Source organism: Nicotiana tabacum, chromosome 20 (genome assembly GCF_000715075.1).
Source record: "Nicotiana tabacum cultivar K326 chromosome 20, ASM71507v2, whole genome shotgun sequence".
Taxonomy (NCBI): Eukaryota; Viridiplantae; Streptophyta; class Magnoliopsida; order Solanales; family Solanaceae; genus Nicotiana; species Nicotiana tabacum.
The window spans coordinates 164,569,324-164,641,412 of NC_134099.1; the positions used below are offsets into that span (position 1 = coordinate 164,569,324).

Genomic DNA, 72,089 nt, shown 5'->3' on the forward strand with positions numbered 1-72,089 from the left:
CTTCCTAAGAATAGTTCACCAATAGGAGACACACTTCCTAAAGTTTAGTTTCACCCAGTAGGAGACGCACTTCCTAAAAAACAGTTATCCCCAATAGGAGACGCACTTCCTAAGTTTATTGTACCCACAGGAGACGCACTTCCTCAAAGTTAAGTTTTACCCATAGGAGATGCATTTCCTCCTAAATTGTTTGAATAAAAAAAAAAGAAAAAATGACCTAGTCCGATGAACCTTCTCCTAGGATCAAAATCTTAGTCCGACGAATTTTTCTCCTAAGATAGAGACCTAGTCTGACGAACCTTCTCCTAGGATCAAAATCTTAGTCTGATGAATCTTTCTCCTAAGATCACCAAAAAATGACCTAGTCTGACGAACTTTCTCATAGGATCAAAATCTTAGTCTGATGAATTTTTCTCCTAAGATAGAGACCTAGTCTGACGAACCTTCTCCTAGGATCCAAATCTTAGTCTGATGAATCTTTCTCCTAAGATAACAAAAAAAAATGACCTAGTCTGATGAACCTTCTCCTAGGATCAAAATCTTAGTCTGACGAATTTTTCTCCTAAGATAGAGACCTAGTCTGACGAACCTTCTCCTAGGATCCAAATCTTAGTCTGATGAATCTTTCTCCTAAGATAACCAAAAAACAAGACCTAGTCTGATGACCTTCTCCTAGGATCCAAATCTTAGTCTGACGAATTTTTCTCCTAAGATAGAGACCTAGTCTGATGAACCTTCTCCTAGGATCAAAATCTTAGTCTGATGAATCTTTCTCCTAAGATCACCAAAAAATGACCTAGTCTGACGAACTTTCTCATAGGATCAAAATCTTAGTCTGATGAATTTTTCTCCTAAGATAGAGACCTAGTCTGACGAACCTTCTCCTAGGATCAAAATCTTAGTCTGATGAATCTTTCTCCTAAGATAACCAAAAACAAAAAAAAATGATGACCTAGTCTGACGAACCTTCTCCTAGGATCAAAATCTTAGTCTGACGAATTTTTCTCCTAAGAAAGAGACCTAGTCTGACGAACCTTCTCCTAGGATCAAAATCTTAGTCCGATGAATCTTTCTCCTAAGATGCTAAAAAACATTTTTTGAAAAAAAAAAAGAAAAAAGAAAAGAAAAAAGAGTCATTTTCCTAAATCCAGGCGCCCACCTGTATAACGAGAGGAATATATCTTGGTTTTACTTTCAAGTGTTGAAATTGGGAGCCCGCCCATAATAACAGAGGCATACATTCAGTTCTTACTTTTCAGGTGTTGAAATTGGGAGCCCGCCCATAATAACAGAGGCATACATTCAGTTCTTACTTTTCAGGTGTTGAAATTGGGAGCCCGCCCATAATAACAGAGGAATACATTCAGTCTTTAAATTTCTTGCTAGGCGCCCACCTGTATAACAAGGGAATACACCCTAATCTAGTGTTTAGTTCACTCTCAGCACTGCATCAGTAGTATCAGTGGGCTACGATTTTGCTAACGACTCACAAACCTTCCCAGTACAAACTGGGTTAGGAAATTTTGTTTGTTTGGTTTGTTTTGATTTTCAGGGGCCTGCCTGTAGAGCAGAGGATTGTTATATGTCAAAGATTGAAGAAGTTAGGGGACCGCCTGTAGAACAGCGGGATCGTTCAAAGTCAAGCCGTAACCCATTGGAAGGCAGAAAGCCACAACAAAAATCCCCAGCACTCAATCCAAGATAGAAGAACAAGAATCTCGCCCCAAGAATGCGAGTCAACAGTCTGAGAGGGTCAACAAAAGCTAGTCACAAAAACAAAAAGAAAAAAAAAGAAGAAAAAGGAAAAAAGAGAAAAATGAATGAATCCGAAGCACGGATGAGGAGAACAAATATGATCTGCTCAAGAACTAGCGCCTACAACTAGCAAGTATCAAGGTTCAAATCCAAAGTCTGTATGAAGCACCATTCAAGACTCAAGACCAAGTTTCAGAAGACTTAAAGATAGGAATCCTTGTAACTAGTAGCTGATAGACTTAGTTAGTCTTTTTCAGTTTTCATTTTTGTTGTAATGACAGGACCGCGGACCGGAACCTCAACGGAACGGAACCTCGATCGGCTCTTCACCTCGGTACACTCTACCATCTCTCTCATTCCCGAACTACACGTGGCCTGATTCCTGTATAACCAAGGATATGTAGGCAGCTCAGATACCAGGGCTCGGTCACATTCCCTCCCTTTCCTTAAGTGCGGTCCGTCCAAGTAATGGTCGGGTCAAAAACACGTCTAGTCGTTCTTTGTCGGAAAACTCTTCGTGTTTCCAGTCAAAGAGGGCAGCTGTAAGCACGTGATTTTTGACCCTCCCCGAGAATTTTCACATTTTTAGCGTGAATATGTGAAATTGGGTCTAATATAGCCATTTTAACTATTTTTACTTTATTTCGTTGCAAAAAAAAAAAAAAAAAATTCAAAAAATATATATATAAATTTTAGTTTATGTATCTCTCATAAATTTGAAAAATACAAAAATTGTACTTTATTTTGGTACTTTATATAAAATTCGAAAATTACAAAAATATAATTCTATTAATGTTTTGTAGTCGTTTTAATTTTGGAAAAATACAAAAAAAATATTACTTTATATTTTGTCTTTATTAAAAACGAAAATTAAAAAAAAAATAAATAGTTTTATTAATATTCTATAGTCATTTTAACTTTGAAAAATACAAAAATATTACCTCATATTTTATCTTAATATTTAAAAACGAAAATTATAAAAAATATAGTTTCATTAATATTTTGTAGCTATTTTAAATCTTGAAAAATATTCAAAAAGATATAGTTTTGTTTAAATACTAGTCTTATTTTTGGTAGTTATTTTGCTTACATAGGACTAGTTAAGCAACGTGTTCCTATTTCTCGGGTCCTGGCAAAAGAATAATATTCGGGTTTAAACTACCCGGTTTTAGGCCTAATTTTCGGACCTAGCCCATAATAAACCGTGTCCAGGGCACGTGGGGAACCCCACCACGCGTGGGGGACATACGCCTCGAACCCCACCACGCGTGGGGCTCATTTTTCTGGGCAGAGACTATACAAATACACGGACAAAACTTTGAAAGGGGGGACTTTTGGATTTTGGTCAGAAAAAACGGAAAAAAAATTCCTTTTGCTCACTGTTCATCTTCTTCTTCACAAAGAAGAAGAAGAGAAAACCCTACCGGACACCACCACCCCGTCACCTCCACGCCATAACCATCACCCCAACCAGTCGGACCTCCCTTCCCCCACGCCTCAACACCACTGCCCACACCCCCTACTGTCCGAACGACCAAAAAACCAGCTGCGACACTCACTCCTTCGCGCCCGTCGACCATCGTTCGCCATCGTCTTCCTCACCAAAAAACCAGTCCGTCGACCACTGCTCAAACGATCATATTCCACCGTCGTCGTCGCTGCCCCCGACCCACTGTCCAAACGCCATAACAACCAACAAAACGCGGCCCGTCCCAGTTCACCAGCCTGACGTCCGAAAAACACCACCCCGTCATCCTCCTCTCCGCCTCAACACCACCATCCAAACGAAACCAGCCCCACCGTCGTCCAACCACCCCCCGTCAGTGAACCACCATTAACGACCCCTACTGTCAAACCCAATTCCTCCATAACCACCACCAAACGAGCTCGCTCCTCCAGTCCGTCGACCACCCTCCTCCTCCATCACTCTCGACAAACCACCACTACCCTACTGTCCAAACCACCATAACCCAGCCGGACGAGCAGCAGCTGTCGTTGCTGCGTCGTCACTGTCCGTCGCGCCACCAACTCCCTCCCGTTCGTCGACCGCTGCTGTGTCACCTTCCCCAGCACCACGACCAACAGCAATAATCAGTGTCCCTGTCGTTCCCCACGCCCCAGCTGCTATCGAGCAGCAGTTGCTGCTGTTTCCCTCGTCGGAACCACCATCGCTTCACCGTCCTGTCCAAAACACGACAACCAATCGGCCATGTTATCGTCGTTCTTCCACTGTCGGCGTACAGACCGTTGAGGTCGTCTCTGTTCGTCGAGGTCCGGCGCGTCGAGTTTGTTCGTTGAAGTCGATGTTGAGGTTCGGTCCATGGCTCCATGCATTTCTGTTTATTCAGGTTAGTTAAGTCTCGATGTATTGGATTAAAGAAATTTTACGTTCAATGTTTGAAGCTGCAATATATCAATTGATATGATAATTTTCTGCTTATGTTTTACCGTATGCATTTTATTTCATTCTTGTGTTATGTTATTATTGATTACTTGATGTCATTTGATTTAGTTGTATTAGTAGTCCTAAGATTAGTATTGTTATTATTTACGTTCAATGAGTTATGTTATTATTATCTTCGTTTATTTGGACAAAATTAGTATTAGTACATGTTGTTACTACGCCCGAGACATTCATTCGCTTAACTTCTTTTATCAAATCTTGACAAGTTATGAGATTGTAGATGTAAAGAAGCCGTATGGTTTAGTATTGTTAAAGGCGTAAAAATGGCATCCTTTAAAAAATAAAAATAATAAAAATAATAATAATAATAATAATAATAAAAAATAATAATAAAAAAAATAAATAAATAAAAAAGTAAATAAAAACAATTGAATAAATAAACAAATAAAAAAGAGACGAGCTTCGCTAAATAAAAATGTACAAATTGTGGAGCCCTCGCAAAATATATGTATTAAATACTTAGATTCCGGGACGTGCCGTTTTAGTAAATTTCACGGCCCTACCCCTAAATAATAACGCGCTAGTTGCTTTAGACGCGCCTTTAATAATGTTATCTCCCTAAACTCGGGTGCACATTTATGTGACCCAAATCCAAATCTCAACGGAGTCGAAATATGTCTCTAGTCACGGGCGCATTGATTGTGGCGTGGCCTGGGATGTATTTCCATGATGTTGCAAATTCTTTAAAGAAATAAGAATGAGATGAGCCTTGCCGAATAAAAAATACAAATTGCGGGGCCCTCAGTAAATACTTGTTTAAAATTACTTAGAATTCAGGAGGGTCGATTAGCGAATTTCACGGCCTCCGCAAAATAATAACGCGATAGTCGCTTTAGGCGCGTCTTTAATAATTTAATTTTCTTAAGCTCGGGTGCGCATTTCATGCGACCCAAATCCAAATCCTAAAACATCAAATAAAATATGTTTCGGATTGTGGGTGCATTTCATGTGACACAGTCCAAAGATATATTTTAAGCGATGTTCACATTCTTATAAAACAATAATAATAAAGCGGTTAAAAGATAAATTTGCACATAAGTTCATATTGTATTAAAAATCAGATAAATAAGCCAAATATAACAGTTGAGCGACCGTGCTAGAACCACGGAACTCGGGAATGCCTAACACCTTCTCCCGGGTTAACAGAATTCCTTATCTAGATTTCTGGTACGCAGACTGTAATATAGAGTCATTCTTTCCTCGATTCGGGATTAAAATTGGTGACTTGGGACACCCTAAATCTCCCAAGTGGCGACTCTGAAATAAATAAATAAATCCCGTTTCGATTGTCCTTTAATTGGAAAAAACTCCCTTGCGCCCCCTCGGGCGCGGAAAAAGGAGGTGTGACAGCGGCCCTCTCCTAACCTTGCGTAAATGCGAAATGCTCCGTGTACCGGATCCCCCCCTCTTTTATGTTCTTTTAATTTGAATTAAATTTATAATACTAGGACAATTCTTATATGTTTAGGTATATCAAACTTGAAAAAAGTTCCCCACAAAGCGATGTTCAATATATGTTATATACCTCTAAAACCTAATATTTTACCTAATATATATAATATAATTTTTCGATAAAGTGTAGATCCTACATCTAATGCATGTATTATTCTAACAAAAAATGTAATTTGTGACTTTTATAGTTAAATTGGTTATTCTATTATAAATATCTCGTGCGAGGTAAATATTTTTCTTGTCACTATCATAAATTGTTTTCTTGAAAATGAAGGAGTTAACTAGGGGGAAAAAATTTGGACTACAGATATCTCCTTCTCCTTTTATTTTATTTTATTTTTCAAAATTGAATATCTAGTTTTATTTATTTTTTGGATTAATAGAGTATTTAGTTATTTTTCCCTAGAGTTGGATATTTATATACCACATAATTCTTATACGTAGTGCCAATAATAGCAGCCCAACTTGTGTGGTTAATTTGTTCTGCTCTTCACTTTTATATTAATCAAATCATGAGAAAGAGCTGAGATAAAATGCATAAGCAAACAGTGACTGAGTACAAGACAATAATTTAGCGGTCAATACAACGAGTTCACAACCACTGCGGGTTCTAACATTGTTTTCATATAGCCTAAGCATAGTTTGTAACATGTAAGACAGTCAATAACTCAAGAAAAAAACAAGAATGAACAGGTGATAATAATGGGCTATTTGACTTTACAGTCTACCAGGACGAACCAAGTCTCAATCCCACATGGTGCACGCTCACACGCCCACCACCTAGCATGTGTGTCACCTTTAAATATCAACATCATATGAATTTCTAGGGGTTTCATACTCTCAAGACCAGATTCAAGACCGTTATTTATCTCAATCCGAACAAATCCCTACTCCGCAATGCTCGTGCCTCTCGATTTGTCCTCCAAATGCTTCGAATCTAGTCACAACCAATACAATTAATATATGCTAAAGGAAGCAATTCCATAAGAAAAACAACTATATTAGACTCAAAATCTGAAATTGGCTCAAACCCGGCCCCCGGACCAATGTCTGGAAATCCAACAAAAGTCACAAAATCCGAAAACACATTCACTCACGAGTCTATCCATACAAAATTTATCAAAATTCGACATTATTTGGTCCTTTAAATCCCCAAATTACACTCCCCAATTCCCAAGCCCTAATCTCCAAAATCTCACCTCAAAAACCCACCAACTAGGTGTAAAATCAGTAGGAAAATACCATTATTTAAGATAAATAGGCACGAGGAACTTACCTTAGTGATTACTTCGAAATCCCTCTCAAAATCCCCAAAATCCGAGCTCAAAAATAATGAAAATGGTGAAAAATCTCGAAGTCTTCTATTTATAGATTCTACCCAGACTTTTCGCACATGCGGCTTAAAATGCGCACCTGCGCAGCCGCTTTTGCGCAACTATCTCCGCATCTGTGGAAAATCACTTAAGCGCCCATCTCTGCACCTGTGCTCCATATCCGCTTCTGCGACCTCGCAGATGCGCACACCCATTCGCACCTACGATTTTCCCCAATCCAACTCACCTCCGCATCTTCAGCAATTCTCCAAACTTCAAACTTGATCCATTATCCACCCAAAACACACCCGAGGCCCTCGGGACCTCAACCAAACATGCCAATAAGTCATATTATCCCATAAGAACTTAGTCGAACCTTCGATTCACCCGAAACAACATCAAAATACCAAATTACCCTCGGATTCAAGCCTAAGAACTTCTAAATTTCCAAATTATGCAAACAATGCCGAAACCTATCAAACCATGTCCGAATGACCTCAAATTTTACACACGTCACAAATGACACCACGAACCTGCTTCAACTTCCGAAAATCCATTCCGACTCCGATATTAAATTTTTCACTGCCGATCAAAATCGCCAAATTTCCAACTTTCGCCAAATCAAGCCTAATTTTACTACGGACCTCCAAATCACATTCCAGACGCGCTCCTAAGTTCAAAATTACCTAACGGAGCTAATGGAACCATCAACATTCAAATCCAAGATCGTTTATATACAAGTCAACATCCGGTTGACTTTTCCAACTTAAGCTTCTAAATAAGAGACTATGTGTCTCAACTCACTCCGATACTACTCCGAACCCGAACCAACTAACCCGATATATTATAATATAGGTAAAGAACAGAAAAGGAAGCATAAATGGGAAAACATGGCTATAACTCTCAAAACGATCGGCCGGGTCGTTACACTACTTCATATTTTACAAACAAATTAAAATTTAGAGGGATTTGGACATAGGGATAGACCAACGTGTAAAATATTAGAATTCACATGTTAAGTCTCAGTTTGCATTTTCTTTTGTAAGAATATATTTCTGTTTTCAACTGAATATTTTCAAAGGTTTATTCTAGTCTTTAGTTGATTATAGGTAAACATTAACTCATTTAATATTGGATATTGTTAGAACTGAAAATACAATGGGTACGTATGTGATTAATGAAAGGATAGGGGAAAATAAAGTGGTAAAGATTTTGTGGTTTAGTTGCTTATTATTGGTTGTTGTTGGTTTTTTATTTTTATTTTATAATTTGTATAATATGACTTTATAGCTAGTTTAAATAAGGAATAATTTGGTGAGAAATATTTTATTTATTTTTAAAGTCTTAAATATTAGGAAAATACTCAAATGACTATTTTGTCTAATGTGAACTTTATTTTAAGAGGGTAAAAACGACGAACGACATCTCGTTAAGGATTTTCGTGCTTTTAATAAGGTATGCACGTTGCGCATGTACCCAACTTAATGAATACAAAATTTTAAAAAATAATACAAATATTATATTAAAAAATATATTTGAGTTCTAAAATAAAAGTTTAAAAAAAAGAAGTAAAAGTTTCTAAAAATGATAATCGTTGATCCGGATTAGCTAACTCAACAAAAAAAGAAAAAATCACATAAATATTATATTAAAAATTGTGTTTGTGTTATAAAATAAAAGCTTTTAAAAAAAGTAAAAGTTTCTGAAAATATGAAAATTAGAAAACTAAAATTTGTAGGAAAAATCAAGACTAAAAGTGAAACAATGAAATCTCGTGAATTTGTTTCTTTTAATAACAAAACTTTTTTGGATAAAAAATAAAAATGTACTTTAAGATATACTAAAACTATTCAATGATGACTCATACGTGAGCGTAATTCCTTTTTTTTTTTGTATAAAAAAATAGATACCTTTTACATAGTTCTAAAATTTAAGTCCTAAATATTAGGACTTTTTACATAGTTCACATAAGGAAATATATAACACTCTAAAGTTTAGTTGATTTTAAGGTACCAAATATTAGGGAAATAATTTAATTACAATTGTGTCTAAAGTAAAATTTATTTTCAAAGGATAAAAACGGCGAACGACATTTTGGTAAGAGTTTTCTTGCTTTTAATATAATATAAATAAGATAGATAGATAAAGCTTAAGATTATGGCTTCAAAAAATTTTGTTGAAATTTGGGCCGAGGTTCTCCATCTCTGATTGGGCCACAAAAGAAAGCCTGTTACTAGTTTAAGGGAGAAATTCAAAATAGCCAGATTTACAAGTGGTCATTCGAAAAAAGCCACAATTTCAAAAATCATCGAAATTTAGTCATTTTTCATGTAATGATAAATCTGAACGAAAACACTATTCAAAACCTGGAAAATACTCCAGTATAATATACTGGAGTTCCAGCATAAGTATACTGGAACTCCAGTATATATATTAGAGTTCCATCAAAGTATACCGGTCTAGTATATTATACTGAAAGTTCATACACAGGTGCTCGAATCTCCAGTATATTATGCTGGAACTTTCTGCGTGCTGGAGTTCCAGCATAATATGCTGGAAGTTCATACATAGGTGCACCGAACTCTAGTATATTATGCTGAACCAGTCTCTGTTGCAGCAAAATAGTGGTTATTTTTTAATGACTTGACAAACGCTGGTTATTTTTCAATGACCGATCTGAAAACTGGCTAGTCCGTGCTATTTTATCTCAGAAGTAGGGTAGCTCGTCTGGTTTTTCAGAATTGTAATTTGGGCCCAAATTTGTGGGTTCGTTGGATCTCATGGCCCCAATTCAGGTGGGCTGGCTTAAACTTTGTTTGAATTATTTGAGTAATTAACCCAAAATGGCAACCCACCCAATTACTTAAATAAAAAATAGCCGATCGAGATATAATATATGTATAATTTATGTATTATATGTCTATAATTATGTATATGACTAGAAAAAATAAATAATGAATATGATTTGCATAACTAGGATTATTTAGTGCTACCATTTAACTTTTAATCCCATTAAATTCTTTCAGAAAAATAGTATTGCGTTAGAATTATGAAGTACACTGCTAGCTATGGCCAACATCTCATATTTGATTTGGGCACCATAACATATTGTGTATAATATGGCAATTACCAAGATTTTTCAGCATTGTGACTGAATTTCTGGTGATAGTCAGAATTTCTAGTCAAAATTCAGACGATCATCATAGCATGCGGGGTAAAAATCCACTAATAAATTTTTGCTTTATAATTGATCAAAATCAACTCCACAGCTTGATATAAAACGTTCTAATATCAACCCCATCAATTTCCAATAGCCATATTCAAATCTGACATAAACCTTCAAAAATCAATAGATCCATTTTTTCTTCTTAAATAAAAGAACTTCAGCTAAGAATTTTAATTTTTTTTCCAACCAAATCAATTCAAAATCATTACTTTGTGTGCTCATAGTCTAGAAGAAAATTTTGACGATGTCATGAACAATACTATGATTTTCTTAATGGGTCAAAAGAAAAAATGCCCATTTATTATTCCCTCAACATAAAGTAATTTCAATCAATTTATATATGCATATGTAAGCTTATGGTCTTTACAAATAATAAGCTTATCAAATTTTAGTTTAGTCGTTATTCACTCCCAAGTCTCATTTACAATTATTTATCTTATTTTTGAATTTCATATCATTATTAATCTCACTTTCCAACTCTAACTCACATAAAATGAAATAAAGAGAGCAATGCATATAACTATCAAGATTGACACATATATACAGTCAACCATCTCTATAACAGTCTCGTTTGTTCCGAATATTTTTGGATGTTATAACGAAGTGCTGTTATAGAGAACATATATGATAACATAATATAAAAATTAGTTCCGGAAAAGTTTAACTTTTATAATGAAGTGTTATTATATAAGTATGTTGTTATAGAAATCGGTTGATTGTAGTTAATTTCTTTCTCTTGGCCTCTTTTGTATTGGCCCCATAGAAACCCCCTAGCTGGAATATTCAATCATCCTTTTTTTGTCTTAAGCATATGTTGAAAACGATTGAGAATATAAAATAAAAAGAATCTTTACATAAATAGCAGATTGGGTTAGTTGTTTACGTTTATTAGCTGGTATACATATATTATAATCTATACATCAATCATATACAGTTATATACATATTTGTATTGGAAAAAAACTGAATCTAAATATTGAAGATGACGTGTCATGACACATGTATTGGTCAAAAGGTCAAAACGCAATAAATAGCCAAGAGGCACGGGAGACAACAGATATGAGGAGAAGAAAACAACATAGGTGTGGACCGTTACTCAAATAGGTACGAGTTTCGTACCTATTCGAGTCATTTAAAGACCGAAGATCGGAAGAAATTGAAGATACGAATCTGATGACGTAAAAGAGTCTAAATACAACATTAAATATTAAATACGTTAGAGAATTTGAATTAAATAGAAATGATTGTGTAACGTTTCTTTTAATGTCATTTATTGCTCATAATTGCCTCATTAAGACAAAGACATTACATCTTCTCCTAGAATCAACTATAAAAGGAGAAGGACTCAACATCTGCAAGAATAAGAAATATTATTGAGATTACACTGAAATACAAAATTACTTATTACTTTATTGTTCTCAAAAATCTTTTATTATTTTCGTCTCCAGATTATTAGTAACCCGAATTTCTCTATATTTCTAAGCTTTGACCAAAGACTCAGATTTTTGGTTAAACAAATTGGTTCCGTTACCGGGAATTTGATAACCTTCTCTTTTAAGCTATATTCCAGCCGTTGTTATCATCATGTCAAACAACAATAACAGTGAAAACACCTTGGGAAACCATGAAAATCAAATCCATCAAAATCAAGGAGATTTACAGAACATTGACGTGGCTCTCTCCCCTCAAAATTCACCACGTCAATCTCGTGAAGGCACTCCTGCTCCTGAATCTCGTGCTGATCAACAAGAGCAATCTGAACATTTTGAAGGGGTAGATGAAGCTTTACAAAAAGTAATTGATGCACGGGTTAACAAAGCTCTTCAGGCTCTAGTTAGTCGGATTACCTGTTGCACCACCCACACCTACACCTAATAATAATACATTGGAGAATCCTCGTTCTGGCCTTGTTAATTCTGGAAATGGAGGAACCCCCAGTGAACCACAGGAAGGAGAACCAGGTAATTCAAATAATTCTCATTTGCAAAATTTAGTATTAACTTTGCAGAAACAGCTTAAGGAACAAAATGAGCGCATCGAGCAAATCCCTGGAGTTCCCCCTTTAATTAAAGGAGTGGATGTGGATAAATACTCACAACAACCTTGGAAACCAAGTGCTGCTCCCCTTCCAATCCCTAAAAAGTTCAAAATGCCTGACATCTCAAAATATGATGGCACAACAGACCCACGTGATCACGTAACTGCATTTACAACAGGCGTGAAAGGCAATGACTTGACCAAACAAGAAATTGAATCAGTACTGGTCAAGAAATTTGGAGAAACACTCACCAAGGGCGCATTAACCTGGTATTCTCTTTTACCCGAAAATTCTATTAATTCTTTTGCTGAGCTTGCAGATTCTTTTATTAAAGCACACTCTGGAGCTCAAAAGGTTGAGAAAAGAATGGAGGATATTTTCAAAATCAAGCAAGGGGACTCCGAGTTGCTCAGGGATTTTGTTGATAGATTCCAACGTGAAAGAATGACTTTACCTCGTGTACCTGATAACTGGGCTGCAATAACTTTTGCAAGCAACTTAAATGACAAAAGCTCAGAAGCCACGAGAATACTTAAAGAAAGCCTTCGAGAGTTTCCTGCAACCACGTGGAATGACATTTATAACAGGTATAGTACGAAGTTGCGAATTGAGGAAGATACCGTACCTCAGTTTCGTCATGAAGAGAGGAGTAATTCCAGGAGATCAGAAACCGAAAAAGATCAAGTAAAAACAGGTACAATCCATAAATGGGACCTGCAGGGAAAGACTCACGGTCAAAGCAGGATAGTTAACGATATGATCAAAATTCGAGGAACAGGGAATCTGGTTCTTCATCAAGTTCAGAAATGACCGAAACAGACAAGAGTCACGAGATAATGACAGTAGTTTAAAGGCAAGGTTAGGCGGATATAACTTTAATGTCACTACCTCCGAGCTCGTAGCTGTTCTGAGGAGCATGGGAGATAAGGTACGATGGCCAAAAGAGATGCGGTCAAATCCAAATAGACGCAATCCAGACCATTGTGCGAATTCCACAATGATCACGGGCACAAAACTTCAGAATGTAGATTCTTACAAAGTGAAGTGGATCATCTATTGAAACAAGGGTATCTCACTGAGTTATTTAGTGAGAAAGGTAAGCAAGCCTGTATGAAAAATAGGCAGGAGCTACCAAAGCCCCCTTCACCCAAGAGAACCGTGAATATTATAAGTGGGGGTGAAGATATTCACGGTGTAACATATACGGCTTCCAACAAGGTTTCTAAAGTAATGATAACACACGGGAAACAGGTACGACAGGTTTTAGAAAACGAAAGTATTTCTTTCGATGATGCAGATACCGAAGGAGTAATGACCCCATATAACGACGCACTGGTAATATCTTTACTTGTATATGATACTAATGTAAAACGAGTTTTGATTGATCTAGGAAGTTCCGTGAATATTATATTATTAAGGGTATTACGTGAAATGCAAGTTGAAGACAAAATGATACCTAAGGCGCATACATTGTCCGGGTTCGACAATTCAAGTGTGGTAACAAAAGGAGAGGTAATTATAACAACTTTTGCTGCGGGTGTTGTTAAAGAAACTAAATTTCAGGTAGTAGATATGGAAATGGCTTACAATATGATCATGGGGAGACCTTGGATCCATGTTATGGATCTTAACAAAGCCTGCCCAAAAGATTCTTTCCCTTTACCGCATATAGCTCAGTTTCGTGGGGATCAGCAGACAACCAGAAGTATCAACGCTGTAACAGATACAAGCACCGTAAATAAAGAAAAATAGCAATTACAGGAAACAGTTGAAGGTATCAAGGATCAAACCTCAACAGAACAAGAAAAGACAGATTTAGACTCGAGACCTGATACAATTCAGGAACCTGAAGAGAATGAAGATATCAAAACAACAATTGAAGAGCTCGAGGCTGTGATATTATTTGAGCAATGACCTGAGCGAAAGGTTTATGTTGGAGCCAATTTAAGCTCAGACATGCGAGGTATGTTGATTGAATTTTTAAAAGCTAACGTGGGCTGTTTTGCTTGGTCCCATGCTGATATGACAGGGATACCACCGGATGTGATGACTCACAAACTAAATGAAGACCCTTCCTTCACACCAGTAAAGCAAAAGAAAAGAAAGCAAGGAGCTTTCAAAAATCAGGTGATTCAAGATGAGGTCCAAAAGCTATTAAAAATTGGGTTAATACGCGAGGTAAAGTATCCTAATTGGTTAGCAAACACAGTTGTTGTACCTAAGAAAAACGGTAAGTGGCGGGTTTGCGTGGATTATACAGATCTTAACAAAGCCTGCCCAAAAGATTCTTTCCCTTTACCGCATATTGATTAGTTAATTGATGCAACTGCAGGACATGAACTTTTGAGTTTTTAGATGCATATTCGGGGTATAACCAAATTAAAATGAACCCCAGTGACGAAGAAAAAACTTCTTTCATCATAGACAAGGGGACTTACTGTTATAAAGTAATGCTCTTTGGTCTCAAAAATGCTGGAGCAACCTATCAAAGGTTGGTCACCAAAATATTCCAAGAACATTTAAGAAAAATCATGGAGGTATATATAGACGATATGCTTGTCAAAACCCAACATTCTCATGATCATATTTTTCATTTATCTGTTACATTTGAAATTTTACGAAAATTTAATATGAAACTCAATCCAGAAAAATGTGCATTTGGGGTTGCCTTAGGCAAATTTTTGGGCTTTCTCGTTTCTAACCGTGGTATTGAGGTAAATCCTTCTCAGATCAAAGCAATAGAGGATATCCCTGATATCCTTACGAGTAAAAAAGAAGTCCAAAGGCTAATAGGAAGAATTGCAGCCTTGGGGAGATTTATTCCCAAATCTTCATAAAAATGCTTTAAATTTTTCTTCGCACTCAAAAAGCAAGATCATTTTGAATGGAACGAAAATTGCCAACAAGCCCTTAGAAATTTAAAAGCTTACTTGTCAAATCCACCACTATTGGGAAAACCAAAAGAAGGAGAAAAGCTACTCATCTATTTGGCTGTGTCAGAAGTTGCGGTAAGTGCTGTTTTAGTCCGTGAGGACCAAGGTAAACAGTCTCCTATCTATTATGTAAGCAAGTCTTTATTAGATGCTGAAACACGATATCCACAACTAGAAAAATTAGCATTAGCTTTGTTCATGGCATCTAGAAAATTAAGACCTTATTTTCAATGTCATCCCATTGTTGTAGTTAATGATTTTCCATTACGAAACATTTTGCATAAACATGAATTGTCAGGGAGGTTAGTAAAATGGGCTATAGAATTAAGTGAATACAAAATCATTTATCAACCTAGGACTGCTATAAAATCTCAAGTATTAGCCGATTTCGTAGCTGATTTTAGCCAAGGGATGCATTTAGAAGCAGAAAAAGAATTACAAGTTTTTAATGGTGCAAACCCGGGGACTTGGATTTTATTCACTGATGGTTCATCTAATGTAAAAGGAGCGGGCCTAGGGATAGTTCTCATACCACCTACGGGTGAGACTATTAGACAGGCTATAAAATGTCATTCTATAACTAACAATGAAGCAGCGTATGAGGCTGTAATTGCAGGTCTAGAATTTGCACAAGAACTCGGCATAAAACAGATTATAATCAAGAGTGATTCTCAACTCGTGGTCAATCAAATGCTGGGGACTTATACAACCAGGGAGACACGAATGCAAGAATATCTCGAAAAGGTACAGGAACTAATAAAGCAATTCCAAACTTGGAAGGTAATGCAGATCCCAAGAGATGAGAATGTGGAGGCAGATGCTTTATCTAATCTCGCATCTGCAGCAGACGTAGCAAACGATGCAAATGCTTCATCTTCATTAGTACATTTATTTCATTCCGTTCTCGAACCTGATAAGAACGAGGTAAATTTTAATCATTTAACATGGGATTGAAGAAACGAAATTATTGCTTTTTTACAGCGCGGAACAGTGCCTGCTGACAAAAGAAAAGTTTATGCACTTCGCAAAAAAGCTGCTCGTTACTGTTTACATCAAGGAAATCTTTATCGAAAGATGTTCGGTAGGCCATTAGCAAGGTGTCTCGGACCTTCCCAAACAGAATATGTGATGAGAGAAGTACATGAAGGACATTGTGGAAATCACGCAGGAGGAAGGTCGCTGGTAAAAACGCTGATTCGAGCAGGGTATTATTGGCCTAAAATGGAAGAAGAAGCAAACGGTTTCGTGTCCAAGTGTGATAAATGTCAAAGATACGACAATAATATGCATAGACCAGCTGAGCTATTGCACCCTGTTATAGCCCCATGGCTCTTTATGAAATGAGGAATGGATATCGTAGGTCCATTGCCACAAGCAAAAGGTACAAGAGAAGGAAGTTAAAGACTTCATTTGGAGAAATATAATATGCCGTTTTGGAGCACCAAAGGAAATCGTGTGTGACAACGGTCCGCAATTCATAGGAGCTCAAATCACTGAATTTTTTCAAAGTTGGCAAATTAAAAGGATAACATCTACACCATATCATCCAGTGGGTAATGGACAAGCGGAATCCACAAACAAGGTTATTATCAACAACTTGAAGAAAAGGTTACAGGATTCAAAAGGTAATTGGCCTGAGGTATTACCTGGAGTATTATGGGCTTATCGTACAACGACAAAAACAAGCACGAGAGAAACACCCTTTTCAATGGTTTATGGTGCGGAGGCTTTAATTCCAGTTGAAATAGGAGAACCGAGCACACGATACATTCAAGCAACGGAGGAATCAAATGATGAAGAGATGCAGGTGAATCTTGATTTGCTCGAAAGAAGAAGAGAAGCTGTATTAATATGGATGGCAGCACAAAAGCAAGTAATTGAACGGTATTATAACAGGAAAGCACGCCTCAGATTCTTTAAAATTGGGGACGTCGAGCTTAAAAAGGTGTTCCAATCTACAAAAGCTGCTAATTCAGGAAAGGTAAGTCCAACATGGGAAGGACCCTACAGAGTTTGTGACATTGCGGGAAAAGGAGCATACGAGTTGGAGATAATGGATGGCAAGGTTCTACCCTCGCATTGGAATGCTGTCCACCTAAAGCAATATTATTTCTGAGAAAGTACCTACGATCAGGTATTGCTGTATTAGAATTTTTCTTTGAATTGTTAAAATTTTACTAACGATTTTAGATGCTAGGCAAAAACCCTAACTCGTGCCAAATGATGAGTCACGACCTGCACGGCAAAATGGAATATTCTAAAATTCCCAGCCCAGGGTTACAAATTAATCTGATGGAAATACACACGGGTTAGGCAGTCTTCATCTTTAATCGCACCTCCGAGTCCCGTATGTTTTTCTGTTTTCAGGAAAAAAGACCAAATTGTGAGAAACAAACAAGTGCTCGAGGCTTCATACTTCAGCGCTCAAACACTTGGGGGACTGCATATTGTACACAAATACGTGTGGTAAGACGGAGACGTAAATTGAAACAAGTATCGAGCAGAAGTTACGGAACCTCAGCATTCATCATTGTGTTCTTTCCTATCAAAACAAAGGAAGATGCAAAACATTCATCGTAGTGTTCTTTCCCATGAGAACAACGGAATCACCTCTCAAACCCTTCCTAATACATTAAGATAGGGTCATGACTATGTATTGAAATAGGTTATAAGGAAAAATCTTGTTGAATAGTATTTACTTTATAAAAATCTGTTGCAAGAAAAATAGTTACGAGAAAGTTATAGATGTATCTCAATACATGTAATATTCAAAAGCTTGTCCATGTTCATGAATAAAAACTTGTCAAAGTTGTTTCAAACAAAACATATGTGTTCCTATTTCTTTCATCGTATTATAACACCATTATGAAGTTGAGACGTCTTCTTCATTTATTGTCGATATATAAAAAGGCCCTCTTTTATAAACCTCATGTTAATAAGCCATGAGGAGAATCATAAAGCATTTTCAAAGGATAAAAATGCTAAACTATTCTATAAGTCCTAAGTAGATAAGGAAAAGGCAAGAATAGAGCACATTGAAGTACTAACAAACTTCTTGATATAATTAAAAAGACTAAGTAAGAACTTAATCAACAAAAAGTTTATACAAGTGCCCCATTATGATAACTGGGGACTTTCACCAAAAAATCCCTTAAAAAATAACTAAGGGATAAAACCATCATCCAACAAAGAAAGTAAAAACAAAGTCTGGAAATTTAACTAGTCACTGAAGGGGTTGGTACATCAGAAGTTGCAATATTAATTTCACTTTCAGAAACAGCCACAGGCACGGCGACAACTTCTGAAGAAGCAGCAACAGGAGCGGTTTCAGCTGGGCTTGAAGTGTTAGGTTCAACGAGGGGAGCAAGAGTCACGGAAGTTTCAGCTTCTATAGACTGAGTCGTAGAAATTTCACCCTCGGAAGCTGGAATTGCAACATCTTCAACTTCAACTGCCACAGCAACGACTTCGTCATTTACAGGTTCCTTAGCCACGGGAGCTTCAATTGCCGGAGAAGGAAAGTCAAATGATTGTTGGGTTCTTTCCATGGTTTCTAAAACTTTGGCCAACTCTGAGTCTAAGTCAAAGTTTTCTAGACTGGCCTCCGTTAAAGCATCACGACGAGAGTTTAAGAAAGCCCAACTCGCCTCTAAATCAAACTTCTCCTCAAGAGGTCCATACTCCCTTTCCCACATAGCAAGATCATTCTTTAACACTTGTTGTTCAGCTAAATGAGAATCAAGGGAAGCTTCAGGGGAGGCATGGGAACTTTCTAAGGCATGTACTTTGTCAGAGGAGATCTTTAAATCAGCTTGAACTTGAGTCAAGTTATGCACTAATTCTCCTGCATATTCTTCTTTCTTGTCCAAGAGTGCCTTAAGTTCTCTTATTTCTTCACTTGACTTTGATAATTGTTCTGAAAAGCAACATTCAAGGCGCTCATTGTCTTTTTCAAATTGACTTGAAGAAGCTTTGGCAACTGCTAGCTCAGAAGTCAGACTTCGCTTTTGCTGCTCCAAGTGATCTCTACTCTCTTGCAATTCTTATATGGTTCCCTGAGCATTCTCAAACTGCTCTTTCCAATTATCTGCTTCTAGCTGGGCTCTCTTGGCTATTTCCTCAGCCTCGTGGATAGACTTTTCAGACTCACGAGTTTTCTTTTCCAGAAGGGAAATTCTTCCCATCAATTCTGTACCAATGAGGTTAGACTACAGTGACAACTCATAGAAATAAAAAAAAGCTTGTTAGTAAGTAGAGAAAAAAAATACCTTCAAAGTAGAATGAACTATGTCATTCATCAGAGTTAAGCAACTGTGACTGCTCATCTTCTTCTTCTCAATATCTCCAATCAAAGGCCTAAGCCAGGCATCTGCTCCACTAGACTTCCTTAAAAGACTGTTATTAGCATGAACTTCAAGTGTAACGCTCCTCATAGCCAAGCTTCTGCTACTGGAACCCTCATCTGCATGTTAAACAGAGGGAAGGGGAGCTATAGAAGGAGGAGCGGTAGAAGAAGTGAAAATAACAGGAGTCAAAAGGACTCGAAGCAGGTAAGGGAGCAGAGACAGGCAAGGGAGCAGAAATAGATAAGGGAGCAGGAACAGATAGAATGGGCAAGGAAGCACTTGAAACCAACGGAGGAATAGAAGGAATGGGAACAGAGGAAGAAAAAGGAACTTCATCTAAAACTGGACGTAGTTCTCCACTTTCAAAACCACCAACAAAGAGGCGTTGAATAGACTCATTGGTGTCCCTCGGAGTGGTTTCATCATCAGAAGGAATGCGAACAGGTTCGGTAAAAGAGGCACGGACATGGGTAACTTCAGCTTCATCCTGGGAAACGATGCGTCTCCTAACTCTTGGTCTAGCTATTAAAGAGGTGTCTTTATCTTCATCATTCTCAGAATCCTCTTCAACAACTTTCCTCTTTGATAGCGTAGCTTGAGTTCTCTCCAAAGAGAGTGAAGTACCAGAAGAGGCTCGAAGGGCAATAGCTAGTTCAGCTGTCATTCCTCGAATAGCAAATCCTGACAAAAAGAAGGATGAAAAAAGTTAGAAACAAGAAGGGACTTAACATACAAAAAAGTATAAAGAGATGCATACCGTGAGTTTTCACTTTCCAACCATGTAAATTGGAAATGGATTTCCAAGTTCTTACCTCCATAGGCACGACTTTCAAGATTGAATCTACCCAACCACGGAAATTAGAAACGGGTTCCACATCTCCCATAGTTGCTATAGAAAAGCAAAAAGAGACGAAATTAGAAAAGAAATTGAAATTCTTAAAGATAGGTACGGTAAGTAAAAAAAAAACTTACGTGCAAAGTTCCACTTCTCAGGGAAGGGGATATTTGTTTCACCCACCAAATCAACTGTGCGAACATCAACATAATGAGTGTACCACCCACGATTCTTATCATCTTCAGGGCTTACCAAGACCCTTTTACTTCTTGCAGTTAAAGTAAAAACCACATGGCGGAATAATTTGAGGTGGTAAAGATGAATAAGGTGGGGAAAGGTAAAGCTAACATTGACTTTTACAGACAAATATCTCAAACAAGCCACTTCTCTCCATACAAGGGGGCCAATTTGTCCCAAACAAATTTTGAAAAAGCGACAGAAATCAAGTATAACTGGGTCAATAGCAGGAATAAATCCCAAAGTGAAGGGATAAGTATAAACAAAAGAAAATCCAATCCTAAAAGAAGATGTTCTTTGGTTTGGATTAGGGATCACTATACAAAGATCACTTCTCCAATTGCAATCTTTTCGAACAATAGAAATCAAAGGTTCAGTGATTAGAGAAGGAAAAGTGTCAGGTTTCTCTAAATTAACAACTTGATCACGAAGAGATTTCCTATCATTCTCAAAGGACAAGTCATTGGGTACTATTTCCTCAACTAAAGGCTCTTGAAGAGGCTCAGAAAGTTCTTTACCTTTAGAAGAAGATTTCTTAGTGATAGAACCTCTAGAAATAGTGCTAAAACTAGAAGAAGGAGTGATGGAACCAGAGGAACCACCACGAACGGATCCTAGGCTACGAAGCCTGCCACTTCTACCCCTTCTATGTCTTACAAGGGCGTTGGGGAAGCTATCAAGAATTGAGATTCTCTTAGGGTTAGGATTCGGAGATGCCATTGCAGAGAAAGGATGAACTAAAAGAGAAAGGAACAAAAGTAAAAGTAAAGTATCTGTTAAGGGTTTATGAAGAAGAAGACAAAGGAAAAAAGGTTAAATATATGTATAATAGCAACCGTAAAACAAAGAAGCGTAATGATGGAAAGCCTATAATAAAGGCAACTATCACTTCGTAATTAGAGGGGATGAAGAAGCCTTGGAAAAAGGCTGTAGAATTACATACATATCAGAAGGTGACACGTGTGCAGAGCATTAAATAGAAAAGACAACTAAAGCGTCAGTATTGACATAGCATTGATTACGGCGAAAATTCCTTTTTCGTGAAGATCCACTTCCCAAATATTTAATTGATAAATAAATGGAAAGTGGGGGGACTATCTGTATTGGAAAAAAACTGAATCTAAATATTGAAGATGATGTGTCATGACACATGGACTGGTCAAAAGGTCAAAACGCAATAAATAGCCAAGAGGCACGGGAGACAACAGATATGAGGAGAAGAAAACAACATAGGTGTGGACCGTTACTCAAATAGGTACGAGTCTCGTACCTATTCGAGTCATTTAAAGACCGAAGATCGGAAGAAGTTGAAGATACGAATCTGATGACGTAAAAGAGTCTAAATGCAACATTAAATATTAAATACGTTAGAGAATTTGAATTAAATAGAAATGATTGTGTAACGTTTCTTTTAATGTCATTTATTGCTCATAATTGCCTCATTAAGACAAAGGCATTACATCTTCTCCTAGAATCAACTATAAAAGGAGAAAGACTCAACATCTGTAAGAATAAGAAATATTATTGAGATTACACTGAAATACAAAATTACTTATTACTTTATTATTCTCAAAAGTCTTTTATTATTTTCGTCTCCAGATTATCAGTAACCCGAATTTCTCTATATTTCTAAGCTTTGACCAAAGACTCAGATTTTTGGTTAAACAATATTATAAATGAATTTTTATATATTATACGTTACCAACTATTTTTAGCTTAAGCGGTTGAGTGAACGGCTAGCTATTTAAGTTATTTTTTTAATAAAATAATAATATCAAGAAAATAATATATCGTTTTCAGCCAACTTGGCATCTAGGATGCACGTGACGTGATCACTTTAATAAAATTCTACGTCATTTATTGATTAATAAGAAATATAGACCTACTTTTCTTTTTTAATATTCTTGAAATCGCCTTAATGCTAAAGTCAAACATCTATATCTGATTAAGTAATTAATCAAAAAATTTAGTAATAAATAGGATGAGATTTGGGTGGATTCTGATTCTCAGATCCTTCTACTGCGGGTCAGTAATCAGAATTCAAGAAAAAAAAGTGCTTTTAACGTACAAACCAAGAATTACAAAACCTACATTATTCAACTTATTCTTTAGTTATTTTTTTCTTTTACTATGATTATTCTGCATATTTTATTTTCAATACGTATGTTCTCCGTCTGACTTATAAGTTACAAGTTCGAGCCGTGAAATCAGTCACTGATACTTGCATCAGGATAAGCTGTCAGCTGCCTACATAAGGAGGTGTGACAGCGGCCCTCTCCTAACCTTGCGTAAATGCGAAATGCTCCGTGTACCGGATCCCCCCCTCTTTTATGTTCTTTTAATTTGAATTAAATTTATAATACTAGGACAATTCTTATATGTTTAGGTATATCAAACTTGAAAAAAGTTCCCCACAAAGCGATGTTCAATATATGTTATATACCTCTAAAACCTAATATTTTACCTAATATATATAATATAATTTTTCGATAAAGGGTAGTCAATTGACCACCCTTAGGAGCAGTTGAGCTTGATTGATGAAAAGAGGAATTAAGAATGTACTATAGAGGCATTTGATCCTACATCTAGTGCATGTATTATTCTAACAAAAAATGTAATTTGTGACTTTTATAGTTAAATTGGTTATTCTATTATAAATATCTCGTGCGAGGTAAATATTTTTCTTGTCTCTATCATAAATTGTTTTCTTGAAAATGAAGGAGTTAACTAGGGGAAAAAAATTTGGACTACAGATATCTCCTGCTCCTTTTATTTTATTTTTTTTTCAAAATTGAATATCTAGTTTTATTTATTTTTTGGATTAATAGAGTATTTAGTTATTTTTCCCTAGAGTTGGATATTTATATACCACATAATTCTTATACGTAGTGCCAATAATAGCAGCCCAACTTGTGTGGTTAATTTGTTCTGCTCTTCACTTTTATATTAATGTCAATGTCAATGACTTCCACAAAGACTTTCACTTTATTCATATATTGGATAAGACACATTTTCCTCACTAGCTATTTTGGTTGTAATATTTTGACCACTGAATTTTTATAAAACTCTGACTAAATAAATATTTTATGTAAACTCTTACATGTGTTTTTCAGTCATAATCCAAAATAGATGACCTTAAAGTTAAGATATTTGATGGAAATATATTATTAATAGCAATTAAATTGCTCCTTTACCAAGAGCAAAATTAATATAGAAAAAAGAAAACAGTCTTGAATTTATATCATAGTCACTAGTCATATTCTAATTACTATTAATTAGTTGTTTTTTAATTAATGGTAATTTTAGTATTATCAAAGTACGATTTTCATCTTGTAATTTCTATATTCCACGTTAATCTTTTCGGTTGATTAGTTCTAACGACAATGATTCCTTCCTATTTATCAGTTTCAGAGGCGTGACAAGAATTTGAAGCTTATAGTTTCGGAATTCAAATCTTTTTAAGTAACTGCTTTCTAAATTAATAATTTATATATATTAATAATTTGTTTAAAACAAATATAGAGTTTGAACCAAAACTATTAAGTTCTGTCAAACTATATAAACAATTACTAATTGCAAGTCTTGTATTACATGTAAATATTTGCATTTTCTCTACCATGTATATATTTATTTAATGTATTATAATATTTATATTTTTTTATTTACCTGCTCTAATAAAAATTACTTTTCATCATTAATTTCCTTTTAATGGCTATTTTAGTTACCTTTCAAGAATATTTCATTGGATTACAAATAATCAGCTATCAGTGGGATTTGGAAACTAGTATCACAATATTCTATATCTTTCCTTGTAAAAGACTTCAAGAAATTAAATTATCCTTATAATTTCAATTCAGTCAACATACAAATTCTGGGAAGCAACCTCTTATAGAATTAATAAAATAATATAATATATGAAACATAGTAAATAATTTATTTATTTCTAGCAGCCTTGATCTTTATATTCTAAAGTGACTTAGAAAGTTTCATTTTGCTTCAGAATTCATTCTTTCAAAAACCAAAAAAAATGTTGTCTTTATTTGCTTCTAAGTTCAATACAGTGAAAGAGAATTTTGTATCTTTATTTGACAAATATTTTGTGTCTGGACTTTGCAAAGTTGTTCTATTTTCAGGTATAGTTCTTTACTTGGCTTCAATTTTCCTTTTTAAAGATCCTAACTGTTCACCTTCTGAGTTTTTAGAATCTTCAAATTCAAGACTGACAAATCCAAATCCAAATCCAAATCCAAATCCGAGTCCGAATTCGTCATTTTCTCACTTTATTTCATCAAATGAAACCAACCCCACAAATCTTAGCCATTTAGTTTTTGGCCTTCTTGGCTCAGAAAAAGCATGGCATTATAGGAAATCTTATATTGAATCTTGGTGGAGGCCAAAAATTACAAGGGGTTATTTATTTCTTGATGAGAAACCTAAGTGGAATTTATTACCATGGTCTAAAAATTCACCACCTTATAAAATATCAGATGATATTACAAAATTAGTTCAAGAAACTCAACATGTTGCACCAGTTATGGCAAGAATGGTACATGGTATTATGGAGTTGTTTAGAGAAGAACATGAAGGTGTAAGATGGGTAGTTATGGGCGACGACGACTCGATATTTTTCGTGGATAATATGGTTGATGTTCTTGCACAGTATGATCATACACAGTATTATTATTTTGGTGGTCAATCTGAGTATATTTTGTCAAATTTTTGGTATTCTTTTAGCCAAGGTTTTGGTGGTGCTGGATTTATTTTGAGTTATCCTTTGGCAAAAGCTTTGGCTGAAGATATGGAAAGTTGTTTAAGGAGATATCCATTCTTGAGATCTGCTGATCAAATTACTATGGCTTGTATTGTTGATCTTGGAGTTAGTTTTTCTCCCCTTAAAGGTCTTCATCAGGTATGTTTTCTTCTTCAAAGTACAAGAAAAGTCCACATCTTCATCCCAAAAATAAATAAATAAATAAAAGGCAAAAAAGAAAAGATATAATTGGTCAAACCTTTGAAAGTGCAAAGAATTTTGAATGCTTAGACTAGTTTTTTTTGGGGTATTATCACTTTTAACCCCCGCCAGATACTATTTGTATTTGATAGTCGAAAAAGTGTATAAAATTTGTATAATTTTTGTATATAACATACCATGTGTGTGTGTATAATATGCAAATTTTATACATTGTTTCGGCTATTATTTTTACAGCGGCTATACAATATTATTTTTTCTTTTTTTTAATCCTCCGGTATCCGTATTAGAACCCTGACTAATTTGGATTTGAGCCCCTTAAGGCCCATTATAAGGGTTGAAAAGTTGATTGGGCTTAAGGGTGATGGAATATTATCCATCCTACCACAACCCTTGGTTGTATGCTTATAGTAGTTGTAAAGTCAGACCTCTTTATAACGACCATGCTTTATAATATCACTTCACTATAACGGTCAAATTTTCTTTAAAACCAATTTTTTATGTTATGTTATAATATATATTTTTTTATAACATCACTTTACTATAACAACAAAAAAATATCAAAATAGACAAGGCTATAAAAAGGTTTGACTGCATAAGGATTTGAATTTCAATCAATCACGATGTAATTTTCTTTTCCTTACATCATTAGTAGAGTTTAAGTTATTATAGTTAGCTACTCCTATTTTTATAAGGTGACTAAATAGATTTAATTGCGTAATATTTTTACATGGTCCGTACACTAAAATTAACATGATTTCAAATGTTGAAATGCATCCTAAATATTATGGATAATTATTTTAATCGAGAAGAGACATGACAATTATTTTGAGACGAAAAGAGTAACTATTGATTTTGTGCCTATTAAACCATCAAAGGCTTTGACTGCCGAGCGGGTTTGTTTCTCCTTTCAGTTTGGAGTGTATTTTTGAATAGTTATAGCGGCCCATAAGCACGAGATATACCTTTGGGGGGAGGGGCACGGTCCCCTGGACATAATCCTTTCAGGCAGTGGCCATTTAGTCCAGGGTCCATTGGATGGTCGGTGCAAGGCCAGAAATTGGAACACATTGATTCCGCTCGTTCCCGTCCTTCGCTTCACGACCTGTCCCTCGGTGTGGCGGTGGCCAGTACTCCATACTGTCGGGCAGCGAAGCTTACACTTGTTCACTAATTATGACGGTTCACCAGAACCTCTTTCATCCCCCCTTTTGTTAGTTTGACTTATAATAATCTAATATTTTCTTGCAGATAGATTTGCGCGGTGACATTTCAGGTTTATTATCATCGCATCCTAAAGTACCATTAATGTCCCTTCACCATTTTGATGCCATAGCACCAATTTTCCCATCAATGAATCGTATACAATCAACAAAACAACTTATGAAAGCAGCAAAATTCGATCAATCTCGTATGTTACAACAAACCATATGCTACCACAGGCCTAGTAATTGGTCATTTTCAATATCATGGGGATATTCAGTTCATATTTACGAGAAAATTATGCCTAGAAGTTACTTACAATATCCTATCGAAACATTTGATACTTGGAATAATAAACCACAAAATCCTCCATATTATATGTTTAATACTAGGTCGTCTGCAAATGATTCTTGTGAAACTCCCCATGTTTTTTTCCTAAAATCTATTGGAGAAACATGGAATAAAAATGAAATTTGGGCAACATATTCCCGGTCGGCGGTGCGGCGGTTGCCGGGTTGTTCGATCGGCGGCAACCATCCTGCAAACTACGTCAACAGGATTCAAGTCTACTCTCCTAGAACAAAACGTACACGAGTAAGTTTATCTTATTTTTACTTTTTCATTAATTTTATTTTCAATCGCGAGACTTTATACCCTACAAAAATAAAGTTTCAAAATTATTTTTTATCGAGTTAGATATAGAAAAAAAAAAGATAAATAACTGACATATTTCTAAGTAAGTGATGAAACTAAAGATTCATCTTTTTGTAATAAAAAGAAAATAAATATATATTTAATGTGATTTTCTTTCTTATTTTCAGATGGATCGATGTGAATGTTGCGACATTATTCACATAACTGGCTCAAACAAAGCAAAGGTCAAATTCAGGGAATGCTTTAATAAGGAGAAAATTGCTTAGCCAAATTATAGAACATCGTTCTTTATTAAGAGTACTTATCTTACTTTCTATAACTTCTTACTAACAGGAGAAAATGATTTTCTATGATCAGTTACATTTTGAATAGAAGAAGATGATCATACAAAGATCTCTCGTTTTGTTTTATTAATTTTCTATGCTATTTTTTTAATATTTTAATAAATAGATCATATAACTAAAATAATATTTGTAATGAATCGCAAAATACGATATCTATACTATTATGCAAATCCTATGGCTAATTTCTTCAAAAAAGGTATAAAAAGCATATTAGTCTAAGAAACAATATACTTATCAAATTTTACAATAAATTATTCTGGGAATTTGAGGAATCTTTTTTCTTGCTGACTTTACAATAAAACCGGTTTAACTAATAACTTTTTATTATATAATAATGTGTTAAATCCCTTGAAGTATTAGTTTTATACTCATTGGATGCAACCTTTTCCTAGACTCCACGTGAATACGAAATATTTTGTGTATCAAGCTGCCCTTTTACATCAAGAATACAAAGTTTGATTATGTCCATAATATCCTTAACAAGGAACAAAACTGTAACGATCCGACTTGTCGTTTTGAGAATTAGCATCCCGTTCAATGGCTTAAGGTCCCGAGCAAATTCATATTGTATATTATGACCTCCGTGTGTGGTCGAGTTTGGTTTTCGGATGATTCGGGATTAAATTGAAAGAACAATTCTTATTTTGAAGCTTAAGTGAAAAGAGTTGACCGGAGTTTGACTTTTGAGCAAACGACTTCAGAATGGAATTTTTATGATTTCAATAGTTTCGTATGGTGATTTTGGACTTAGGCGTATGTCCTAATTTGGATTTGGAACTCCGTAGGATAATTCGGCGCATTTTGGCGAAAATTGAAAAAGTTGGAGTTTTGACATATTTATAAGTTTGACTGAAGGTTGACTTGATTGATATCGGGTTTGGATTTTAATTCCGAAAATTGGAACAGGTTCAGTATGTCATTTATGACTTGTGTGCCAACTTTGAAGTCATTCTGGATTCATTTAATACGTTTCGGTACGAGTTCTGTAAATTGGAAAGTTTGAAAATTCATAAGTGCGATTCGAGGTGCAATTCGTAATTTTGACGTTGTTTGATGTAACTTGAGTCGTATGTGCCATCATTCCTGGTTATATTCATCGTTTAATTCGAATTTTGTGGAAGAAATTGAGAAAAAGTGTAAAACTTTTCAAAAACGAAAAATGAGGATTTGGAGGTCGATTTATTATTGGAATTTGATAATTCTCATATGCTTGAACTCATATCGGAATGCATTTTTTGAATTTTGTAAAAATTCTGTCGAGTTCCGAGATGCGGGCCTCGGGTTGACTTTTTAGTCTTACATTTAAAGTCGACGTTATATTATCCAGAATTATTTTCGATGAATTTTAATAAAGTTATGTAATTAATTTGGCTAGATTTGAGTCGTCCAGAGGTCATTTCACGCAAGAAGGCTATTTTGGAATATCGGCCTAACTCTACAAAGGTAAGTATGTAAGTATCTTGCCTAACCTTGAGTGGAGGAATTACCCCTTAGGCATTGAGTCGTATGTGCCATTTTGTGTAATGTGAAAGCCGTGTACGCGAGGTGACGAGTACGTACCCGGGCTTATATGTGCAAATTTTATTGGTTTAAAATCTTAGGCATTTTTATCTATTGAATTAGAAATTGTTGACATGTATTAAATCCTTTATTTGCCATGCCTCATTCCTTGTTTGTCGAGTTTGTTTTTATATGAAAATTTGGTGTGATTGCCACTTGATTTTTATGTGAATTTTGTATTTGTTTGAGTTGTCATTTCATGAAAATAATTACATTACGGATTTTTCATCTGCAAATAATTTATTAAATAAATTTAAAAGGAGGCATTAACCTATTTACCAAAAAATTGGATTAAAGAAGGCGTTTGTACCTTGATGAATTACTTTTCAGTTCATATTATTGAAATTGGTATTGAGTTATAAAGGTTGTGAATCATATTGAGGCAAAGTGTTAATTTGTAAAATTATTCGGTTGAGTTGTTCACTCCCGAATATTTTGTTAAGATCTTGTACACATTATGGTCGAGTTGTGGGCTTCTTATGTAATGACCAGACCGGTCGTTTTACTTTCTAGAACTACGTTCCCCTAAAAAAACTTTCCGTATGTGCTTTTACTATTTTATGACTTACAGGGATGGTTAGTTCGAGATTTGGAAGGGTTCGGGTTGAAATCAGAACACTTGGTTCCTTAAGGTTGACTAAAAGGGCTAAGTTTGACTTTGGTCAACGTTTTGAGTAAATGACCACAAAATCGAAATTTGACGGTTCCAACAGGTTCATATGATGATTTAGGACTTGGGTGTATGTTCGGATTGGGTTTTGGATGATTTGGGAGCGTTTCAGCGCTTAATAGTGAAAGTTGGCTCATTAATGATTTTAAAGTTCTTTAAATTTGGTTTGAAGTAAGTTTTGGTGGTATCGAGGTCAAATTGGGATTCTGAGATCAGGAATAGTTCCGTATGATGATTTACAAGTACGCAAAATTTGGTTCGTTCCGGGTAGTCTAAGTATGATTCGGCGCGTTCAGAGACTTGAAGTTCATAACTTGATTCAATTTGGTTTTGGAGTGTGATTCTTGGCTTTGTTATTGTTTTATGTATTTTGAAAGTTCGAGCAGGTCCGTATTGTATTTATGGACTTGTTGGTGCATTTGGACGGGGTCCCGAGTGGCTCGGCGATATTTTGGACTGCCCGGAGCTGAGTTAGAAAAACCAAAAATTCCAATTCTGATTTCCTTCTTCGCGAATGCGGAAGGACCCACGCGTTCGCGATGAAGGATTTGGGTAGTGGGGCAATTTTCTCTTTGCGTTCACGTTCAGGGGGTCGCGTTCGCGGAGCTTTGAGGTCCCTGGCCTACGTGTTCGCGAAGGCCCTCTCGCGTTCGCGTGGAAAGAAGGGGTTTGGGGAGGATACGTGTCCATTACCCTTCGCGTTCGCGAAGGAGCCCTCGCATTCGTGTAGGTTAGGCCAGGTAAGCCTCCGCATTCGCGAGGCCCCTGCCGCGTTCGTGCAGGGCATTTTCCTGGGCTGATAGAACTTTGCCTTCGCGAACGCGAGGCCTGTTCCGCATTTGCGAAGAAGGGGGCTTCTAGGCAATGTGTTTTAAATCGGGACTTAAGCCATTTTTGGGTTCATTTACTGCACCCTTGAGCGATTTTGGAGCTTCAATGAGGGGTATTTCAACCTAGCTATTGAAGGCAAGTAATTCCTACCCAATGTGAATTTAATACATAGATTATGGATAGATTTTAACATGTAAATTTGTGAAAATTTTGGGTTTAGATGAAAAATCTAGGTTTTGATTAAAATGGGATTTAACCACGAAAATGATTATGAAATGGGGTAAAATTATATATTTGAGTTTGTGAGCCTATGGGTAATATTTATCTTCGAAAATTTCCGGAATCCGGGTATGTGGACCCAGGTGAATTTTAGGAACCTTCCATTTGGGGTTAGGTAATTACTCTAATGGTTAAAATACGAACTTGTGAACGTGTTTTGATTAATTTATATAACATTTGACTAATTTTGAATTGTCCGGCACCGAGTTGGGGCTTTAGGACAAAATTGTGATCGGAAAGTGAGCTTTGAGATGAGGTAAGTCTCTTTTCTAACCTTGTAAGAAGGAATCTACCCCATAGGTAATTTGAATTAATGTGTGCTTCTAAATGTGAGGGCTACGTATGCACAAGGTGATGAGAGTCCATGCGTAGCTACTAATTATGCTTATGTCCGAGTAGTTTAGGACCCCAAATCATGAAATACTTGTAATGTTTGCACTTACTTGTTAATTGAAGTGCTTAAATTATGTTGGAACTTGATAAAGGAATTTTAAAAGATCGAACATCATTTACCTGAGTTTGCCGGATTACTTGACTGTTAATGGGAATTGGTGCTTTTTTGTATATTAGCCTCTAAAAAAAATCTTTAAAGCGGATATTATTATTAAGTATTTTCTCTTCTTGTGGAGCGGCTGAGTGCCTCGACAGTAGAATAGATGCATCTATGGTTCGTATCGTTCGACCCTCGACAGTGCACAGTATATATATTTATATTTTGGATCGGGTCGTACGACCTCGACATAGTGAGTATTAATACTTGGAGCCCAATTATAGTTGATATTGTTTCATTCGATTGAGAGGTTAAATTGTTAAATGATGAAAATTAATTTGGGATTTACTATTAGTGAAAGAATTGTTTATTTAATTCCTGTTATTGAGTTTTCTGTTTCATCTATGTAGCCCATGCTTAATAATAATTTTGGTATTTTATTGTTAGACCATAATATGTCGAAGTCGAACTCTTGTCACTACTTCTTCGAGGTTAGACTAGATACTTACTGGTTATATGTTATTTATGTACTCACGCTACACTTCTGCACTAATCGTACATGATCTGAGGCTCGGGCAGACAGTCAGCCTAGTCCGCAATTCAGAGTACTCGTGGTGCTCTAGTTAGTATTTTTAGTGCACCACCAGCACGAGATTCTTACAGTGGTTATTCCAATTACTCATCACAGACTCAATATGAGCAGTCGCACCCGCAAAGGGGTTGTTATGAGTGTGGTGATACTAGGCACATCATGAGATATTGTCCTAGAATTGGGAGAGGTGGATTTCATCAGAACACTCAGGCTACAGGGGCCCAGTGCAGCTACTACCCCATGTGCACAGCCAGTTAGGGGTGGAGGACAGACAGGTAGAGGGCGCCTAAGAGGGAGTCTCGGCCCGTTAATAAATTTGCTATGGTATGGCTGAGGCCGCTATACCAGATGGTGTCATTATAGGTATGATTTAATTCGTAACAGAGGAACACTATTCTTATTTTTTATTCAATTCTGATTATCGATGTGAGATCTCCTATCATGCTCCATATATTGTGAGTTTGTGATTTTGTACTACACTCATGTGTTTATCCTTGTTGGGAGATTCGATGGTGTTAGCCCATGTCTATCATTTTATTTGTGTACACCATTGAAGTCTATAAGTCCAAACGAGACTTTTCGTTACTCACTACATTGGTTTTTGATGTAAATTCACAATTTGTGAATTTAATGCCCTACTAGTACGGGGGTTTATTATGTGTTGTGAAATTGTTTAACGGAATTTATTAAAAGAAGAAAAAGAAATGGAAAGTTTCAGTTGGCACGATGTGCATAATATTTGTGATTCAGAGTTGAGGATGGGATCCTCACATTTTCATTTGATTTTGATATGTTTGAACCGAGCCATGTGCCGTGGTGGAAGTTAAATCATGATCAGATCCTTGTGATTAAATACATGTGTTAAATTCTCCCTTGTGAAATTAATTTGCATTATATTAGTGATAGGGAGTTATGCATGTTGGGCTTATTTGATATATCTTTTGTGTTTTTATCTGTGCATGTTAGTCATATTTGTATTGTGCTTATTTTGTTTTAGCCTATGAGGTATGTGCCCATATGTGACTCAATGATTTGGGTAAACAATTATGAGGTTCTCCTCATATCATTGTCAGTTATGTGAAGAGTTGAAAATAGGCTAGAAATGAGATGAAATTTATTTGCCGGTGCTAAAATTGATTATGGGTAGCCATTGTAGCCAGAGTTACTATTATGGGCCTACGTATGATGTACGAGTGTAGGCATGAGTTTCTACAGTTGGTTAAGATTAATACCGTGTGTTGATGTAAAAAATCAAGCCTTTTTGAAAATGTTTGGAGTGTAAGAAATTTCGTTATAAGGTTTATACGTGTAGACAGGAAAAATAATCTCAATTGAGATGGTGTTGTCGGACCCATGTTAATTTCCAGTGACATAGAATCACCCGCAAGCATGTGTGTAAGAATACACTCAATAATTTAATATCCTCAGAATGATTCTTGGCGCGTTCGAGGACGCACGTATGTTTAAGGAGGAGGGGGGGGGGGGGTAACGACCCGACTTGTCGTTTTAAGAATTAGCATTCCGTTCAATGGCTTAAGGTCCTGAGCAACTTCACAATGTGTATTATGACCTGCGTGTATGGTCGAGTTTGGTTTTAGGATGATTCGGGATTAAATTGAAAGAACAATTCTTATTTTGAAACTTAAGTGAAAAGAGTTGACAAGAGTTTAACTTTTGAGCAAACACCCCCGAAATGGAATTTTTATGATTTTAATAGTTTCGTATGGTGATTTAGGACTTAGGCGTATGTCCGGATTTGAATTTGGAAGTCCGTAGGACAATTCGGCGCATTTTGACAAAAATTAGAAAGGTTGGAGTTTTGAAATATTTATAAGTTTGACCAAAGATTGACTTGATTGATATTGGGTTCGGATTTCAATTCCGGATATTGGAACAACTCCAGTAAGTTATTTATGACTTGTGTGCCAAATTTGAAGTCATTTCGGATTTATTTAATACGTTTCGGTACGAGTTCTGTAAATTGGAAAGTTTGAAAATTCATAAGTGCGATTCGAGGTGCAATTCGTAATTTTGACGCTGTTTGATGTAATTTGAAACCCCGAATAGGTCTGTGTTATGTTATGAGACTTATTGGTATATTCGGACAAGGTCCCAAGTGACTCGGATAAATTTCAGACGGGGTTAAAGCTGCTGGAATTTCTATTGCTGGTGTGATCGCTTCTGGAGAAGCTTGGTCGCAAAAGCGAGGCAGCATCTCGCAGAAGCAAAATGGGTAGGACTGGGCAGTGGTTGCAGGTGCGAAGAACTTTCCGCACCTGCGTGATCACAAAAGCGTAAAATGAAGGCGCAGAAGCGGAGGGCCTCACATGTGCGCTTCTTGGCTCGCAGAAGAGATACCGCAGGTGTGTGTGTTCTGCTCGTAGGTGCAAAATCTAGGTTGTTGAGTGGTCACCGCAGGTGCGAGATTTTCTCGCAAAAGTGAGCTCGCAGGCTGCCAAATATGTCCGAAGGTGCGAAACTGGATAGATTGTTAAGGGATCGAACTTGTTCATTTTCCTCATTTCATTTTGGATTTTTGGAGCTTGGTTTTGGGCGATTTTGAAGGAATTTTTCACAAGCTTAATTGGGGTAAGTGTTCTATCCGAAAGTAATTATACTTCATCATTCCATGGTTATATTCATCGTTTAATTCGAATTTTGTGGAAGAAATTGAGAAAAATTATAAAACTTTTCAAAAACAAAAAATGAGGATTTGGAGGTCGATTTGTTATTGGAATTTGATAATTTTTGTATGGTTGAACTCGTATCGGAATGCGTGTTCGAATTTTGTGAAAATTCTATTGAGTTCCGAGATGCGGGCACCCTATTGACTTTTGGGTTGACTTTTTAGTCTTAAATTTAAAGTCGACGTTATATTATCCAGTATTATTTTTCGATGAATTTTAATAAAGTTATGTAATTAATCTGACTGGATTTTAGCCGTCCGGAGGTCATTTCACGCAAAAAGGCTATTTTAATTTAATAATTTTTTTATCCAAATCAATAGCTTCTGTGATGCTTTATTTTAATTGAAATGTTATTTTCTTCACCCAAACGATTTCTAAAATAAACTCATTTCCTTGTTGATTTCTTACTTGATTTAAAAAATTTAAACTTACTTTATTGAAAATAAATTGATCCTGCAGATCTTATACACATTGATAATTTGGGCACGTGAGTTGCCCGCACGGTTGTGATAGATATATGGGCACGAGTTGCTATGAGAATATGAAAGTGAGCTGAAATCCGTATTTTATGATTATGAAATGAGGTATCAGAGAGTGACATTGTTGTGGAAAAACTTGTATTTGAAAGACTTGTTTTAGTTGGTTGTATTTGTGTTCCTTATTTGCTTGGACGATATTTATGGTGTTATGATTGCCTTGTTATTTATATCACTGGCTGATTTTGTTGACATCACTGCTATTTGTTTTCCATTATTATCGTATATTGTTGTATTGCACAGGTTACTTGACTAGAGAGTGTCTTGACTGTACCTCGTCACTACTCCACCGAGGTTAGTCTTGATACTTACTGGGTATCGACTGCATGTATTCATACTACACTTTCATACATTTTTGTGCAGAGCCAGATATTGAAGATATCGGATTCGGGCAGAGTTAGTGTGTTGATCGCGAGGATTTAGGGTAGAGCTGCTTGGTCCTCCGCAGTCCCTTTGAGTCTTTCCATTTTATTGTACTATCAATTATTATTCGAATAGTATTATTTATTCGATCCTTGAGATCATTTCAAGTATTCAGTTAAAGTTCATGACTCAATATTACCAGTCTTGGGAGGTTTATAATTGTTTCCGCTTTTGTTTTCATCACTTGTATTAAATTCTAATACTTTTTTAAAAAAAATGGCTTGAATTGTAATTGTAACCGACTTACCTAATCAGTGGTGGATGCACATAGGGAGTTGTGGGTGTTTAATCACCCATTAACTTTGACCATATTAATAAATTTATATAGGCAACCTTACAATTATTTAGATAAATATTGAGCGAGCACCCATAAGTAAATTCATTTTTCCTTTTTTTTTGAAGTTTTTATCGGCGAGCACTCATAACTTTAAAATCCTGGATCCGCCACTGTACCTAGTCTTAGAGACTAAGCGTCATCACGACACCTCTGGTGGAATTTTGGGCCGTGATAGAAACCTAATTTTCCAATTTCAAACATTTAAAAATAATGCTTACATCAAATTGAATAATTTCACTTTAAGAGTTATAAATTAATCGATAATCGATAATTTATTTTTCACACATCTATTGCATCAATGTCAAATGCAAGTAAGGGTGTGTTTGGTATGTTGGAAAATGATTCCTATTTTTCACTGTTTGGTTGCATAAAATAGTTTGAAAAATATTTTCCTAGTTATCTCATTTTTCTGAAATTGGAGGAAAATGACTTCGCTAGAAAAAGTTAGGAAAACATATTCCAAAAACTCCACCTACCCCACATCTAACCCAACCCCCTACCCCACCTCTCTCACCCCCTCCAAAAAGGCTTTTTTTTTCTTTTCAAATTTCAGTTTTTTTTCTTTTCTGTCACCGCCCATCCCTGCTCCCCCCCCCCCACACACACACATTAAATTTTTTTATAACCTTTTTTTTATGTATTTTTAATTTTTTTGGTTTTTTGGTTTACAGGTTTGAAATTACGAGTTCCAATGTTATGAGTTTGGAAGTTTGCGGGTTTAGAATTTACAAAGTTTATGGGTTCGAAAATTTAGCGGTTCAGAAGTTTATGAAATTTGTGGGTTCGAAAGTTTATGGCTTTATGTTTATTGTATCTAAATTATTTATGAATATTCTTGAGAAGTTATTTTTCTTAATTTGCGTACCAAACATCACAAAATGAGTAAGATTACGAAAATATTTTTTATGTCCCTAAATCTTTTCTAACAAATTGAACAATCTTGTTTTTTTTCCGCACGTTTATTATTTTTTGACTACCAAAAGGCACTTTTGTTTTCTTCTAGTAAATAACTTGATAATTCATGATAACTTAACAAACGTGTTTATTAAGTGGGCGTTCGGACATAAGAAAATATGAGATTTGATAAAAAGTAACTTTTGATATTAAGTTGAATAAAAGGTATTTGAAATTGAATAAGTTTTTAGACATATATCTCACTTGAAAAAAATTACAATTTTGTGAAGAAAAATATTATTTGCTTGAAAAAGTGGTAAAACTTAATACTCATCTTCAAATTTTTTGAAACTGGTCTTTAAAATTTCAATTTAATTTATAACCAAAATAATATTTTGAAAATGAGTTTAAAAAAAACAATTCTTCTGGAAAATAGGGTTCTATTGTGAAAAAATTTTGACATAAGAAAAAAAATTACACTCCCTCCTTTTTAATTTATTTAAACCTTTTTGGATTATAGTGATCAACTTGACTAAATTTCACTGTGAGGTCGGGCATAAATTCTTTAAGTTTTTTTTTGAAATAATTTATATATTTAAAAAGCAAGTAAAAAATACTATAAGTCACAATAATAAATAATTCAAAATATTTATAAATTATTTGTAAAAATATGATTAAAGAAAATCTTGTTTGAAATGGAAGTAGTACATAATAAAAAAAATTGAAAAATAATAATAATAATAAATAAAAGAAAAATAAAAACAATGTTCACTAACCACTTAGGAGTTAGGAGTTAGGGGAGAGTGCGAATATTTCTACAGCACAATAGAGGGAGACTATCCAGTTAGGAGTTAGACTAGGAATGTCATTGGTCGTCTATTGATGCAGGGATTTCCCTCTAGTTGTACTTATACCATCCACCTATTTCGTATTTCGTATTTTGTATAATGTATTTCATATTTCATATCTCTTATATATTGTTGTTGTTATTGTTGTTATTTTTATTACGCATTTTTATGGTACTAATATATCATCTCCTATTGTTTTTTTGAGCCGAGAATCTCCTGGAAACAACATCTCTATCTTTGGGGTAGGGGTAAGGTGTGTCCTCAAACCCCACTTGTGAGATTATAATGTGTTTTTTGTTGTTGTTGTGTTCAATAACCACTTTCCTGAATTGCTAACCTAACAAAATTGCAGGCGGATACTTCAATGGAGAATCCTAAAATTAAATCCGCCATTTTCAGCATATCTTTCCTTCAACCCTCTTCTTCTTCTTCTTCATCTTCTTCCTCTCTCTACATTTCTCACTTTAACTAGAATTTCTATTCGTACCTTAAAAAATCTTTCCCAATGTCTTCTTGTTCTTGTTCATCTTCTCCTTTACACTTCCCTCTTCATAAACCCATCAACAAACACAACCCCATTTCACCAAATTCCGCACTATTTTCACCACCAAAACAAAGGGGAAAATTTACCATTAGATGTGAATCACTGGAATTAAAACCCAAATCACCGCCCACAAATGGGCCACCACCGTATCCGGGCGGAATGGGTCCATATACGGGTCGAGATCCGTCAGTGAAGAAACCAAGTTGGTTAAGACAAAAAGCCCCACAAGGGGAAAAATATGAAGAGGTGAAGAAAACTTTATCTGGGCTTAAACTTAATACAGTATGTGAAGAAGCACAGTGTCCAAATATTGGAGAGTGTTGGAATGGTGGTGGAGATGGTATTGCTACTGCTACAATTATGTTATTGGGTGATACGTGTACACGTGGCTGCAGATTTTGTGCTGTTAAGACTAGTAGAAATCCTGCTCCTCCTGATCCTTTGGAACCTGTTAACACTGCTAAGGCTATTGCCTCTTGGGGGTAATATTTCTTTTCTGCTTATTAAATTTTGCGAGCTTATATTAGTTTGGTTAGTAAATATTTCCTTCCTTTCAATTTATGTGGCAGACTCAGCACGGACTTTAAGAAAAAAAAGATACTTTTTTATACTTGTGATTTTGAACATGTCATAACATTTATGTGTGGTTATGGCAACTTCTCGTTAAGGGTAAATGAGAAATGTAAAGTTAATTATTTCCAAATATAGGAGTGTGTTATTCTTTTCAGAACGGAATAATGAGGAAATAGTATCACATAAATTGGAACAAATGGAGGTGTTTGGTTAGTAAAAGACCGGAAGACTTTCGAAACTTGTGGTCTTAAACATGTCATAACATTTTTGGGATATAAAAGCTTCCTATTAAGGGTAAAATGGAGAGTTTTTAGTTAAATTGTGTTAGAAATATGTCGTTCGTTTTGGGATAGATTTGTAAGGAAATATAAGCCCAATGGGGCAACCTTCTGAAAAAATGTTCACATTCGTAAGTCTGCATATTAAAGTTAACATGTGATTCCAAAATCGTGTTAAATATGTGGGAGGATGTTGAGTTATATGATTGTTTCACGATGGTTGTGTAAGGACTTGCAGAGGAATTTAAGATTTTGTATTGGATTCTCACATAGTATATTAGTGTAGTATAAGTATGCAATTTAGATGATCTCTATTTTCTATCTTTACAAAACTTCTTTGGTATTTGAATGAAATGGGCCCTGATAGAGCGGAATAGATATATGGTTCATATAACCGATTTTAACTAGCTTTCGATTGAGTCTTAGCTGATTGAGGGATCGTTTAACTAGTGGTATTTGGTAATGAGTAGCATATTTCATCTGCTTTGTGTCTGAATTTTATCAAACCGCCATGCAATAGAAATGTGGTACTAATATGAAACAAACTCTGAGTCAGGTGTCTGATGGAAGAAATTACTACTGAATGAACAGATATATACCGAAAATTCTGCTTGTGTTTTGCCAAGTTGAAGCACTTTGAAATGCTAATTAAATTGCTACGAAGAAGCTTATGTTTTCTATATTACACTTCGTATATAAGTGGTAGGAATAAGAGTTCCTTGATTTTCTTCTGCAGTGTGGATTACATTGTCTTAACTAGTGTTGATCGTGACGATTTACCAGATGGAGGTAGTGGCCACTTTGCCGAAACAGTCAAGGCCATGAAGGTTCGGAGTTCATTGTTATTACTAAGCCTAGTGCATTTTGTGTTTTGTCAAGCGTATCTGTATATGTATTGTACATGATTGTATCAAGTGAAACTAACTGGATTTGTGCTTATCTTACTTTCGCAGTTGCTCAAGCCCGATATCATGGTGGAGTGTTTAACTTCTGATTTCCGCGGTGATCTAAGAGCTGTGTCTACTCTAGTTCACTCTGGATTAGACGTTTTTGCACACAACATTGAAACTGTGAAACGGCTTCAGCGTATTGTTAGAGATCCTAGGGCAGGGTGAGTTCTGGAAAACACTTTCTTCCTCTCAGTTTTGTGCTATGAGTACTCCTTTTTTTGTCATTTGCAGCATTTATATACAGCCAGTGGGTTTGCCTGATGTTAATAGACTTGATATATATATATATACATACTCTGAACTGAGATATTGTTCAATATACCTTTACTGTACCATTTGATGAGTTACCAAACATTCTTTTTATAAGGCGAACTTGCTGATATGGAAAACATCTATTAAGAAATAGCACTTGCAACATTATTACATTTGATATTTAGCTTTTTTTTTTTTTTTATATATATATATATCATTAAGATATGAGCTTTTCCCTCTTCTAGATTATGCATGAAGTTTGAGCTTGACTTTTTTGGTACTTTTGGCAATTCTAACTATCCCTTAAATAGGTCATATTGTGGTCAAAATGTAATCCTGTCTTAAGGGGTAGGAGAGGGCTGAAGAATATAGGTGCTATCTGCTCAAAGTTTTGGAGGTTCAGTTTAGTTACTTTCAGGCTGCTGAGTGTCCATTTTGAATAGGACAGATAGCTCAAAGTTTAGGAAGCGTAAAGTTCTGTGACTTAGAACTTCTAGAATGACTGGTTTTCCAAGAAAGACTCGATGAGTTTATCAAGTTATCTGACCAGCAGTTAAAGTATCAAACTGATGGAAGTCTCTTCTTTTTGACCTTGCTCTCTTTTCCTTGAGCACTGTGCTATTGTTGCCAAGCATGTCAAAGAAAAAAAGATCCTCAATGGGTTTAATGGGGAAAGTTGACTATCAGCTTACCTCCCAATGTTGTTCCTGATAAAAAAGAGGAAACTCCAGTCATAGCTAAAGGAATACTTCTGCTCAACATTACAAGTTCTGCTCTATCTCTATCTCTGTTTGTGCCGGCGTGTGTTTTTTCTAAAACCGAGTTGGTTCATACTCACAATTGGCGCAGTTTCTTTATTTTGCTCAAGACCATGAGTTAACCTGGTTATATGCTAGAGGGAATGTCAACTGATATCTGGTTCATATCAGTTCCAAGTCTAGAAAGCCAATATTTCATGCAAACTGAATATACCATAAATCAAACAATCATCGTTTAGTCTGAAGGATGAACTTAATGGAAATGCAAAATTAAATCTGAAAACTAATTTTTTTGGACCAAGTCAAGCTAATCCTATTGGATGAATGTGATTGTATTTGCCAGAAGTATAGTCCTACTTCAAATGAAAAGTTTTAATTCAATATAAAGTGTGAAAATGTTAGTTCTAGAGCACTAAACTGATTCACAATTGTTTGTAGTTCATGAATTGACTGCATATCATGATAAACTTGTGGGCTACTTGTTCGTAGAATTGTAATATTGATAATGATAATCAGTGTGCCGTCGGGGGATGGTATACTAATATGAGATGCTAAATAATTTCACATTGGATGATGCAGGTATGAACAAAGTCTATCCGTGCTTAAACATGCAAAACTCGATAAGGAAGGGATGATAACAAAAACTTCTATAATGTTGGGACTTGGCGAAACTGATGATGAGCTGAAGGAAGCCATGGCTGATTTAAGGGCCATAGATGTTGATATTTTGACGTTGGGTCAGTATTTACAGGTGAGCTAAATGGTACCCGCTTTCAACCTCTACATAGAAAGTGGCTTTACTGGTTCAAATCCTAAGTAACGACTTATGGAATGGCCTACTGGTTTCTGTGGTCTTGCCATTTTTATGTTATCAAACGACTTCATTTAATCTGTTTTTGACGTTTGAATTTTGTGATGCACTGATGCTGTATCTCTTTTCGTCGCTCCTAGCAGCTTAAACTTATTAACTCCTCGCAAATATCTATAGGCTTTAACAAAGTTATCTCTCCTTTGTGCAGCCAACCCCATTACATCTTACCGTCAAAGAATATGTTACCCCTGAAAAGTTTGCTTTTTGGAAGGACTACGGAGAGTCTATTGGCTTCCGTTATGTAGCGAGTGGTCCCCTGGTAAGATCTTACACTACTATCAATTACCTTTAGATAATAATAGCCTGCTTTTGAAGTTTGATTTTAGTTTTTCAATGTGGAACCTCCGACTAGATCATGGATGGTACTAATGAATCAAAGCCAACTCTTCTTAAACAGGAGAATGAGACTTTGTTCGTTCTTAATCATATCAATTATCATTTGTCAAGTTTGCGGGCATCTTTTGACTACTCTAATCGTGTAAGCTTTGTGATTTAACCAAGTCCTTTTCTTCTCCAGGTTCGATCCTCCTACCGAGCAGGAGAATTATTTGTTCAGACTATGGTAAAAGAGAGAACCAGAAATGCATAAAGTACCATAATAGTTTGATGTATCTTCTTCTCATACAGACAATACAAGAAGCTGCAATCAAAAGTCTTTTGAGTTATTGATGATTATGACGACCTCTGAACACACAATACTCTGTAGTCACAGCTTAGCGTTAAAAAGCCAATTTTGTCTGTGATTGTTGAACTATTTTCTTTATTCAATTACATTCAGTTGATTCTGTATACAAACTAGAAGGGAATTTTTTTGTTAAATCAATTTATTTATTGCTAGTAGATGTTTTTAAAGCTCTTGAGCTGAGTTTGTCCAATTTGTGGGACTAGTTCCTAAATACAAAATAACAATAAAGTAGAGGTAAACATTTGCAGATAAAATATCCATTACTACTTCTTAGTTCTTTTATGCAGACTAGTGCAGAACATAGACTGCATTTGGTAAGATGTTCATATAGCATATTTCCATATATACCTCATTAGACATATTAAAAAAAATTATTGATGTTTAAATCAAATACTTAACCATATTTTAGTCACTTATAATAATAATTTAAATATTAAATTATATATAACACTAGAGGCGAATAAAGGTTTTTATGACGGCGGTGTTCAAGCCTACTTGTGAGCATCTCGACTATTCCAATAGGTACATGCTACCTTCTACTAGCATAGCATAGGTATCAAATACTTGTGAGCTTGAGTACAGTAACGTTAACGATTAGTTTTAATTGTTGGAACGAAATGAGCTGGATTAGACGAGAATGGCATAGAGGATTGATATAGCCAACTCAATTAGTTGGGATTGAGGTGCAGTTGATTGACTGAGTTGAACATTAGCAAGAATGGAGTGGAAAGATTAAAGCTTTCTTTCTTCATGAAACTGGGTCTGAATTACAATAAGTGACTTAACATAATGGTGTATAGTTACCACCAAAGGACGTGGAGCCGCAAATGGGGCTACTCTTTCCTTAACCAAAAGTCTCGGGTTCGAGCCTTGGATATGAAAAAATCCGGACACTTTTCCTGAATGGGGCGCTACGCTACGCGACGCGAATCTTAATATAGTCGGACTCCAATGCCGGTACCGACAGAGGCGGATGCAATGTGGTAGTTATGGGTTCAATTGAACCCATAACTTTCGACGTGGAGTAGAAATTTATGTGTAAAAATTCATTAAATTGTAAAAATTAATAGATTTGAACCCATAACTTTAAAAGTATAATGGGTTCAATATTAAAAATTTTAAAAATTGAACCCATAGAATTTAATTCGTGGATCTACCTCTAGGTACCGACACCAGATGGGAAACCAAAAAAAATTGTATAGTTTTCAGCTTTAATGATTTCAAAACGAAGTATGATTGGATTGATGGCAATGTCTAGATTAGATTAACTACCCAATGATATAATGTTCTCGTAAGCAAACTGATATTTCAATCAATATTTTAATATATTCTCCATTATCATTAATATAATATATGTCAATAAATAAAAGGGAAATTTGAACACGGATTAACAGTTATGTTATACCAGCCATTTGCAACTAACAGGGAATGTAGAAAGAGTAGGGATTTCAAATCCAAAGAGCCATTTACAAGTGAGAGGAAATAGGGAAAATACGTATAATCGCTCTTAAAATAATAGCCAAAAAATATATATCTTTTGTATATATATACATTATATATGTTATATACAAAAATTATACAAATTTTATGCACTTTTCAGCTATCGAATGTAAATAGTTTTTGCCGCGGGCTAAAAGTGAAAATACCTCGAGGAAATACAGAGAGTATGGATTTGAAATCCAAATATGCATTAACTTGGGAAAATTTACAAGGAAGCATCTCCCAACAAGGGCAAGCAACCTACTAAAACTTTACATCTTTATGCCCCACACAGCAATTAAGGAGGGGAAAAATCAAATAGAGAGATTAAGCCATAGGAATAATAGAAAGCCCCCAAAGCTAAGGTCTACAGGTAAGAGCGTAGCCCATGTCACGGATTTGTATCCTGCCGCACAAGAGCCTGGTATTTAATAGGGAAGGGTAGATGGGCGGACTCAACGGGGATTTCTAGGCTATATAAAAAATAGCAAAAACTTACAAGCAAATATCTAATTCCTAGTTCTTCTACGCCAATTTGTGGAAAACTAAACCTCTATGATCAACATGATACTCATTGTGGGGCATGAAGTTGAGTTAGAACCAAAAAGAAAAAGAAAGCTCATGTACAAATGGTAAATTGCATGTCTCAATGTGCTAAATCCACACTTGCAGTGCCAATACTTGCCTTGTCGACCACGCGTACATTGTACAGCTCATAGACTCTTGCACGGTTCTCTGCCCACCATTGTTCTGCCTGTTTCTCACTAAATCGCTTCCGACTGCACGTTTTGACATACATTAGCCTTGATTCCATTCAAAAACCAAGATTAAATGATATTCATTGTAAAATGAAGTTTTGCCAATCTTGGACAAGTAAAAAGAGGTCTATAGCACAAACAGCATATGCACATGAATATAATAGGCGACTCCCAGATAACTGCAGATATAAAAGCATGAACAGGATCTTGTTCACATGCTCAAATGTGTTTTCCTTTAATGCGACAGAAGATCATTTACTGGATGAATAATGTAGAAACGCAGAAAATTGCACACTAACGATTTACGTTGACTTAACCTACCTGAAGCGAACCCTTTTAAGATCTTTGACGCCTCCAGGTAGGGAGGTAAGAGTAATATATACACCTGGCTCATCTTGCTCAACCCATTCATTCTCGTTACGAGAATCACATTCTTTAGTTCTGCCCCCATTTTTTGTTGTTGCCTCTGAATTCCCTTGTCTATTGTGAACAGCACTGCGATTACTGGCATTGCTTGATCCATTCGAAAGCAAATGGCTGTTAGATACACTTGACTCCAGTTTTTGAAAAGTTAGTTGACTGTGAACTTGGTCGATACAGCCATTTGGCATATCACTAGAGGTAATATTGGACTCGGAGGAAACAGATTTAGGAGATTTGATGTTTCGGGCAGGACCTACTGGCAGCCTTTCAGCCATTTCCTTCAGCTATAAAAAAATAACGATCACAATACAGAATATCAGCAATATCAGCACGAGAAGCTAACGGAACTGTGAGAAATGAAGAAATACACAGGAGAAAGAATGGAGAATGTGTTGCTTGATTATTTGTTCAAGCTATAGGGTGTTTAAATAGTACATACACCTATACTAAACTAGGAAAGAAATCAAGGTTAAATAATTTCAAAGAAATTATATCTCTAATTGATTCTAATTAGTGCAAACCATATCCATGATTCTACCATATCTGCACCATATCTACATGATTCTACCATATGTACACAATATTCTTAACTTGGATCTCTAATAATAATTTACATTACTAAAATATTACAGTAACTTCAATGCTGCTCTACTTCTGGCTGTAACTGCATTTTACTTGTCGCTGGCAATTAATCAAGTACCTCTTAACTGATAAAAGGAGTATTCAACGTAGATCATCTGTATCTTAATTGAAAAGGGCCGCAAAAAAATGAGTATGAATATCAGAGTAAAAAGGTGATATACTAAATGACAGCATGAAACAACGGCGCATGCAACCGAAAAATTGAAGGAAACAGACTGAAAAACCCTGAACACGAAAATTTTAACAGATCACGCAAATTCTAGAAGAAATAATTCCTTCCTGTGTTTGGGAGCATTTTCACCCTACTTCATAATTTGGATTTTTTTTTTAAGAAAGATGTTTATAATTTAGAAATTATAAGCAGAATGAAATCTTTATCCTATTTTTGCTTATACAAAAAGTTACAAAAAAGAAAATATTTTTATACACGTTGGCTCAACTGTTCAACTCATTCATTGAACCAAAACCTCTAACTTTTTCTGTGCCTATAAAAAGAGAAGCACAATTTTTTCATACGTATGCACAACTTTGATCCAAAACTTGAAAGTCCAGTGATTAAAAAGAATTTAACTTACCTGAGCAGTAAGTGATTTGATCACTTCTTTTGCTGCTTTGCATTTGGCGGTCTCCTCCCCTGCAATTGCTATTGCCTCCTTCAGCTGCTTACTAGTTCTTTCCAGTTCTACCTCTTGAAATTGAGCCTTGCGTGTAAGAGTTTCCACCTACAATGAAGACAGTCAAACAGTGCTAAAAAGAAAAAATATATAGTACCTTTGCAAGTTGGGAACAGGGTTGCATTTTTTACTGTAACTTATTGCATTCCATATGAAGATAAAGCCTCGCAACTTACACATAAACGACCTATTTATTCCCTCCCCAAGAAAACAAAAAGCAAAAAGGAAAGAGAAAAGAAGAGAAGAAATTAGAGGTATCTTTTAAATAAGGAATTTTAGGATAAAATGGATGGTAATATTCATATTTCAAATGATGTCTGAAAATCGTCTAACATCTTATTTCAAGATATTGCAACCTCTATGTCTTCGTACAAATTTACAATTTTGGCTTTATCATTATTATGTATAGCAGTAACTGCCATTCTTTTTCCTAAATGAATAGAATGCCAAGTGCCTAGAATAAAGAAGACAAACCTTGACAGTAAGCAAGTTCTAGGGGTTCAGAAATAAATAAGTGCAACGAAGGACTCGTGAATTGGGCTTCCAACTTTCAACAGCATGTTTTGACTTTTGACCCTTCTCCCCACCACCCACCTCCCAAAAGAAAAATAAACTTTCAACAACATGCGATTTGACATTCTATTGCAAACGAAACTCTCCATTATTCTTTAAGTGGAGTAGAAATTGGATTGACTGGCTGTCCTTTAGAGTATAAATTTGCCTATTCAGATGTATTCAGATATAGTACAGCACAAAAACCATAGGACATGAGACAGTACCTCTGCCGAGAAGCCAAATAGTGTCCTTAAAGTGGCAAAAATAATTGAAAGATCAGTACAAAATACATAGTACAGATAATAGCTATGATTCATTGTCTCCTTATCAACATGCTTATCACGTATCTTATCTGGTTAAATAATACTGTTTATGCACTTGGATAATTTTTCACCCTACACAATAAGATCAGGTGCAACTTGTCACTGTTGGTCATCAAGTCCTTTTTTTTGGTTAAAAAACCCTGCAAATCATCAAGTATTTAACTGTGTTATACACACCATTGAGTGTCTGAAAGCACAATGATAATATTTATTCTTAACCAACGTCTTGCATTTTGACACGTCGCACTATTAAATGTTGGCACAAATATTAAACTCATACACAAGCTTCTATCTCAGTTTTCCACCACCGACTGGATAAATCCAGCTTAATATTTTTCACAAAACTAGAGACAATTTGGTATTTTTTTTTTTTTGACGGGCCAAATCAGCATCTCATTGCAAAGTTGAAGATCCACATCAAACAAGTATAAGAAGATGTAGAAAGTGAAGAAACTGCATCAGTACCTATTGCATAGTTCAGGATCCACATCAGCTATAAGTATAACAAGATGTAGCCAAATGAAGAAACTGGATCAAAGGGAGATGGTTGCATAGTGAATATATAACCTACCTGTGATCTTAGTTTAACAACCTCCTGACCAAGACTTTCATTTGTCCTTTTAGCATCATCCACTACAATCCTTGGAGATGTAAGTCCACCCAGTGTTGGAGTTGGTGTAGTAGAACGAGGTGGACTGGGCCGTCCAGATGTTGGTGATGTTGCTCGAGAAACAATCCTTGATCCGGGAACTGAAACAGAGAAAAACTTCTTGGACGACGCAAAAACTGGATTAGAAGATTTAGAATTATTGAGAGCTCTCAATTGCGAGGTACTACTGGGAATAGGCGAGACACGACTGCTGTTGAATTCAAACTTTTTCTTCTGTTTGGAAGAACGGCTTTCAACTTGTTTGAAGGACTCCATCGAAGAAAATCTAGCAAGATGAGGCCGAGACCTTGTATCCAACTTAGTATCTTTGTCTATGCCATCAGTTAACCCTTGGTTCAGGCTTCCTCTTCGGCTCATGGAAGTCTCTGATGAAGCATCGGTTTCAATAGCTTTTTTCAGTTTATTACAACAGTTATCACAGACACGATAAAGTTTATTGGGATTTGGTGCCATTGATGCCCTCAGTGATTTCTTGCTGCTGCATGAATGACAAAAGACAAGACCACAGTTATAACAGTTGTGGCGCTTCCTTTTAAAATTAAAAGGAAGGCGGCAGCCAGAACACATTGATTGGTCAACCCCTGACGCCCATTTATGAAGGCAAATAGCTGCAGTAAAATTAGTACCACAAGCAATACTTTTGACTTGCTTGTCTTTTAAAGCTTCCACTAAGGTGGGAGAGTTTCTGTCATCTGTATTACCATGACCCAACCTTCCATTTGCTCCCTTTCCCCATGTGTAAACTTCAGTCCGGGAAGTCAATACAGCAACATGGTAAGCACCACATGCTATCTCCTCCACAAAGCTCTTTGAAAGTTTTCCTTCAACCCGACAAGGAAGCTTCCCATCAGCTTGAGGGTGACCTAGTTGGCCATATACAGGACTTCCCATTGTATATACATGACCTGAAGTAGTTAGAGCAACTGTCAAGCTGTGTCCACAAGAAACCTGGCAAAAGTTGGGTTCAACAAGAGCTGCAACACAAGTAGGAACAAGTTTTGACTCCTTATCACCGTGCCCAAGTCGACCTTTATCACCATCTCCCCAAGTAAAAAGTTTCCCCGACGAACAATTGCTTGAACTAGAGTTTCCCACCATGACTTCAACAACTGCAGCAGTATGCCAAACCCCACAAGCTGCTTGAACAGTTCGAAGCCCCTTCAGAGATTCCACTTCCCTGGGTTTTGAAATACTTTTTCTATCTCCGTGACCAAGAACTCCAAAAGTTCCATCCCCGAAAGTAAATAATTGGCCAGCAGAGGTCACCACAGCGGTATGCCAGGGTCCACAGGAGATATAAGAAACATGTATGCCCTCTAAGGGTCCATTTACTCTTTTGGGCACCCAATGACTAACTTCATTCCCATGCCCAAGAAGACCAAAATCACCGGCACCCCATGTGTACAGTTCACCAGAGAGTGTTACAGCACAAGTATGATTTTCGCCACAAGCAACAAGCTCAATGTTTGTATGGCCAAGGGAATCTATAAGCTTTGGATGCAAAACATCAGAATCGACACCATGCCCAAGCCTGCCTCCTGATTCCTCACCCCAGGAGAAAATCTCACCCTGCTTTGTCACTAGTGCTGCGTGTTTTCCACTGCAAGCTAAATTTTGGACATCCAGTACTACTGCAGACTCTAGAGCTTTGGGCAATAAAGAATCTACTTTGACACCATTACAACTGCCAATCCTATGAGGTCCACCACCTAGTACACCATCTGCAGTCCCTTCCCCCCAGATAAAAACATCTCCCAATGCATCACCATCATCATGACCAGAACCTTGACTTGATGAGCTAACAGCACTTGAAAGGCTTACTCTAAAGTTATCCATACCCATTGCCTTCATCTGACCATGTATGCTATCTGAACCTCCAGAAGATAAGGAATGAATAGAAGCACTAGCAGCATCTGAAGTGAAAAGGCCCTTGGGAGGTAAACTATATTGAATTACGTCAGAGAATGCCTTATTTACACCATTTTTAGGTGGGCTTCCATATGGACTATGAAGGCGAAGCTGATCACCACCATCCTGATGGAAATAATGGATCTTATTCAGCATCTTAGAGAAACAAAATGAAATTATATAATTTTGACATGAATATTGACAAATATAAAGTCTCATCTGCATATGCATGGTTAGACGTGCGAGATAGAATGTACCTTCTGTGAACTATCACCACTACCAAAAGGAGAATGAAGAGGAGAGCTTCTCCGCGTATATGTTCTGGGACTAGTAGCACCAGAAGGAATTCCATCGCTCCTTGATTCTGTTCTCCACTTTCGCTGGTGTCCACGTGAGATTAAAGCCTTCAAGCCACTAAACCATACCTCTGCTTCGTCTTTATCTTTGCATATCTAAGACATAAGATTGAAGAGGAAGGTGAGAGAGTTAGTTGGTGCAACAATTTCAAATGACAATGGAATAAGACAGAATTGCATGAATTACGTACAAGACTTTCCCTCTAAAAAGGACACAGCTGTCACTAATGAAACTCTTACCAAATCCAGTGATCTATCATTGTATATGAGTGAAAAAGATTGGTACTCCTTCTCAGGTCGTGGGTGCCTTTGAAATATTGGCTGGAAAAGAGCAGAAGCAAAGCTTGTTAATCAGATCGCATCATTAAACATTTTAACATAGGTGGTTCAACTAGAATGACGGTCGTGCTCGTCTTGGACTTGGCCGAGCCCTTTGGGTCGGCCATGCTCATGCGACGCTAACATCAATGAGGAATGCCCCGACCCCATTTATGGGAATACACTGGGTCTATTGTTGTTGGTTCAACTAGACCGAAAACCATGTTCATTAAGAACTAGAAATTGCTAAATAAAAAAGAAAAACACACTGACACCAAATTATCATCATCAAAGTATGTAACTATGAATGGAACAAGCCAAAAGAAATCATTAACCAACCACTAAGGCTGATAAAATCAAATGAATGACCGCTAGTATAGCATGAACTTTGACCAAAAAGTGCTCATCTATGTAGAACGAATACTTAGATTCAACATGAAAACAACCAATCAAATTCAGCAATACTTCCTCAGAATGAGGTATATAACATTTGAGAAGAAGGCAAGAGTAAACTTCTAGCATAGTTTTAATAGGTTAATCATACACACAAGACTTCACATGTGACCCCAATTACTTAATGAAGAGCAAATGCAGTTATACTTTTTGATAAAGAGCATATGCGGATATACATATAGAGAAATGAAAACAAACAGTTAATACATCATATAGATTATCGATTAACCATGACATGTAAGCAAAAATTCCTTTAGCGGAAGATGTTTGATCCTACTCATCCAGTCATACTCCATTTCTTTCTTCTTCTTTCTTAGTTCTCTTAATTTTGTCTTTAAAAGACTAGAATATATTAACACGATACTTCCAAAAGAAAATAAAGAAGCTATGCTTAGAGACAAATTTGTGGACATGCTGATGTCACAGTTCACAAGAGTTCAAGAACAGTGATTAAAATTCTGTATCAAATTAACATTCAAGCTGCTTATCTGGCTAGATCTCTATAATTCTATGCAAATTGAATTCACATGCCTCTCCAAGGAAGTCTCCTAGCTTCTTTCTTTCTGTTCACCAATGAAAAGAGAGTGGGAATTGCTTGCGCAAAATAACAGAAAACATTTTATATTTTCGCTGAAACAGAAGCTCAAGGACCAAGAAAAGATGCAAGATAATTACCACACTGAAGATAACTTATAAATTCATCTGTCATTGAATTCGGTTAACATATGAAAGCCACTAATGCCCGTACATTTAACCACATAAATCTCTGGTGAAATGAAGTGAGCACACAGAACGAGCCATCTGACCTTTCACCATATAAGTTCTTCGAAATCCATTTTAAAACCACAAAAAGAGATATATAAAGATGGATAAATTTGTAGAATAGAATCAAATAGATACATGTCAAAAAGGTTGTAGAACGGAGAATAGTATCTTCAGCAGAGGGAACTTACAGTGCGCTGTCCAGATATTATTCTTGACACGTGACTTAGCTTAAGGTGTTTCTCCTCTTTACCAGAAAACCATATCAGAGCAGATTCATCCTGAAACCATAATGACATTTATTTACTTCAACTAACACTAAGTTTCAGAGGAGGTAGTTACGTTTAGCTGCGATACAACGAAGCAATACACAGTTGCTGTATTAAATCCCTACCTCAATAAAGAAAGGTAAAGTGAAACACCGATATCCATACAGCAAGCATGGGATTATTTTATATCAATAACAGGTTTATCTATAAGCAGTCATACACAATGACAAATAATGAAATGGCCATCCATCAAAGGCTTTAGGTTTAAACCCCAGAAAGTAAGAGACATGAGCTAAGATGCTGGCACTACTGGAACAAGGAAACTAGGAACAAACTACCTAGGATGAAGTTTACCACATGTATTCTAACAGCAGTCAAAAACACTACTTCACAATGGTTACATGGCAGTATGAATGTGAACAAAGAACCTTGACATGGATATCTCTGATGAATATTGTGTATCCACTGAGCATGAATTATCAACATTGAAGTTCTGGTATTCTGGATGACACAATAAGGTAGGCATTTGGAAGAGAACTCAAACTTCCAATTTTTTTATTAAGTCTCATTTTCTGATTTATTATCATGAGATAGTGCGATTATTTTTGCTTCTCTTTAGCGTATGGCAGTTTGGATAGTATCACTTCCAAATTGGCACAGAGATTGTAGGAGCTTTGATTACCTATATTTACTTTTCAAGCCTCCTAATCCACACTCTCCTTAACTGTGGTATTATTTACATCATTTGAAGGACACTACTTCAACCTGAGATACATGCATGCAAAAACTGAATACGGAGTATCAAAAAGGAACAAACTACAATCATGGTGGTAAACATCTTTTACTTTTTTGACAAGTATAATCATGATAGTAAACATTACCAATCACTAATCAGAAACTGACACAAGCATTTAGGATGAAATATCAACGCACTGACACATAAAACTGAAGATAGGCCAAAATACCACAAACTTCAACACTGCTGAAAAATCAAGGAGAAAGATCAAGGGAAATGTCCTAATTTGCTTCATTGAGATATCAAATTCATGGTGAGGATGCCAATGCCAACCTATTACGTGCTTCCTAGCAGCCAGTGTTACGTCCAGTATGGAGAACTCTATGTCGGTCTCTCAAATAAATGATATAGATTCTTGTTACGTATAGATGTGGGGTTTCACCAAACTGCTTTCCCCTTCTTGGATAGCTAATATGATTACGGAGTCGGAATGCATAGAATTTCATTATTTCAATGCTAAGAAAAGCAAGCCATATGTACAAAATTAAACAAAGAATGAAATGTTACTTACATTTGCCAGACGAAAGGGACAAAACTTTGGCTTTCCCCTTCTTCCATACTTCAGCAAACATGCCCCCTTCTTTAGAGCGGTTATCGCCTGAGATAAATCAAATGCAAAGGAATTTCAAGCCAATGAACCTTCTGTCTTAACCCACTGCAGTCAACAAGGTTCATAACTTTTCTCTCCCAAAAGCTGTAATACCATAGCTAAATCTTGGCACCATTGCCCATTCACCCCATGCCCAAAGCAGAAAACAAAACCTTATTTTTCAAATGAGGACTTAAGTGTTCCATAAAGACAAAGCAGCCGGTGGCGGATCTAGATAGACTCTTGTGGGTGCTCAAACACCCATTGCCTTGACCATACTTAGTAAATTTGCACGGGCCATTATAAAAGTATTTAAATAAACATTGAGTGAGCACCCACAACTAATTTTCATTTTCCTCTTCTTTCGAAGTTTTTTTTGGCGAGCACCCATGACTTTAAAATTCTGGATCCGCCACTGAAAGCAGCCCATACTAAGGAAGAGGAATCCAAAATGAGGTGTTGAGTGTATCACCATAGAGAATACATCTTAACTTACTTAATTATGCTTTAACATGCCCCTAATGTGCAGCCTGATTCTTGGGCCAAGCACATGTAAGTTTTTTTCCTATAATGGGTGGCGATAAGACTAAAACCCAAGACCGATGTCTTCTCTAATACCATGTTGAAGAGGAGTCTTGGAGTAATAGTAAAATTGTCTCCGTGTGACCAATAGATTACGGGCTTGAGCCGTGAAATCAGCCATTGATGCTTGCATTATGATAGGCTGCCTAAATCACACCCCCTTTGGATGTGGCCCTTCCCAGACCCTGCGTGAATGCAGGATACTTCGTGCATCGGGCTGCCTTTTTAGTGTAACTATCTCATTTAAAAGCTTAACCTATTAGAGAGAGTACACTTTAATTTACTTAATTATACATCTAAAATGAGTGGTTAAACACTGAAGGCAAGTAAATTAGGGGATGAAAATTAACTTAGTATAGGTGCCAAGCATAGTTGCGAGAACCTACCTAATTTTATTTATTTTTATAACAGTAGTACTCGCACTAGCTTGTGCGCACTTCGACTATTCCATCAAATACCTGTTGCCTCCCACCCGCACAGACACCGGATAACTCTTCCCACCAGGGCTTAGGCAGGTCGAAAGAAATCACCTAGTATTTCTTTCCACCGGGATTTAAACTTGATGCCTCGAGTCAAATGGAATTGAAAAGACCTTTTTTATATATATAAACAAGGTGGCATTTCGAAAGTGCCGCTAGTAGAGACCCCATACTACTCCTACCCCTTCATTGATCATTAGGGCACACCCTGATATTTTAATTAGTAAAACCGAAAGTGCATCCTCCAAACTTATGTCAAGGAAAAAATAGTATTAGTACAGTAGTAATAAGCAATAGTTTGACGGGGTTTAAAATAATGACAAAAATTGGAAGAATAAGACAGTAATTTTTTTCTTTTTACCTGTTCAATATCCCTTTCAACTGTTCCACTACCTCTGTTGACATCTGAATTCATTCCTTTCAGCTCAAAATTCTTCAAATAGTGAAGAAACCCATTTCTCAAAAATTAAACGAAAATCTCCGATTAAAATTGACGAAACTAAAACTTCAGTAATTGCAAAGACTTTAAGAATTTGTAGTAACAGTTTCTTAAATGCAAAAACCAAAACACTGGTTTAATCTCAACGCCACAAAGCTTATAAACCGAAAATGGGTTAAAAAAAATTAAAAGAGCTGAAACTGCAAATGGGCTGACAATGAGAGTAAATTTCACTGATTTTGATGAGAGAGAAAGAGAGAGGTTTTAGGAGAGAGAATGGCAGAGAGATTTGCTGAAAAGTGAAGCAGTAGAATCTAGCTATAATTGGGGAATATATCGTTTTGATCTGATTTTCCAAAACTGAAGCAGTACACACACACGCACACAGTACAAAGTGTTGCAGATGAGAGAGAAGAACTGAAGAGAGAGAGTGAGGAGCGAGGTGGTCAAAAGTGGACTGTGGATTTCTGTATAAAATTAAATTAAAATTAGATTACATATTTCTACCTCTTTCTATTTTGGAATGTATTTATGAAGGCAATTTTGGTATAACTAATAAAATTGCTGACATGTGATCGGGAGGTAATGAGTTTGAGCCGTGGAAAAAGCTTTTTGCAAAAGTGCAGAGTAAGACTGCATACAACATACCCTTGTGGTCCGGTCCTTTCCCGAATCCCGCGCATAGCAGAAGCTTAATGTACCGGGCTGCATCTATTTTAGGATGAAAAATATAGTATATTCACTTTTACTTTTATATTATATTAAAAATATATTTTTACTTGTTCATTTTAGCTAACCAAGAGAAAATTAATTTTTTTTTTTCTATTTTACCCTTTTTTGTTAACTACTCATTTCCTAAATTATTTTTTAAAACTTTATAAAATATTATCATTATTGTAAATATTATAGTAAAATATATACTTTATTTATTATTTTTTAAAGACGGTATAAAATACGTTTTGGACAATTAAAAGTGAATGAATGAAGTAATTTGGACTACTAAAAGAAGCAACAAGATGCAATAATTAGAGGTCTTGAGTTTGAACTTTAAAAATAAAGAAATTTTTAATAGTTTGGTGGGACTCATGCATTGTAAATTAGGATTAATCGAATTAGTGAGTTCGAAGATCGAATTATTATATTAAAAACTACTTTTAAAAAGAACCATGATATGCAAAAATGTATACCATTATCCTAATTTTGAAGAGTAGCTAGGGAAATAATAGGGGTGGCAAATGGGCAGGTTGGGCTGAATTTGGGCGGGTCAAGATGGGTTAGGTCAATAAATGAATTATTGCCCAACCCAACCCAAGTGTCTTTGGGTTAAGATGGGCTGGGTCAAGATGGGCTAAACAATGGGTCATAATCCAACCCGTCCAACTTGACCCATATTTTAGAACCATGCTCATCTTGCATAAAAAAAACTTTTTACCTTAAAATATGTAAGTTGACAAATATTTTATGGGGTGGGAGGGGTGGGGGTGGGTGGATTGTGCAGAAAAATGAAAAAATATAAAACAGAAAACAGAAAATTGAAATTATAAAAAAAAATTGAGGGGTTTGGGGGGGGGGGGTTGTGGGGTGGGTGGCGCAGAAAAATAAAAAAAGTAAAAAATTGAAATTAAAAAAAAATTAAAATTTATTTTAGGGGGTTTGCGCTCCGGGGTGGGTGGGTGGTGCAGAAAAATAAAAAAAAAACGGAAAATTGAAAATACAAAAAAAAAAGTGATTTTTTTCTTAAGGGTTGGGGGGGGGCGGGGGGAGGGAGGGGGGCAAATAAGTAAATTTTTAGATAAGTTGGGTTGAGATTCTTTGTGTTGGGTGAGTTTCATGAGTTGTATTTGAGTTGTTAAATGAGTCAGAATAGGCTATCAAAAATAATGGGTTAACTTGGGCTCAACCCAAATTGACCCATGAGCTAAAATGGTAAAAATTGTGTGGGGAAGCCACTTTTTAAAGTGGTATTTACTTTTTATCCAGCATTTTTAATGCTTAGCAATAGTAGCCACTAGTCTATTAAAATTAATATGAAAAAACTGTGTTACCCTTTCTTCTATCTGTTTCATGTGTCATGGAGAATTTGTTTATATTAACAGACTTGGAATATCTGTTTGCTTTCATTTCGCATCAGCATCGACTTCCTTATCTTCTGTCAGGTCCAAAACAGAATGTGGATCCGCTCTTGCTGTGATCTCAATGTATGTGTTTGTACAGAAAGTATTTGTAATCTTTTGTATCATCTGTTTCTTCTCTATTCTCAACTCGTCCAATAAGACACCATATGGGCAACTCATCATAGTACACTTCAAAGTAATAGTCTTTATCTACTGCTCTTCGGAACTGAGCTACTTCTTCCTTTGTTAGCTTCTTCCCACAAAGAATCTATGTTTTGTGGTATCGGGTTGGTCGGATCGATTCCAGAATGATTTTGCTAAGGTTTAAGACACTTAGTCTCTTTTAAGGAAGTTTAAATTGGAAAAGTCAATCGGATGTTGACTTATTTCCAAGTCTTTCTCTATTATCCTTATTGTGTGTTTGCATTTAATTTATTTTGTGTTAAAATAAATTAAAAGTTAAGGACAATAGGTCCTGAACTTATGCTAAAAAGCCAAAAAGTTAAGGACAATAGGTCCTGAACTTAGGCTAAGAAGCCCAAAAGTTAAGGACAGACAGTCCTTAACTTACAGTTACAAGTTCAAAAGTTAAGGGCAATAAGTCCTTAACTTTAATTTCCAAGTTCAAAAGTTAAGGGCAATAAGTCCTTAACTTTAATTTCAGATCACTTAATAGTTAAGTGGAAAATAGTCGTCGGCATTCTATAAGCTACTTAATCGAGTCTATGAAACGACCTAAGGAACAACAGTCATCGTCTCGTCATGATCGTTCCTCATTTTTGGTGTTTTAGAGCCATAAAACAGGAATTCCGCTTGATTCCAAGATTTTCGTGTGGTATAGCCCACGCCATCTGCATGGGCCCGAGCGACCAGACCCGAATCGTCTAAAATTTTGCCGGCCCATGAAAAGCGATCGAAGGAACAATAGTCATATCCTTCCCATGACCGTTCATCATTTTTGGCGTTTTAAGGCCATAAAATTGAAATTCCGCCAAGTTCTCAAATTTTCGTATGTTATAGCCCACGCAGTCTGCATGGGACCGAGCAAACGGACCTACCTAAGGAATAATAGTCATCGTCTTGCCATGACCATTCCTCGTTTTTGGCGTTTTAGTGTCGAAAAACTGAAATAACGCCAAAAAATTAGAATTTCGCTTGATTCCGAAATTTTTGTGTGCTATTTGCCTACGCCATCAGCGCCAGACTCGAATCGCCTAAAATTTTACCAATCCATAAAAATAACATAAAGAACAATAGTCATCTCCTCGCCATGACCGTTCCTCATTTTTTGGCATTTTAAGGCTTTAAAACAGGAATTCCGCCCGATTTTCAGAGTTTCGTGTGTTATAGCACACACAATCTGCATGCATCCGGGCGAGCGGACCTGAATCACCTACAATTTTACCATCCTATCTAAAATGACCTAAGGAACAATAGTCATCACCTTGCCATGATCGTTCCCCATTTTTTGGCATTTTAGCATCATAAAACTAGAATTCCGCTTGATTCTCAAATTTTTGTGTGTTATACCATCTACATGGGTCCGGGCACCCAGACCCGAATCATCTAAGATATTTTTGTCCCATCAAAAATGACCTAAGGAATAATAGTTATCGCCTTGCCATGACCGTTCCTCATTTTTTGGCGTTTTAGGGCCAAAAAATTAGAATTCCGCCTGATTCCTAAATTTTCGTGTGTTATAGCCTACGACATTTGCATGGGCCTAGGTGATTGGACCCGAATAGCCTAAAATTTTGCCGGCCCATCAAAAACGATCTAAGAAATAATAGTCATTGTCTGCCCAAGACCGTTCCTCGTTTTTAGGCATTTTAGGGCCATAAAACTAGAATTCCGCCTGATTTCCAGATTTTTGTGTGTTATACTACCTACATGGGTCTGAGCGACCAGACCCGAATCGTCTAAGATATTTTCAGCCCATAAAAAATGACCTAAGTAACAATAGTTATCGCTTCTCCATGATTGTTCATCGGTTTTTGATATTTTAGGGCCATAAAACTGGAATTTTGCCCGAGTCTTAGATTTTCATGTGTTATTCCCCGTGCCATCTACATTGGCTCGAGCAACCGGACCCAAATCGCCTACCAGCCCATCAGAAGATCTAAGGATCAATATGCACCGTCTTTCTATGATTGTTCCTTGTTTTTAGGCGTTTAGGGCCATAAAACTGGAATTCCACCCGATTTCAGATTTTCGTATGTCATAGCCCACGCCATCCGCATGGGTCCAGGCGATCGGGCCCGAATGGAATAGAATTTTTCCGGACCATAAAAATGACCTAAGGAACCATAGTCACCTCCTTGTTATCATCGTTCCTCGTTTATTGGTATTTTAGGTCCATAAAATCGGAATTTCACCCGATTCCCAGATTTTCGCATGTTATAGTCTACGCTATTTGCATTGGCTCGAGTGACCGAACCCGAATCATCTAAAATTTTATCGTCCCATAAAAAATGACTTAAGGAATAATAATCAATGTCTCTCCATGAACATTCCGCATTTTTTGGCGTTTCAAGGCCATAAAACTGAAAATCCGCTCGATTTCCATATTTTTGTATGTGCCATATGCATGGGCCTGAGCGACCAGACCCGAATCACCTATAATTTTGCCCGCGCATAAAAAATGACCTAAGGAAAAGAGTCATTGCCTCACCATGACCGTTCCTCATTTTTTGATGTTTTAGGAACATAAAATTGGAATTCCACCCGATTCCTAAATTTTTGTGTGCCGCCATCTATATGGACCCAAGCGAACGAACTTCGATCGCCTAAAATTTTTTTGATTCATAAAAACGACCTAAGGAACAATAGTCATTGTCTCGCCATGATCATTCCTCGTTTATTGGTATTTTAGGGCAATAAAACTGAAATTCCGCCCGATTCATTGATTTTTATGTGCTATAACCCACGCCATATGTATGGGCTCGGTGCTCGGACCCCGACCGCCTAAAACAATTTCAGCCATAAAAAAACGATCTAAGGAACAATAGTCATCGCCTCGCTATAATCGTTCCTCATTTTATGGTGTATTAGGGCCATAAAAGGGAAATTCAACACGATCTCTAGATTTTTATATGCTATAGCCCACGCCATTAGTGTGGGTCTGTGTGACAGAACCAGAATTGCCAAAAATTTTGCGGGCCTATCAAAAATGACCTAAGAAACAATGGTCATCGCTTTTACACGAACGTTTCTTATTTTTTGGTATTTTAGGGTCATAAAATTAGATTTTTGCCTGATTCCCCGATTTTCATGTACTATTGCCCACGTTATCTGCATGGGCCCAGGCGACCGGAACTAGATCGTCTAAAATTTTTTCGGCCCAAAAAATATGACCTAACGAAAAATAGTCATTGCCTCTCCATGATCACCATCATTTTTTGGCATTTTAGGGCCAAAGAATTGAAATTTCGCTTAATTCTTAGATTTTTGTGTGTTATAGCCCATGCCATCTAAATGGGTCCGGACAACCGGAACCGAATCGCCTAAAAAAATTTGGCCCATCAAAAACGACCTAAGGAATAATTGTCATCATCTCACCACGACCGTTCCTCATTTTTTTGGCGTTTTAAGGCTATAAAATCTAAATTCTGCCCGATTGACCGGTACCGAATAAAATTTCGCCGCACCATCAAAAATGACCTAAGGAACCCTGGTCATCGCCTCGCCATGACTGCTTCTTTTTCTTTGGTATTTTAGGGCGATAAAATCGGAATTCCACCCGATTCCCAGATTTTCATATGCTATAGCCCACGCCATTTGCATGGGCCAAGGCGATCGAATCCAAATCATCTAAAATTAGGAATAATAGTCAAAGCCTTTCCATGCCCGTTCCTCATTTTTTGGCATTTCAGGGCTATAAAACTGGAATTCTGCTCGATTCCTAGATTTTCGTGTGCTATAGCCCACGCCATATGCATGGGCCCAGGAGACTGACCCCGGATCACATATAATTTTGCCGGCCTATAAATATAACCTAAGCAACAATAGTCATTGTCTCGCCATGACCGTTCTTCGTTATTTGGTGTTCTAGGACCATAAAACTGGAATTCCGCCCGATTTCCAGATTTTTTATGCCGCCATCTGCATGGGCCCGGGCGACCAGACCACAATCGCCTAAAACTGGGGCCGTTCATAAAAAACGATCTAAGGAACATTAGTCATCGCCTCGCCATGATCGTTTCTTGTTTTTTTGTGGCGTATTCCCGATTCTAAGATTTTTGTGTGCTTTATTCTACACCATCTGCATGGACCCGGGCGACTGGACCCCAATCGCCTAAAAGTTTTTCGGAATATAAAAAATGACCTGAGAAATAATAGTCATCGCCTCGCCATGACCTTCCTCATTTTTTGGCATTTCAGGGCCATATAACAGGAATTCCGCCCAATTTCTAAATTTTCGTATATTATAGCCCACACCGTCTACATGGGTGGCGACCGGACCTGTATCACCTAAATTATTTTCGACCTATCAAAAATGACCTAAGGAATAATAGCCATCACCTCGTCATGACAGTTCCTCGATTTTTGGCATTTTGGGATCATAAAACTAGAATTTCCCCGATTGTCAAATTTTCTTATGCTATAGTTCACGCCATTTATATGTACCTAAGTGATCGCACCCAGATCGCCTTAAATTTTGTTAGCCCATAAAAAATTTCCTAAGGAATATTAGTCGTCACCTTGCCAAGATCGTTCCTCATTTTTGGTGTTTTAGGACCATAAAACTGGCATTCCGCCCAATTCCAAAAATTTTGTGTGCTATAGCCTATAGCCCACGACATCTACATTGACCTGGGCGACCGGACCCGAATCGCCTAAAAAAATTTTGCTCAGAAAAAATAACGTGAGAAACAATAGTCATCGCCTCACCATTATCGCCATAATACTTGAATTCTACCCGATTCATAAATTTTCATGTGCTATAATAGCTCACGCCATCAGCATGGGCCCGGAAGACTGGACCCAAGTCGCCTAAAGTTTTCTCGGCCCATAAAAAATGATCTAATGAACAATAGTCATCGCTTTGCCATGATTATTCCTCGTGTTTAGGCACTTTAGGGCCATAAAACTTGACTTCCGTCCGATTCTAAATTTTCGTGTGCTATAACATACGCCATAAAAATGATCTAAGGAATCATAGTCATCGCCTCGCCATGATCATTCCTCCTTTTTAGCCTTTTAGGGCCATATAACGAAAATTTCGCCTGATTCCCAGGTTTTCGTGTGCCCATACCATTTGCATGGATCTGGACGACCGTACCCGGATCGCCTTAAAATTTGCCGGCCTATCAAAAATGACTTAAGGAACAATAGTCATTGCTTCTCTATGGTCGTTCCTCATTTTTTGGCGTTCGAGGGCCATAAAATCAGATATATGCCCGATTCCCAAATTTTTATGTTACACCATTTACATGGGCCCAGACGATCGGACCCCGATAGCTTACAATTTTGTCGGTTAAGAAAAAATGACCTAAGGAACAATAATCATCGCCTCTCCATGATCGTTCCTCATTTTTGGCGTTAATGGGCAATAAAACTAGAATTTTGCCCGATTCCCTGATTTTTATGTGCTATAGCGCACGCCATCTGCTTGGGCAATTTTTTTTTCTGCCCATCAAAAATGATCTAAGGAATAATAGTTATCGCCTCGCCATGATCATTCCTCATTTTTTGGCATATTAGGGCCATAAAATGAGAATTACACCCGATTCTCAAATTTTCGTGTACTATAGCCCACGCCATCTGCATGGATCTTGGCAACCGGACCCGGATCTACTCAAATTTCGTCGGCCTATCAAACATGATCTAAGGAACAATAGTCATCATCTCTTTATGGCCGTTCCTCATTTTTGGCGTTTTAAGATCATAAAACTGGAATTTTGCCCGATTTTTAGATTTTCATCTGCTATCGCACACGCCATCTACATGGGCCCAGGAGACAGGACCCCAATTGCCTAAAATTTTGCATGTTCACAAAATATGACCTAAGGAACAATATTCATTATCTCGCCATGATCATTTCTCATTTTTTGGCATTTTAGGATAATAAAACTTAAATAACGCCCCATTTCCAAATTTTCATGTGTTATTCGTGTGTTGTAGCCCAGGCCCATCTGCATGCATCCAGGCGACTGGACCCGAAATGCCTAAAAATTTATCGGGCCATCATAAACGACCTAAAGAACAATAGTCATCGCTTTGACATGACCGTTCCTTGATTTTTGGCGTTTTAAGAACATAAAACTTGAATTCTGCCTGATTCGTAAATTTTCGTGTGCTATAGCCCATGCCATCAGCATGGGCCCAGGCGACCGGGCGCGAATCGCCTAAAAACTTTTGCACACTTAAAAACGACATAAGGAACAATAATCATCGTTTCGCCATGACCGTTCTTTATTTTTTAGCGTTTTAAGGCCCAATTCCCAAATTTTCGTGTGCTATAGCCCACACCATCTGCATGGGCCCGAACGATCAGACCTGGATAGCCTAAATAAGTCATTGCCTCGCCATGATTGTTCCTCATTTTTTGGCATTTTAGGACCATAGAACTGAAATTCTGCCCGAATTCTAGTTTTTCGTGTGTTATAGCCTTCGCCATTTTCCTTGGTCTAGGCGATTGGACCCTGTAGCCTAAAATTTTGCTGGTCCATTAAAAAAGATCTAAGAAACAATAGTCATCGCCTCGCCATGACCTCCTCATTTTTTGGCGCATTAGGGCCATAAAACTGGAATTCTGTTTGATTCCCAGATTTTTGTATGCTATAGCCCATGCCATCTGCATAGGCCCGGGCGACCCGACCCGAATCACCTAAAAAAATTTGGCCTATCAAAAATGACCTAAGGAACAATAGTCATCGTCTCACCATGATAGTTCCTTATTATTGGGTGTTTTAGGACCATAAAACTTGAATTTCGCCCGGTTCTCAGATTTTTGTATGTTATAACCCAAACCATCTGCATGGGCACAGATGACCGGACCCTAATCACATAAAAATGTTCGGTACATCAGAAATGACTTGAGCAACTGTTCCTTATTATTGGTGATTTAGGGCCATAAAATTGGAATTCCGCTCGATTTCTAAATTTTCGTGTGCTATAGCCCATGCCATCTGCATGGGACTGGACACCGTACACGGATCACCTAAAATTTTACCGGCCTATCAAAAATAACTAAATGATTAATATTCATTGCTTTTCCATGATCGTTCCTCGTTTTTTAGCACTTTAGGGGCATAAAATTGACTTTCGTCCGATTCCTAAATATTTGTGTGTTATATCCCCCTTCATATGCATGGGCCTGTGCGACCGGATCCGGATCACCTAAAAATATTTCGGCCCATAAAAAACGATCGAAGGAACAATAGTCAAGGCCTCACCATGACCGTTCCTTGTTTTTTGGAGTTTCAAAGCCATAAAACTGAAATTTCGTCCGATTTTTAAATTTTGTGTTGTAGTCCACACCATGGGCCAGGGCGACGGGTCCCGGATAGACTCAAATTTTGTCGGCCCATAAAAATGATCTAAGTAACAATAGTGATCGCCTAGCCATAACCGTTCCTACTTTTTTGGTGTTTTAGGGCCGTATAACTGGAATTCTATCCGATTTCTAAATTTTCGTGTGTTGTAGCCCATGCCATCTGATTGGGCCCGGGCGACCGGACCCTTATCGCCTAATATTTTTTTGGCCTATCAAAGACGATATAAGGAACAATAGTCATCGCCTAACCACGAGCGTTCCTTATTTTTTGGCATTTTAGGGCCATATAACTGAAATTTTGCCCGATTTCTAAATTTTCGTGTGCTATTGCCCACACTATCTGTATGGGCCGGGGCAACCGGTCCCAAATCACCTAAAAGATTTTAGTTCATAAAAATGACCTAAGAAATAATAGTCATCGCCTCACCATAGTTGTTCCTCATTTTGGCGTTTTAGGGCCATAAAACTAGAATTATGCCCGATTCTCAGATTTTGTGTGTTATAACCCACGCCATCTGCATGGGCTCGGGCCACTAGATCCGAATCGCCTATTATTTTATGGCACATAAAAAATGACCTAAGGAACAATAGTTATCGCATCGCCATGATCTTTCCTTATTTTTGGCGTTTTAGGGCCATAAAACTGGATTTCCGGCCAATTCTCAAATTTTCTTGTGTAATAGCTCACGCCATCTGCATGAGCCTAAGCGACCGGAGCTGGATCGCCTAATATTTTGTCGACCACCGATAAGACTCTCTCATTTTATTTTATTTTTCAGCTGGGGATTGGAGTGCTGCCGATATGACTCTCTCTGCTGGGGATTCTTTTCGGCTATCAATTCATTTCCAGTTTACGATCCTCTTCTTTTGCTGGGGATCAGAGTGTTGTTCCCGACTTCCATTTGCATGACTTGGCACTTCTCGGATACTGATCGGGAGGTCTTTTTTGGACATCGATATTGGTTTTGTGTGGGGTTAAAAGAAAAGCTATCAAAAATTCAAAAAATAAACTTTGATGGGTGAAACATTACAACTCTTGGAATCAAACCTCTTTTGAAACTTCAAAACATAACTTCTGCCCCAGTTTTCTTTGCTTGGGGGATTTTTATTTTTTTGTTACACTATGACCGAGCCGTGAGGCGCCTACGTATCCTTCTTTGAGGAATCAGGTCAAACGTAGTTCCCACTTCCTTTGTTTTTCTTGTGACTTTTCTCTTGTTTCATTTTTTTCATTATTATTATAATTTCATTAGTGACTCCAAAAGAGGGGTATAAAAGAATAAATAAGGCTCAAAGGGTGAAGCAAAGGTTAAAAGTGTTTGGATAGAAGAAAGAATTGCCTCCGTCATTTCACTATCCAATAAGTACCAAGTACAAACAAACGGACAAATAACTATCATAATCAAAGAAATTACGCATAATATCTTTTGACTGCATCAAAATTAATAGCCATGTCGACGCATCTTCCTTCGATATCTGTCAGACATAAAGCACCGTTGGATAACACTCTGGTCACAACATAATGCCCTTGCCAATTTGGGGCGAACTTGCCTTTTGCTTCGATCTGGTGTGGGAGGATCCGCTTCAATACTTGCTGCCCTACTTCAAATTTTCTGGGGCGCACCTTCCTATTGTATGCTCTTGCCATTCTCTTCTGATATAACTGGCCATGACACACTGCTGCCAATCTTTTTTCATCTATTAAGTTCAACTGCTCCAGTCGAGCTTTGACCCATTCATCGTCGTCAATCCCGGCTTCAGCGACAATCCGGAGGGACGAAATTTCGACCTCTGCTGGTATCACTGCTTCAGTTCCGTATACCAATAGATAAGGAGTTGCACCTACCGAAGTCCGAACTGTAGTGCGATAACCCAACAAGGCAAAGTGTAATTTCTCATGCCACTGTCTAGATTCTTCTACCATCTTCCTCAGTATCTTCTTGATGTTCTTATTGGCTGCTTCAACTGCTCCATTTGCCTTGGGACGATATGGGGTGGAATTGCGGTGTGTAATATTAAACTATTGACATACCTCTCTCATCAAATTGCTGTTAAGATTTGCACCGTTATCCGTGATGATGACTTTTGGGACCCCAAATCTACAGATGATATGGGAGTGAACAAAATCGACCACTGCCTTCTTGGTTACCGACTTGAAAGTTTTAGCTTCAACCCACTTAATGAAGTAGTCGATGGTCACCAGAATGAACCTATGACTATTGGTCGCTGCCGGCTCAATAGGCCAAATGACATTAATGCCCCATGCAACAAATGGCCATGGCGCTGACATTTTATGCAATTCTGTGGGCGGAGAATGAATCAAATCTCCGTGTATCTGACATTGATGGCATTTCCGCACGAAACTAATACAATCACGCTCCATAGTGATCCAGTAATACCCTGCTCGAAGAATCTTCTTTGCCAATACATATCCGCTCATATGTGGCCCACAGACTCCGACATGCACCTCTGCCATAACTGTCATGGCTTGACCGACGTCTATACATCTCAACAATCCCAAATCCGGGGTTCTTCTGTACAACACTCCACCACTGAGGAAGAACCCATTTGACAATTGCCGAATGGCTCTTTTCTGGTCTCCGGTGGCCTGCTCCGGGTATATCCCCATCCTGAGGTACTCTTTTACGTCATAAAACCATGGCTCGCCATCCACTTCTTCCTCTACCATGTTGCAATAAGCATGCTGATCTTGAACCTGAATGTGTAATGGGTCAACATGAATTTTATCGGGGTAGTGTAGCATTGATGCTAAGGTGGCCAATGCATCAGCAACCTCATTATGAACTCTTGGGATGTGTCTGAATTCCACAGATCAAAATCGCTTGCTCAAATCGTGTAAACATTGTCGATATGGTATGAGTTTTAAATCCCGTGTTTCCCATTTACCCTGAATTTGATGCACCAGGAGGTCCGAGTCTCCCAAGACCAAAACGTCCTGGATATCCATGTCTGCAGCTAGTCGCAGACCCAAAATGCATACCTCATACTCAGCCATGTTGTTGGTACAATAGAAACGCAGCTGAGCTGTAACAGGATAATGACGTCCTGTTTCAGAAATAAGTACCGCTCTTATTCCAACTCCCTTTGTGTTTGCGGCTCCATCAAAGAAAAGCTTCCAACCTGGTTCCTCGGGTAATTCTAGCTCACCTACATGCATTATTTCCTCGTCCGGAAAATACGTCCTCAATGGCTCGTATTCTTCATCAACAGGATTCTCAGCCAAGTGATCGGCCAACGCTTAGGCTTTCATGGCCGTCCTCGTCACATAGACGATATCAAACTCTGTGAGTAAAATTTGCCATTTAGCTAACCTCCCTGTAGGCATAGGCTTCTAGAAAATGTACTTTAATGGATCCAAACGGGAAATGAGTTAAGTAGTATAGGAGGACAAATAGTGCTTCAATTTCTGAGCCACCCAAGTTATGGCGCAGCATGTCCTTTCAAGCTGAGTGTACTTGACCTCATATACTATAAACTTCTTGCTAAGATAATAAATGGCTTGCTCCTTCCTTCCTGTAATGTCGTGTTGCCCCAACACGCAGCCAAACGAATTCTCCAGGACCGTCAGATAAAGAATTAATGGTCTCCCCGGCTCAGGCGGGACCAGCACAGGTGGATTTGACAGATACCCCTTGATTTGGTCGAATGCTTCTTGACATTCCGCCGTCCATTCTACCGCAACATCTTTCTTCAGCAGCCGAAATATGGGTTCACAAGTCGCCATGAGTTGAGCGATGAACCTGTTGATATAATTTAGTCTCCCTAACAGACTCATCACCTCCGTTTTGTTCTTTGGCGGTGGTAAATCCTGGATGGATTTGATCTTGGACGGGTCCAACTCAATACCCCGTCGACTGATGATGAATCCTAACAGCTTTCCTGATGGAACCCCAAAGGCACATTTGGCTGGGTTGAGCTTAATATCATACCTTCGAAGTCTTTGGAAGAACTTCCTTAGGTCTGTTACATGGTCTTCCTGATGCCAGGACTTTATGATCACATCGTCTACGTACACTTCAATTTCTTTGTGTATCATGTCATGAAACACAGTAGTCATTGCTCTCATGTATATTTCCCCAGCATTCTTCAATCCGAATGGCATCACCCGGTAGCAGTAAGTTCCCTATGGCGTAATGAAAGCCGTCTTCTCCGCATCTTCTTCGTCCATTAAGATCTGATGATACCCTGCATAGTAGTCAATAAAGGATCCGATCTTGCGCCCCGCGCAATTATCGATCAAGATATGGATATTGGTCAATGGAAAATTATCCTTAGGACTTGCCTTGTTGAGATTGCGGTAGTCGACACATACCCTGATTTTCCCATCCTTCTTCGACACTGGTACCACATTGGCCAACCAATCGGGATATCGAGTGACCCGAATAACTTTTGCCTGCAGCTGCTTGGTCACTTATTCTTTGATCTTCACACTCATATCCGTCTTAAACTTCCTCAATTTTTGCTTGACTGGAGGGTATGCCGGGTCAGTGGGCAATTTGTGAACCACTAGATCGGTGTTTAATCCCGACATATCATCATATGACCATGCAAAAACATCTTTGAACTCAATGAGGGCTTTGATTAGTTCCTCCCTGATGTTTGGCTCAATGTGGATGCTGATTTTGGTTTCTATAACATTATCTGCATCCCCTAGATTGACAGCTTTGGTGTCATTCAGATTAGGCTTGGGTTTCTCTTCGTACTGGCACAATTTTCTGTTTATTTCTTCGAAGGCTTCATCCTCGTCGTATTCGGACTCATCATCATAACCGATCTCTTGTACAATTAAGTCGGAGTCAGATTGATTTTTTAGACTAGGTCGAAGATCCGTCGTGCATGCCATGTCATTAGAACCAGTAAAAAGAGAACTGTTCAGAAAGAGAAAAGAATAAAACAAAATTAAAACAAGACAAGAAGAGAGAATTTTATTAAAAATGCAGGATAACAGGGTTCACACTTTACAAAATAAAATGAGATTCAGATTACACCCTAGAATAATCCGAAAAACAAGAAAGAAAAATCAAAGCCTACTACCAGGACTCCCCCCGGGTAGGAAGAGGAGTAGCCGTCCAATTGTTAGTATTGGCCTTAGGCCCCACAAACTGTATGTCTGTTCTGCTGGAGCCCTCTCCAACTTCTATCACATTGACATCAACGAACAACCTTTCGAAGCTCTGATTCAAATCCCCGTCCATCCCAATCAATGGTCCGAGAATTTTCGGGACCGATGACCCCTTGGCACTTACTCTAACAAAGGATCTGGAGAGACGCGGAATAGGTTTGGGAAAAACCCAAACTCTCTTCTTCATTTTCCGCGCTCGCTTTACATCTGCCGTAGTAGGTTTGAACCCCAGTCCAAAGGTCTCTAAATTCTTGGGCAAGGAGACAGGTTGAACAATCCCCTGAAGCTCAGCCTCCAGGACTTTTCCTGGCACGAACTCATTACCGAGCATCTCTGAAACCATCATGACGGTTGCGGAAGCTACCCTGGGGTGTGGAACGTTTTTACCCTCGAGAATCTTGTTTGCTGATACTGCATCAAAAAACTGGTAAACCCAGGGACCTTTGTCACCGTTGGTTTCTATGAATGGCACAATGACACCTCCCATGGTGCACGCAGTGTCTTCCCCATGCAGCACGACATCTTGTCTGTCCCATTCAAACTTGACCATTTGTGCAATGTGGATGGTACTGCTTTGGCCATGTGGATCCACGGTCGTCCCAACAAAAGGTTATAAGATACCGCGACATCCAATACCTGGAACTCCATAGTGAACGTGACCGGGCCGATGGTCAACTCCAGTATAATATCCCCCACAGTGTCTGTTCTGCTTTTGTCAAATCCTCGGACGCAAATGCTGTTTTTGTGGATTCTATCATGGTCAATCTTCAACTGGTTCAGTGTGGACAATGGACAAATATTGGCACTTGAACCGTTATCCACCAGCGCCCGAGTAACTGCCGAATCTTCACATTTGACCGTCAAGTAGAGAGCTTTATTATGTTCCGTGCCCTCCACTGGTAGATCGTCATCAGAGAACGTTACCCTGTTTACCTCAAAAATTTTGTTGGCAATCGTTTCAAGGTGGTTCACTGAAATTTCATTGGGCACATGAGCTTCATTCAGTATCTTCATTAGGGCCCGATGATGCTCGTCCGAATGGATCAATAGTGACAACAACGAGATCTGGGCCGGGGTTTTCTTCAATTGTTCGACAACGGAGTAATCCTGCACTTTCATCTTTCTCAAGAATTCCTCTGCCTCTTCTTCTGACACGAGTTTCTTTGTTATTGCTGGGTTGGACCTTCTCAACTCCATTGGAGCAAAACACCGTCCCGATCGAGTTAGTCCCTGCGCCTCACAACTATCCTCATCCACTTGCTTTCCCTTGTAAATTACCACTGCCTTTTCATACTTCCAAGGCATGGCCTTGCTATCAATCACTGGCAATTGGACTACCGGTTTTATGACGACCGGTTCCCTGTAGACCCCTTTCACAGCAACTACGGGTGCAGATAATGCTCCCGATACTACCAATTTGGCTGGCTCTGGTTTCGTTGTTGCAGTGGATGGACTCTTCCCTAATATCACCACTGGCTTGACACCTTCCCCCTTCAACTGTACCCATGCTTCCCCACTGATCGATTTTTCTTTCGGAGTGGCACGGATCATCATCACTGTCTGTGAGGGTTTCTTGGGCTCCCCTCCTTTGTGCACCAGCTCGATCATGTGAGCTTCGTAGTGCACTGGCAATGGGTTCTGGTTGATGTTGGGTTCCTCCGGCGTCTGGACCTCGATCTTTTTGGCATAAATAAGATCTTGTATTGCCCGCTTCAACCTCCAACATTTTTCGGTATCATGCCCTAGCATTCCTGAGCAGTACTCGCAGCTTATCGATTGGTCCACATTTTGGGGTGGGGGGTTTGGCCACCTAGGCTCGACAGGACTCAACAAACCTAACTGCCTCAACTTGTGGAACAAGGCGGTATAGGTTTCTCCCAACTCGGTAAAGGCTTTCTGTCTCTGTAGCCTTTCATTTCTAGAAGCTTGATTTCCTTGAAAGCCTGCCCCTGGAGGGTTCCTGTACGTCCTTGGTGGAGGATAGGCATTTTGGGGGGGGGAGGGTATGTGTTCTGTGGACGTGCATATGCATT

At 37.4% G+C, this 72,089-nt stretch overlaps 3 protein-coding genes across 5 annotated transcripts; 2 read left to right on the plus strand and 1 right to left on the minus strand.

Annotated features, from left to right (window-relative positions):
* Positions 1–24,566: 24,566 nt before the first annotated feature.
* On the plus strand, positions 24,567–27,834 carry LOC107789919 (uncharacterized). Its single transcript, XM_016611797.2, has 3 exons — positions 24,567–25,507; positions 26,819–27,364; positions 27,592–27,834. Exons 1-3 carry the CDS (start codon positions 24,626–24,628, stop codon positions 27,688–27,690), a joined length of 1,527 nt encoding a protein of 508 aa, XP_016467283.1. The 5' UTR covers positions 24,567–24,625; the 3' UTR covers positions 27,691–27,834.
* A 10,392-nt stretch (positions 27,835–38,226) lies between these two features.
* On the plus strand, positions 38,227–43,080 carry LOC107789917 (lipoyl synthase, chloroplastic). The gene is made up of 6 exons (XM_016611796.2): positions 38,227–38,941; positions 40,047–40,137; positions 40,264–40,421; positions 41,850–42,021; positions 42,290–42,400; positions 42,659–43,080. The coding sequence occupies exons 1-6, from the start codon at positions 38,421–38,423 to the stop codon at positions 42,728–42,730; spliced, it is 1,125 nt and encodes a 374-aa protein (XP_016467282.1). The 5' UTR covers positions 38,227–38,420; the 3' UTR covers positions 42,731–43,080.
* A 1,405-nt stretch (positions 43,081–44,485) lies between these two features.
* Positions 44,486–55,800, minus strand: LOC107789916 (PH, RCC1 and FYVE domains-containing protein 1-like). Of its 3 annotated transcripts, XR_012703895.1 has the most exons (10): positions 55,224–55,800; positions 53,724–53,810; positions 52,339–52,428; positions 50,855–50,935; positions 50,516–50,710; positions 48,252–50,384; positions 47,757–47,820; positions 46,704–46,850; positions 45,385–45,770; positions 44,486–45,084 (listed from the first exon to the last, which is right to left on the minus strand). XR_012703895.1 is itself a non-coding variant. In XM_075241108.1 (9 exons), the coding sequence occupies exons 1-9, from the start codon at positions 55,275–55,277 to the stop codon at positions 44,952–44,954; spliced, it is 3,306 nt and encodes a 1,101-aa protein (XP_075097209.1). In that variant the 5' UTR covers positions 55,278–55,800; the 3' UTR covers positions 44,486–44,951. The 3 variants fall into 3 exon arrangements, 2 of the variants coding, with proteins under 2 accessions (XP_075097209.1, XP_075097210.1); XM_075241108.1 differs by lacking the exon at positions 47,757–47,820; XM_075241109.1 differs by lacking the exons at positions 44,486–45,084; positions 45,385–45,770; positions 46,704–46,850 and having other exon boundaries at positions 47,585–47,820.
* Between the last annotated feature and the right edge of the window lie 16,289 nt (positions 55,801–72,089).

Bases quoted from the DNA above. Each gene is read 5' to 3' on its own strand.
- LOC107789919 (XM_016611797.2), top strand. From the start codon at position 24,626: ATGTTGTCTTTATTTGCTTCTAAGTTCAATACAGTGAAAGAGAATTTT. The intron at 25,508-26,818 runs GTATGTTTTCTT...ATTTTCTTGCAG, and splicing joins CCCTTAAAGGTCTTCATCAG to ATAGATTTGCGCGGTGACAT. The intron at 27,365-27,591 runs GTAAGTTTATCT...TCTTATTTTCAG, and splicing joins CTAGAACAAAACGTACACGA to ATGGATCGATGTGAATGTTG.
- LOC107789917 (XM_016611796.2), top strand. From the start codon at position 38,421: ATGTCTTCTTGTTCTTGTTCATCTTCTCCTTTACACTTCCCTCTTCAT. The intron at 40,138-40,263 runs GTTCGGAGTTCA...TTACTTTCGCAG, and splicing joins AAACAGTCAAGGCCATGAAG to TTGCTCAAGCCCGATATCAT. The intron at 40,422-41,849 runs GTGAGTTCTGGA...TGGATGATGCAG, and splicing joins GTTAGAGATCCTAGGGCAGG to GTATGAACAAAGTCTATCCG.
- LOC107789916 (XM_075241108.1), bottom strand. From the start codon at position 55,277: ATGAATTCAGATGTCAACAGAGGTAGTGGAACAGTTGAAAGGGATATT. The intron at 53,811-55,223 runs GTAAAAAGAAAA...GATTTATCTCAG, and splicing joins TTGAAAGGGATATTGAACAG to GCGATAACCGCTCTAAAGAA. The intron at 50,711-50,854 runs GTAAGAGTTTCA...CTTATGTCTTAG, and splicing joins ATGATAGATCACTGGATTTG to ATATGCAAAGATAAAGACGA.